The sequence below is a fragment of the Neomonachus schauinslandi genome, chromosome 9 (genome assembly GCF_002201575.2).
Source record: "Neomonachus schauinslandi chromosome 9, ASM220157v2, whole genome shotgun sequence".
In the NCBI taxonomy this organism is placed as follows: Eukaryota; Metazoa; Chordata; class Mammalia; order Carnivora; family Phocidae; genus Neomonachus; species Neomonachus schauinslandi.
Window position 1 is genome coordinate 16,404,723 of NC_058411.1, and position 72,089 is coordinate 16,476,811.

Genomic DNA, 72,089 nt, shown 5'->3' on the forward strand with positions numbered 1-72,089 from the left:
TGCATTTTCTCTTTTAAAGCACACTAGCTAGTCCTGGACATCTCAAAGCTGATGCTCCAAGCAACCCAGACCTACCCACCTCATGCTTAGCCACACATAGCCGATGTTCAGGATACCCCACCCCAGCCCTCACAATCCTGATGCTTAGGGGACCATGTGCTTCTTGTGTCTCTGCTTCTGTGTCTTCCAAGGCCCTTATGTGGAAAGCAGAACTGCACCTCTGCCCTTCTCTTCTTCCTCTGTGCACCGCCCAGACTGACTCTTGCCCTGTTGCTTGTTCCTATCCGATAGCAGTCTTTCTCATGCATTATCCGTAGATCCATGCTGGTCTTACTCCTTGATACTCCCAACATCAAAATAACACTTGTGTAATGTATTTTCTGTAACTCTGCCCCAAAAAAGAAATTTGGGGGCTGGTGGGGGTGGGCCAGGAGATATGAGAAAATGACTGTGTCTTAGAGCCCTAAACTTGTTCTGCCTTTCTTCCAAAAGGGAGAGAGAAAAGGGATAATATCCTTTAAAGTCTTTCTCCCTATAACAGCAAGAACACTCAAAAATTAATAGTTTTTCCTAACACAGCAGGAATAAATAGTTTAATATTATTAAAACCATTAATATAGTACATGGCATCGATATGTCAAATATACAATAACCATATGATTATTTAAATAGGTGTTGAATGAACAAAAAAACCTAATAATCTCACACCTATTTGTGTGAAAACCTTAAAAAAATAGAATTAAAAATAAGAAAACTGTCTTAAATTAGAATCCAATATCAGCATTAGTGGTAGAACCCTGCAGATAATACTACTTAATAATAGCAGCTGTTTGAAAAAAAAAAGGTAAAATGTTTAATAGGCTAGAATGTATAAGAAATCTGTGTAAGGATTGGTAATGGCATTGTTTTCCTGGGTTGCCACATACATAAACAGGCAATGCAGTGCCTTTAAATCCACTGAGATAAGTCTTCCTATTTGAAACTATAAGACCCCAGTAGTTTCCTCTTGGTGGACATGAGACATGGGCAGTCACGCAAGGCCCTGAGTTTAGAGGGGTCTGTGCCTGTTCTAATGTTCTGCTGTCACCATCTTGAAATTCTTGATAAATTTTGAACAACAGGCCCCACATTTTACCCTTTGCATTGAGCCCACAAACTGTGTAGCATGTCCCGAACTCCAGCCTGACAATAGAGATCCGTCCTGAACTCCAGCCTGACAATAGAGATCCAAAAAACGTTGATGGTCTTTCCTGCTTAGCAGGTGGAATGGAGCTCCATGTCCAGGGTGGGGAGCTCTAACAGAGAAATTCCTTAAATCTGGATGCAGGTTTCATTGGATAGTGGTCCAGGAATGATACTTTTAAACCCCATGGCAGAGAGTATAGAGTCATTCTTATTAGACTTTGTGCCAAGCTACAAGATCTCAGCAGAGAGTGGAAAATAAAGCTATTTAAAAAATTCTAGAACAATTAAAGTAGAAAGCAAAATTGTTTTAGGAAATGTCATGAAAAGTATAAAACAATGGATGAAATAACCAAGAAACATATAGTTGGATAGATAAATATGAAAACATTCTTTATGGAAAAAAATCATGCAAATAAATGTAAAACATCATACAGGTATCACAAACAAGCACATGCAGATGGCAAAAATGTCAGCAGTGGTAATATGTATCTATGTATATTTTTTAATCATGTATATTTTTGTTTTTTTTTATTTTTTATTTATTTTTATTTTTTTTTTAAATTTATTTGAGAGAGAGAGAATGAGAGACAGAGAGCATGAGAGGGAGGAGGGTCAGAGGGAGAAGCAGACTCCCTGCCGAGCAGGGAGCCTGATGCGGGACTCGATCCCAGGACTCCAGGATCATGACCTGAGCCGAAGGCAGTCGCTTAACCAACTGAGCCACCCAGGCACCCCTAATCATGTATATTTTTAATCATGTATATTTTATCACAGTAAATGCCACTTCTACAAATACTCCGTTGTATAGATCATGGATTTGGGAATCTGTTCAACAGAAGGCAACTCTAATTCCACCAATTTGTAGCTATGAGACTTTAACCAAGGTGTTCCATTTATGTGTACCTCAACAACTTTATCTGTAAAACGGGGGAAACTATTATTCCTTCGTAGGATAGCTGTTGTGGAGATCAAACAAGATTATAGATGCAACATATTTGACATAGTGACATAGTGAGCTCCTGAAAAATGTTACCTGCTGTACTAATTCTGTTGTTGCTATTGAAGTTGCCATTGTTAGTTTCCTAAGAAAATGATTGGCTAGGTGATGAGAGATACATTTCAAATATGTAATTGCAGAATTATTCATATTTTTTTCTGAAAGAAACGTCCTCTATGTCTTGTAAAAAGGATTTAGTTAAATGTATTATGACACATATAAATACTGGGAAATGTTACAGTATTGAAAATTATCTTTAAACAATATACTAGGGACGCCTGGGTGGCTCAGTCAGTTAAGCATCTGCCTTCAGCTCAGGTCATGATCCCAGGGTTCTGGGATGGAGTCACGCATCGGGCTCCTTGCTCAGCAGGGAGCCTGCTTCTCCCTCTGCTGCTCCCCCTGCTTGTGTGCGCTCTCTCTCTGACAAATAAATAAATAAAACCTTTAAAAAAAATAAACAATATACTAGTCAGATAGATACAAGTAACCTCATTAGCATATGTATATAAATATCACAATCTCTATATATTTTAAGTATGCACAGAATAAGAGGTAAGAAGTTTTTCAGTATATTATCAAAGATAATTTCTCCTGCTGGTGAGATATATGATTTTTATTTTATTCTTTCTACTCATTGCTTTTTAAAAACTTCCTACAGTGAGCTTGAAAAAGTTGTAATTGAAAATAAAATATTTTTGACAAAGCATCCCACATTGTGAGAGTTTGTGCTCATACACACACACAATTCTAGTTGTATTTAAAAAAAGCATACTCATATGAAGATGATATTCAGAGATTATTGAAACTAAGATTATCAGAAACAATGAGTAGTCCTAATAAAACTTTAAAAATATTCCCCTCATGAGAAAGTATAAATATGAGTATAATTAGAAGTTAAATGTATTGCCTATTCTATTTAAACTCAGTAGAGCACAGAGTTAATGCATTTAATTGCTCCAACAATAATATGATATAATTTTGAGGAATGATTACTGATTTAAAGGCAAATTTCTGCATTGCGTTTAGTTTGAATTGCTGCTATTTTTTTTCATCAGAGACATGCCTTGGCCTTTATATATATATATATATATTAGTTATTATTAAAATGTGGAAAGTGAAATAATCACACAGATGGTGAAGCATTGGAGAATCATTCAAAGTGGGAAAAAACTATGAGCAGAGGTAGCAGACTGTTGCCGAGGTCAAAAATAGGTGATGTGAAAAAGAACTTGGTATAAATTTATCTTTTTATTAAAGATGCAATTTTTCCAGAATGATTTTAGGTTTAGAACAAAATCGAGAGAAAAGCACAGAGATTTCTCATATAACCCCTTCCACCACACATGCATAACCTCCTTCATTATCAGCATCAGCCACCAGAATGATGTCCTTGTTACCAAGGATGAACCTACACTGACACATCATAATCACCCAAAGTCCATAGTTTCCTTTAGGGTTCACTCTTGGTGTTGTACATCCTTTGGGCATAGACAAATGCATGATGACATATATCCATAATTATAATAGCATATAGAATATTCTCACTGCCCTAAAAATCCTCTCTGCTCTACCTCTTCATCCTGCCAGCCCCCCAGTCCAGACACCACTAATCTTTCTACTGTTACCACGGTTTTATCTTCTCCAGAATGTCATAGAGTTGGAATCATACAGTATGACATCTTTTCAGATGGACTTCTTTCACTTAGTAATATGCATCTAAGTTTCCTCCATTCTTTTCATGAATTAATAGCTCATTTTTCTTTTTATGGCTAAATAATATTAGATTGTCTGGATGTGCCACAGCTTATTTATCCATTCACCTACTGAAGAACATCTTCATTGCTTCCAAGTTTTGGCAATTCCGAATAAAGGTATTATAAACACCTATGTGCAGGATTTAGTGTAAATATCAAGGAGCATGATTGCTAGATCAAATGATAAGAATGTGCTTAGTTTTGTAAGAAACTACCAAACTGTCTTCCAGATTGACTGTATCATTTTTTATTGCAACCAGCAATACGTGAGAGTTTCTGTTGCTTCACATCCTTGCCAGCATTTAACGTTGTCAGTAGTCAAGATTTTGGCCATTCTGATAGATGTGCAGTGTTCTCTCATTATTGTGTTAACTTGCATCTCCCTGATGATATATGATTGACTTCCCTTTTAAACTTTAAAATAAACATATGAAATCTATTTCCTTTGACTAAAATAACATTTTAAATGATTCAGTATATAAAACACTTAACACAATACCTTTTGCCATGGTAATTAGGATTCTGTTGTGATGTTGGAGATAGTGATGATAGAAGAAATGAGAAAAGAATTATCCATTAAATGTGAACTACAGCAATGATCTCAAAAGTATTGATTACTTCAGTCACAAATCCCCTTTTTTTAAAAGATTTTATTTTTTTATTTGACAGACAGAGAGAGCACAAGCAGGGGGAGTGGCAGGCCGAGGGAGAAGCAGGCTCTCTGCCGAGCAGGGAGCCAAACCTGGGGATCAATCCCTGGACCCTGGGATCATGAACTTAGCCGAAAGCAGATGCTTAACCAACTGAGTCACCCAGGTGCCCACTTCAGTCAGAAATCCTATCATTTTCCTTACTAATCATTAATTAACCTTAATAATTTTTAATAAATAAGTATATATGACAGCTACAGTGTATAAAATGTAACTATCATCTAACAGCAACAATGCTAATATTAGCTGCAAAGTTCTGGGTATGTTAATTCTTAGAAAACCAAGAGCACTGGTAGCATGGCATGATGACAGTCCAATTTTCTCCACTCTGAGATCTGTGTTGCTGTCTTGTGGCAACCACTTTTCAGGACCTTTCAGTGTTAGGATTTAAATTTGTGTCAGTGATGGCAAATTGACTACTCTGGAAAGATCAAGCAGAGAATATGATTTGACTCTCTGTAACAATTTTATAAATGCTAGCTGGGAATAATGTTACCTCTTGGATTTTTCCATTCTGGTCATTACCAAGTCCATGATCTCAATTATAACAAAGACCTAATCATAACAAATGAAAGACTGTCTTAGGACAATGGCCACGGTGCAAAAGTAGGTCACTTTTTTGCAGCCAAGTTTGACCCATTAAAATATAATTTATTGTGGCACCTGGGTGGCTCAGTCAGTTGAATGTCTGACTCTTGATTTTGTCTCAGGTCATGATCTCGAGGTCATGAGATGGAGCCCTACTTCGGGCTCCGTGCTCAGCAGGGAGTCTGTTTCTCTCCCTCTCTTTCCCTTTGCCCCTACCCCTGCTCATTCTCCCTCTCTCTCTCGGAAATAAATAAATAAATCTTTTAAAAATAAAATATAATTTATTTATTGCAATTGGCATAATACAAATATAACTTAGTATATCACTTTTAGAAAATAAAACCCCTTTCTTTGAAAACCCTTGTTCTTTGATTAAGAGAATCCAGGCATTCTTGGAAGAGATCAAAAGGTCATACAACAATAATAAAGATGCATTTTGCATTACATACCCTAATTTATCATTATAAAAAGAGGAAAATGAGGTTTGACCAGAAATACAAGCTCCTACAAGGATGCAAAGTGTGCTTTTTCATGAAGAACTGGCAATTTCCCTTTCTTCTAGATTTGTTCCCAAGTAGAACATTTCCTTTTCATGCCTTCTATATTATATGCTTTGTGAGCTTTTGGAATTCTGTAACAACCAGTCATAAAACTTGCAAGACCAGATGCATTCTGATATATTGTACTCTTTTATGTTAAATAAGAATGACCATTAATCATATCAGATTTTATCAACCTTTGATGTGCAGGAGATTCACAGTTTAGAGATCTAAGAAATCTTATGAAATCTGACTGGTTTTTAAAGTACAATTGAGACATCTTATAGCTCATTGTTATCTACAGATTCATCTAACCAAGGCCAAATTGTGTCATTTAACTCACAACAACCAGATTTTTGTAAAAGTTTTTTTTTTTGACAGAGCTCAATGTTGAAGATAATATAATCTCACTCTGAGAGGATATATTCCTGTTTTCAAAGCTACTATTGTCAAAATTTTTGGAAAAGTAGATCATTAATAAAGTGGATTACAATACAGGGAAAACTTGATTTTTCTCTTACATTACTTTCTAGGAAGGCAGAATGGAAGGTCAATAATAGCATCTATTTAAATATTTGTCTTATTTCTGGATCCCAATTTATAAATTAACCTAAATACACTATCTAGTTACCAAAATGAAATAATTTTTTCTGTATACACATACATAGAAAGATAGAACTAGATTGTTAAGAGTGAAAAAGCAAGTGGCAAAACACCATTATCTTGTGACCTGTGTGTGTGTTAGACGTGTAGAAAAGAATTGCAACAATATTGCAAATTGTCAGTCCACAATATTTGTCTTTAGAGAATTAATTTAGGATTGGAGGATAAACACATTTAATCTTTTATTTTATATACTTTACTATACATCATGGAATTTTAGATGAATATGCATTTCTTTTTTAATAAAAAAAGAAATAGTAAAACAATCAAGCTAAAATCTAATTATTGTTAGTATTATTTTTAGGCTCTGCCTCACATGATGTGAAGACTACAAGAATTTTTACTTTTTCAACCAAAGAGAATAGAAGATAGTAATCTTTATTCTGTTTTGCACATAGAGGTTCTAAAGAAGTATTTCCAAAATTGAATGATTAATGACCAGGGTAATGGAATATTAAACAGGAGTTATGATTCATGGAGAGAAAATATTTGAAAGTACTACTGTAATGAGTAAAGCTTGAATTGCACAAAATATGTAATACAAAGTGGCAGGGGGTGCCGAGGAATTTGAAGTGGTTACAGGGCACATAAACACCTGGCTCTGTTTTAGATGTTTTAACATCCTTTGCCACCATTAAAAGGATTGTTGAGCATCAATCAAGGCAAATTGAAGACTTACAAGAATGATTTCTTAATGAAGCTGGTTGGAAGATTACTACATACTGCTCCCACGGTATTTGTCAGACCAGGCACAGGCAAGAGGAAAAGACATGGAGGGGTTGATCTGGGTTAACACACTCATGCCAAACAGAACAGTGGTGCAAAAGCTTTGCTTGATGGTAGGAGAAGCCCAGAACACTCAGGGGCCATCAGCCTCAGAGAAGCATCCACAGGATTCGATTGCACATAGAAGGGAATGAGAAAGATCATAGGCAGAACAGTTGCAGTTAGTGAGAAGAGACCAAAAAATGGATTTGTTTATTGAGAAATATTTGCCCTGGATTAGCCTTGACTGGAGGTACTGGCCAGGAAGTGATATGGAAGCAGCAAAGCAGATCACGGTTTCAAAAAAATAAACCAAAAAAAAAAACAAAAGTCAAATTGAGGTTATCTGAAAGTTTATTCATGAGAAGAAATCACAGTGATGTTAAGGGGTAGTTTCAAAGCATTTTGGAACAAATCCATGCATGTCGCAGTAGAAAATGGTAATGTCTTTGCCAAGTGGTGGTAGGGTATACAGCTTTCATCTGATGAAGAGAGAGTTGTGGAGCCTGATAGGGACGTGGCAAAAGTGAGAATATCACTAATGATCTACTGACATGATATGAGTCTTGAGTTAGTGAACAGGGTGGCATAAATGTTAATTTTCTCAATCTTTGTCTTTTAATTTTATTGATTTCTGCTCTTATATCAAGGATTTTTCTCCCTTACATTGGGTTTATTTAGCTCTTTTTTCTCTAGCTTCTGATGACAACTTAGGTCATCGATTTTAGACCTTTGCATTTATTTTCAAATATAAACATTTAAAACTATAGATTTAGGGACATCTCAAAATTTTTGGTATATTTTATGTTTGCTATTATTCAAGATGAAATATTTTCTTTTATTCCTTTCCTTTCATTTTTTTTTTTTTTAAGTAGGCTCCAGTCTAGCATGGAGCCCCTCGTGGGGCTTGAACTCAAACCATGAGATCAAGACCTGAGCCAAGATCAAGAGTTGGATGCTCAACTGACTGAGCTACCCAGGAACCTCAAGATAAAATATTTTTTTATTTCTCCTTAAGATAACTTTAAATCATGGGTTATTGGAAACTGTCTTTATTTACTTATTTATGTATTTATGTATTTATTTTTGGAAAGTGTCCTTTTAAAAAAAAGTCCAAGTATTTGAGGATTTTCTAGTTATCCTTCTGTTATTTATTCATATTTTAATGGGTTTCCCTTAAGCAATAGGTGTGTTAGTGGGATGAAAACTTCAATGCAGTGGTGGTGAAGGGAGCTGTCATAAGGAGGATATGCAAGAAGGTTTGGGTGGAGAGATTGAGACCTTGGGTAAATATTGGGATAGATTGGGATAGATGAGGGTGAGGAGAGTAGTGTTGTCTTCAATGACATGATTCTGTTTTCTGATCAGTTAAAACTTTTCAGGCTTAAGACTGATGTAGGAGCTATAACTAGCCACTAGACAATCTAATTCCGAGGCCATGCCCAAGAGGGGAATGAAAGTACTGTTTGAGTTCATGCTGAAGTTCTAAGTTCTAATCGTGTCCCAACTTTCCCAGATAAGTTAGTATTTCCAAACCACTCCACAAGAATGCCATTTTTTTGATGTATTAGGGACAAGAATTTTTTTTAAAGATTTGATTTATTTGTGTGTGTGTGTATGAGAGAGAGAAGAGAGAGAGACTGAAAGCGTGAGCACAGGAGCAAGGAGGAGGGGCAGAGGGAGAAGCAGACTCCCTGCCGAGCAGGGAGCCTGATGCTGAACTAGATCCCAGGACCCAGGGATCAGGACCTGAGCCAAAGGCGGATGCTTAACTGACTGAGCCACCCAGGCACCCAGGGGCAAGATTTTTGAGCAAATTGTTTGTTTACATTATAAAATTTTCTTTTCTTCAACAGGTAAAGGCCAAAGATAGAGTGATATAATCATTGTTTATGTCTGAAAATCAGACAATATCTGCATAAGTTCTATGGCTCTTTTAGAACATCCCTGGCTTTCTTTGAAACCAGACTTAAATACACACCCATTTTTTTGAATGTTTATATGTTTGTGTCATAGGTATTTCTGGGTGGAGGAAGCAGATTTGTCTCAAATTCTCCCTATACCTGGCCTGAAATGGAACTCTGTCCTAACATCCAGAAGAAAATGTCATCTTTTCCCCACGAGGCCAACCAATTCATACACCCAAAGTTCCAGATAAAGTAAGTTGACTGATTATAAACTTCAAGAATTAGGGCTATACAAACTTTCACTTTTAATATTTTTTCCTCATTCATGTTTGTCTTCCCAAAACATAAACACACAGACATTTTCTCCCTCTCTCTTTGTCTCTAAGATTTTCAGTGTCTGTATGCCCAATTTAGTCTATGCTTTTTATCCACACTTACACAGCTAAGACTGCTGCATGTTGTTTTTTCTCTGGAATTCAACTCCGGAAGCCTTAGTCACAGCTAACTGCCCTCTGCCAATCCCTGCCCAAGCCTGTATGTTACCTAAACCACCTCCTCACCCAGGAATCCAAAGGTGTGAGAGATGAGGTGTCTTTGCTGTTTGATGGTTGTATTTTTTCTCTCTATTTATAAAGCTCTTACATTTGAGTACTTCACGGCTATAACCCAGCAGGAACCCATAAACACCAACATAGAGCATTTAAATCAATCTGAGAGAACAAGGCTCCCAACTATAACTTTTTTAAACTTAAAATATATTGTTAAAGGCTACAAGAAATCCATTGCATTCCCTATATATTTTTATGAGTGTCACAGAAGTTAAGTGTCTCCTGACTCGGCTGGTGGGTCAATCCTGCAGGGCAGTGCCAAAATCTTACAAAGCGGCAGATGGTAGATGCAACAGACAATCGCATACAATGAGGGATCCAGGCTGGTTCCCTAACCTTTCATCACCAGAAATTATTCCCATTGTTTAACTCTGCATCTGCAGCCTATTTACATGGGAGAATTGACTCCCTGAATGTTTATGATGTGTTGAGCTGGAGTGAGGCATAAGCTGCTCAGATTTTTCTCAAATGACCATTCCAACTACCATGCAAAGGTCATTGCTTTTAGGTTGTGGTGGCATTATTGTTATTATTTTTTAGTTGTTATTCCCTAACGCACTTTGAAATACGACTCTTCAAATTTGAACTCCTAAATGTAAAGTCATTTTATCTAACTTCCTCTGAACTTATGATCTTACAGCTGTTGGGTAAATCCACTGCGGCCTATATCACAGTAATCACAGTGTATCCTGAAAGCTTGTGCTCAATTTCATTCTTCCTGTATGAAATATAACGAGGACCTTAACCATCAGGTGAATTCTATTGTGCTACCCTGGGAAAAGTTCTCAGTGGAAGCATATATCTGACAGGGGAATCGGGCACTTGGAGAAAGAGATTGAGTGTCTCCATTCCGGACTTTGCTACTGACCCCGTGAGCAACCTCAGGCAAATCACTTAAATTTCTTTCCCCCAGCTTCCTTTCTGTGAAACGAAAGCATAATTATTTATTATTTTTGTTACAGGCTGAGGACAAGTGAAGTGCCTTCATTTTACCAAATGAGCTGGCAATACCAAGTTCGCTCTGGTGGGGATATGCTTTATTATGCTATGTTCATTGAGTTACACCAGGAAATAATCCCCTTTAGCAGGGTTTAGATGGATGGGGAAATACAATGATAAAGAAATAAGCATTTTTTAAACTCAGTGATTCCCTGGCCCTATACTGATGACAACATCTAAATCCCTAGGATCTTTGGTAGTCATCCACTAGAACAATTATGGAGATCAAGGCCTCCTATACAAGGATTTCAAGTAAGAGACTGAAAGAGTCTAACAAGATAATGACTGCATATGTAGATCGAAACTTTCGTTATGTAGAAACAACCCCCCCCATGTTTTGTCTTTCTTAATATTTAAAAAAGCATACAAATTGGTGTTACAGGCTAATAAATTATCGCAAAGTGAACAAACCCTTGAATCAATATGCAAGTCAATAATAGAAATTACCAACACCCTTTAAAAGGTTCTCTTGTGTAATATCATAATCAATACTAATACCCTTATTCTATGCCAAAACATAAATGACTGAAAAATGGTATCCTATAGTATGCACTTCCTGTGTATTACTATTGCTCCATGTTTGTGGTATTCACCCATTTTATTCCATATAGCAATAAATTTTTCATTGTTGTTATTTGGATTCCCATTAAATAAATGTATGAAAAAATAAATGTATGAAAATTGATGTAACCTTTTTACTTTTCATGGTCATTTACTTTTTTTTTAAATTTTGGAGGCTACAATAGATAACTGTTATGTATCATTTTAAATATATCTTTGGGTACACATATATATGCATTGCTGTTAGGTACATACATAATTTTTGAGCTGGGTCATAATATATATGTATATTTAACTTCAGTAGATACTATCAAATAGATTTCTTAAGAAGCACCAATTTATATTTCTATCAATCATGTATAAGTATTACAATTTCTCTCATCTTTACCAAAACTCATTATTGCCAATATTTATTCTTTTATTGTTGTGGTAGTAAGAATGCTTAACATGAGATCTAACCTCTTAATAAATTTCTAAGTGCACAATACAGTTTTGTTAACTATAGGCACAATATTATACAACAGCTCTCTAAAATTTATTCATCTCATATAACTGAAATTTTAAACAGTAACTCCCCATTTCTCTTCCATGGCAGACCCTGGCAACTGCCATTCCTCTCTCTGTTTCTGTGATTTTGACTATTTTAGATATCTCAAATAAATGAGATCATGCAATATTTGTCCTGTGACTGGCTTATTTTACTTAGCATAATGTCCTCTGGGTTCATGTATGTTGTTACAAATGGCAGAATTTCCTTCTTTTTTGAGACTGAATAATATTCCATTGTATATAAACACATTTACTTTATCCATTCATCCATAGATGGATATTTAGGTTGTTTCCATAACTTGACTGTAGAGGTTAATTTTTCAGTGAACATAGGAATGCAGATGTTTGAGATCCTGATTTCAATTCTTATGAATATATGCCAAGAATTGGGATTGCTAGAATATATGGTAATTTTGTGTTTAATTTTTTGAGGATCTGCTGTAGCTGCTGCACCATTTTACATTCCCACAAACAATGCTCAAAGATTCTAATTTCTCCATATCCTTGCCAACATTTGTTATCTTTTATTCTTTTGATAATAGCCATCCTAACCGGTGTGAGGTGGTATCTCATTATGACTTCATCATTTCCCATCACTAAGGGCTAATTTATGGTTCTGTTTTCATCACACATTTTTTTTCTATATCATTAATTTCTCTCTAATATTGACTATTTCCTTCCTCGCCTCTTTTTTTTTTTAGATTTATTATAATGTGTTTTTCTAACTCCTTGAAGTGGATTCTTGACTTTCAGCCTTTCTTTATTGATTTTACATAAGCATTTAAGACCATGAATTTTCATCGAAGAAAATTTTAAAATGACACATATGAAGTTTGAAATATTGCTTTATTTTCACTAGAAAAAGTAAAAATATTTTGACAATTCAGCTTTTTAAAAAGACTTCAATTTGTTAGAGTTATTTTAGTTTCAAAACAAAATTGAGAGAAAGGTAGAGATTTCCCTTATGCCCCCACCCCCACAAATGCATACCCTCCATTACAGACATGACTAATCAGGATAGTATACTTGTTATCAAGGATGAACCTGCACTGATAAATTGTAATCACTCTGCCAAAACCTCTGTTAAGCCCACTAGCTGCCTTTTTAAAATCAGCAACTGCTTCTAGGGCTCATCACTATGAGTTTTCACTCCCTTTACTGAATCTCAGAGCTTCTTTTCAAAGTATTGGTAGCCTTCTGTTGCCTTCAAAATAATTTTAAGCATTTTTCCAATGTTCATTGCTCTTGAGGAAAAGACTAATCCAAAATAAGCCAGTTTCTTACTTCCAGAAGGAGGAATTAATGTTTTTAGATTAAAACAAAAAATTGTTGGGGCGCCTGGGTGGCTCAATGGGTTAATCATCTGCCTTCAGCTCAGGTCATGATCTCAGGGTCCTGGGATCAAGCCCCACATTGAGCCCCACATCGGGAAGTCAGCTTCTCCCTCTCCTTCTGCCACTCCCCCTGCTTGTGCTCTCACCGTCTCTCTCAAATAAATAAATAAAATCTTTAAAAATTTTTGTTTATTCAATCACTTTGATCAAAGTGGTTAAAGCAGTTGAGTATAGTCAATAATAAATGGGGGGAAAAAAACAATTTGTATAGTATTTCCTTTCCAGATTAAGAAAATAAAAATAGAGAATTCTTTTTCTATTATCTACAAAAAGAACAAAAAACAAACTCAAAACCTTTCGGAGATAGAAACTTCTTCACTCGCAAAAGTAGAACAGTCTCTAAAGTCAGTATCTTCCACTCAACTTTAAAACAAAGAGAAAAATGACATTTCTAGTCTCTTATGGATTGACTTTTGTCCCTGGAAATGGTATGTTGAAGTCCTAATCCTTGGTACCTGTGAATATGATTTTATTTGGAATAAGATCTTACAGATGTAACTCAGTAATGATAAGGTCATGAGAGTGAGTTCTGATCAAATATGACTGGTGTATTATAAGAAGAAGAAAATGTCATGTGAAGACACAGACACACTAGGAAGACAACCATATGAAGATGGAGGCAGAGACTGGAGTTATGCCTCTTTCAGCCAAGGAACACTGATGGCTACTAGAAGCTGGAAGAGGCAAGGAGGGAATGTTCCTTGGAGGCTTCAGGAGTATGGCCCTGCCATCCCTTTGATTTTAGACTTCTAGTATCCAGAACTGTGATAGAAGATATTTTTGTTGTTTTAAGCCACCAAGATGTGCTACTCTGTATGAAAACCTTTGGGAATAAATGCACAGTGACTACCCAGGACTGTTACATACATATTTGAGAGCATTCACTGGAAATTATAAATTCACTTAAAATTGTATATTGAATGGATTTGAGAAAAAGAAAACAGATGTAGAAAAAAGTAGATATGAAACAAATACACTGGTGAATATTTTATAATTGAAATTCGGAATTTTGAACAATTGCAATGAAGAATTAGAGAGAATATCATAGGAATTACTGTGTAAAAGAATTTTTTTAAAAAACATTTTAATAGATTCAGGAAAATATATAAATCTCAGACCCATTTCTGGCTGAGAACTTTTTTAGCCATGCTGTAGGTAGACTAGTCTATTAATTATGGTTTGTTGAAACTAAAATATGTGTTTAGGTTAACAGCTTAACAACTTGCATATGGTTTATTCCATCATGTAGATTCTGTAATTTTAGTGGTTTCCTCTATATTTTCAATTGTCAGTGCTTCCACTGAGCCAGATGGACCATATTGACAACTGTAGTCAGGATTCTGGTGCCCAGAATAAATAGATCACTCAAGAAGCAGCTTCACAGAATGAAGCCAGAATAAGTACTCTAACTATATTGATATGCCACATGTTGCAAGTTGAAACTCTCTGCTGCTTTAAATACTCTGTGAAATAGGGTAGAGTTCAAAAATAAATGTATTAATAAATGTTTAGACTCCTTTACAGAAAGTTGGGGCCATGCAGCCATTTCTGAATTTTCAAAATATCCAACTCATTCTGTTTGGCTCTTCCAAAATATTCAGAAGAAATAAAAATTTTACAAAACAAGTAGATATCTCTCACAGCTAAGAGACACATTCAAATTTCAACATTGAAAAATGCCTTTTGGGGGAGTGAGTTTTTTTTTTTTTTTTGGAAGGCTATTGGATTTTAATTTTCTTTTTCTTCCTTCTGTCCTTTCCATTTATTTTATTTAATTTATTTCTTTTTTTCTTTATTTTTTCTTCCATATATTTTTCCAAGTGCATTTTATATGGATAAACCTCCCTTGATTTAGTCTTTATAAAATTTGGTGAGATCTTATTGAATGATTATTTTAGGTGACCATAACCAACAGAAAATGAAATGAGACCTTTATATGGAATTAGATAAATTACTTTAATACAATGGAATTCATAAACAGAGATATTATACATGTGAATCTATGACAATTTTAATCTCAAATGGTTTTGCTGACAAAGTTTCAACTTTCTTTTATTTGATTATATTAAGATATACAATTCTTTGCTACAGTTAGCTTCTAATGCTTCTGTTAATAGAAAAAAATAGCAGTGATGGTCTTCAGTATTAATAATGACATAGTTGCTACTATTTAAGAAGTTGAAGATTAGAGAAATGAGATTTTTAAATAGAGTTAAATTATAAAAATCAGTTAATAACGTATCAGAATAGTGACATGTTTTAATCACCTGAAAGATAAATGGTTCCTAAGACACTAGGACTTGAATGGCCTTGCTATAAAATATGACTAAGTGAAAAGGACACATCTATAGATAAATCGGTTTTCCCATGGGTAAAGAGCATAGCTCACGAAGACAAACCATGATTTTCATCCAAACATTTCCCAGGGGAGATAAAGCCCACCTGGAAGTTTACCCCCAATTTGAGAGTGAGGCTGTTTTAGCCAAACATTTATCCATTCATCTGTCGATGGACATGCTCATGGATTGGAAGAACAAATATTGTGAAGATGGCAATGCTACCTAGAGCAATCTACACATTTAATGCAATCTCTACCAAAATACCATCAACTTTTTTCAAAGAAATGGGACAAATAATCCTAAAATTTGTAGGGAACCAGAATAAACCCTGAATAGCCAGAAGAATGTTGAAAAAGAAAAGCAAAGCTGGTGGCTTCACAATTCCAGACTTCAAGCTCTATTACAAAGCTGTCATTATCAAGACAGTATGGTACTGGCACAAAAACAGACACATAGATCAATGGAACAGAATACAGAGCCCAGAAATGGACCCTCAACTCTTTGGTTAACTAATCTTCAACAAAGCAGGAAAGAATGTCCAATGGAAAAAAGACAGTCTCTTCAACAAATGGTGTTGGGAAAATTGGATAGCCACATGAAGAAGAATGAAACTGGACCATTTCTTTACACCACACACAAAAATAGACTCAAAACGGTTGAAAGACCTCAATGTGAGACAGGAGTCCATCCAAATCCTAAAGAAGAACACAGGCAACAACCTCTTCGACCTCAGCCACAGCAACTTCTTCCTAGAAACATCTCCAAAGGCAAGGGAAGCAAGGGCAAAAATGAACTATTGGGACTTCATCAAGATAAAATCTTTTGCACAGCAAAGGAAACAGTCGACAAAACCAAAAGACAACTGACAGAATGGGAGAAGATATTTGCAAATTACATATCAGATAAAGGGCTAGTATCCAAAATCTATAAAGAACTTATCAAACTCAACACCCAAAGAACAAAGAATCCAATCAAGAAATGGGCAGAAGACATGAACAGACATTTTTCCAAAGAAGATGTCTAAATGACCCTTTATTCTAACTTTAAGCTTGGCAAGAAACATCCCAATTTGCCTTTCATATGAAAATTGACTTCAGAGGAGAAAATAATGAGCAGGCTGATACGAGTATGTTAGGCTTAGCCACAACTTTTTTCCCATAGACCTTTTCACAAATACTTATAAACACAAAATTTACAGTCTAAATGTCCATGTAAAAATCACAACATAAAATCATTTTAATAATCTAGACCATAAAGCACATACAGGATCTAATGCTTTACAAATAGTAGGAATTCAAGAAATACTTTTTGTATAAAAGGAATTGCTGATGATATGAAGTATTTGGTATCTTCCTTGTTTCAACAAGTGCAGAAATGATTTCTGGGGATCATATGTTATTCTTTGTATGGGGAGTAAAAGACAGAAGTAACAGTTTGAGCACCAATTATCCACCAGACTTTATGCTAGGTATTTCACACACATTGCTGCAAGTAAATCCACTTCGTCCTAGGTATTGATATCTCTTTTTTATAGATTAAACATAACATAACTGAAACTTGGAGATATTGACAAATGTAGAGGGTAGTAAATTACAGAACTAGGGTTCAAAGAAAAGTCAGACAGACTGTAAAGCCTATGTGCTTTCCACCATGTCTCACTTCTTACTGTAGTAAAGCTACGATCTGCAAAACATGCTATGCATACCCTAAGGGATATATTAAAATTTTCCAACTGATGTGTGGGCATAGATAATTTTGAGAATGCTCCTTTCAGGTCCTCATTTCCATATGTTTCCATTTTTTTCCCTATAATTGAGAATACACCTGTGTTTGTGGTGTCTTGCTGGTTCTCTTATCCTGATTCCTGTTTTCCAACTTATAAAAGTATAATTCTTACTGACCTCAAATCTTACTAATGTACATCTCCTGAGAGTGTACAAATCTCTGGTCTCCAAGCAGTTCAAATATAGGTGTTGAAAAATTCTCCATCAATCAAGACACCATAAATCCACAATACACCTCTCATCTTTTCTGTCTTATATTTTTGTTACTAGTGAAAAATGTCATTAGAAATGGAATATTTTTCACATATTATGTCATGAATTCGCTTACATCATATGTTGAGGATGGGAGTGAAAATCTTCGCTAGGTATTCAAATCCATGGTATGGTTCCATAGGGAAAACCTCTGAAAACCCATTAAAGAGAACATTGATTGAACATATTAAAGAAAGTGATAGTATGCTATCTCATGCAGGAGACCAAATAACAAGAAGGATCTTGACCTGTGCATATACCTAAGATTCTGAATATCCAAAAGTTTTTGAAAGTCTGCTTAGAAAGACCTGTCTGCTCCTCAGCATGTCCTTTGCATTTTGGTCATTCTCACTGAGAATGGAGGGATTATCCCCTCATTCTCCCACATTTTGGTCTGTATCTGCATCTGAAAATATACTTAAATCATGCACTAAGTTTAAAGCCTATTACCAAAGATACTGCATTGAGAAATGAGATTCAAGCAAATATTAGTTGATGTTCCCAAATATTTTTGCGTGTTCCCAGTTGAATAAGATGCCTCTAAGTAAGAGAGTAGTAAGTATAATTAACAATCATTAGCTTAGCCTCAGTAAATTTTTTTTGGTAGACTTTAAGGAAATTTAAAAAGTAAGTATCTGTTCCATTTCTTTGAAAAAGATACAAAAGTAGGGATCCGAAGGGGTACGTGCACCCCGATGTTTATAGCAGCAATGTCCACAATAGCCAAACTGTGGAAAGAGCCAAGATGTCCATCGACAAACGAATGGATAAAGAAGAGGTGGTATATATATACAATGGAATATTATGCAGCCATCAAAAGGAATGAGATCTTGCCATTTGCAACAATGTGGATGGAACTGGAGGGTATTATGTTGAGTGAAATAAGTCAAACAGAGAAAGACATGTATCATATGATCTCACTGATATGAGGAATTCTTAATTGTAGGAAAGAAACTGGGGGTTGCTGGAGTGGGGGGTGGGGTGGGAGGGATGGGGTGACTGGGTGATAGACACTGGGGAGGGTATGTGCTCTGGTAAGCGCTGTGAATTGTGCAAGACTGTTGAATCTCAGATCTGTACCTCTGAAACAAATAATGCAATATATGTTAAGAAAAAAAAAAAAAGAAGAAGAAGAAGGTAGCGGGAGGAGAAGAATGAAGCGGGGGAAATTGGAGGGGTAGACGAACCATGAGAGACGATGGACTCTGAAAAACAAACAGGGTTCTAGAGGGGAGGGGGGTGGGAGGATGGGTTAGCCTAGTGGTGGGTATTGAGGAGGGCACATTCTGCATGGAGCACTGGGTGTTATGCACAAACAATGCATCATAGAACACTTCATCTAAAACTAATGATGTAATGTATGGGGATTAACATAAAAATTAAATAAATAAATAAATAAATAAATAAATAAATAAATAAATAAATAAAAATACCTAAAAAAAAAAATAAGTATCTTCCTGTAGAATGATCCTTTTAATTGGTATTTTCAACAAAAATGAAAAAGAATCAAATATAAGTTTCTAGCTGATGGATTATTACAAGTAAATTTTGTATCTAATTGTGATAGTTTACATAGTTGTAATGAATTTAGTTACATATTATGTATGTGAACAAGCTCTTTACTGCTTTCATTTATAAAAATATGAAATGGAAATATAATTGGTGATCTATATTTTCTAATGTGAGAACAAATAATCTTCATCTAGGGATATAAGAATGACTTAAGAAAAATAATCCATCTCATTAAGAAATGCATTACTAAAAATATTGTTTTAATGTCTTATAATTATTTAATACAATTTGGAAGATATGCTGTTTTGGTACTAAAATAATTTGGTACTAATGATATAATCCAGATTTTTAAAAAGATTTACAGACTTACATCTTCCTCACTTATATTACACGTATATATATAATGCTACATATATAATTATTACAGAAAGTAATATAATATTGTGATCAATAAAAGACTTTCAAGCATTAAATTACATTAGAATAAAATTATGGGTGGATTGTAGAATAGAAAAACTAGTTTCAGAAGAAAAAGAGGTTTAAATATGCAACACTTGAAGAACTTGTTCCTATATATATATATTTTAAAGATTTTATTTATTTATTTGAGAGAGAGAATGAGAGAGAGCAGGGTTAGAGGGAGAAGCAGACTCCCTGCAGAGCAGGGAGCCCGATGCGGGACTCGATCCCGGGACTCCAGGATCATGACCTGAGCTGAAGGCAGTCGCTTAACCAACTGAGCCACCCAGGTGCCCCTTATATATATATTTTAATGGTAGATGTAAAATTGCAGTGCTATTTGTAGTCATTTAGTATATTTGAAAGATTAATATAATAGTTTTATTCTAAAATGTCAGTATTTAAAATACACTAGAAACTATCTTCTTTGCAACTTTTTAAACTAAGAATGAAAATTTTAAGATGATACCTTAAAAATCTTTGATAGAATGCATGGCTTTCAAAAATACTTTGGGGGTGGTGCATGGATGACATAGTCAGGGGAGCAACTGACTCTTGGTTTCATCTCAGGTCGTGATCTCAGTGTTGTGAGATCAGCCTCATGTCGAGCTCAGTGATCAGTGCAGAGTCTGCTTGAGACCCTCTCCCTCTGCCCCACCCCCAAATAAAAATAAATAAATCTTTAAAAATACTTTAGGGGATATATGGGAGAAACAAATTGCCTGAATTCTACTGTACTCAACAAATAATGGAACATAGCTAAGGGACTCAGAGTTTGCCTGAGCCAAAGGATGTGAATCAATTGTGATTGCTATTTATCCTTCAGACCCTGGAAAACAGTGAGAAAGCCTGAGAATATCATGGGCACTCAAAGTGTGAAAGAGTTACATTTAAAAAAATCCTTTGAAGTCTTATTTATTATGTTTTGAATTAAACTGGGGTTCAAAGGAGAATTTAAATAAGGGTAGCTATTTGGTCAAGAATGTAAATATATTTTGCCTGCACCTGGATATATTGTAGCATGAATCAAGAATGATAATCATAGCAGATAGCATTAACTAACTAGACTCTTAGTAGTTGGTCTTTCTAATGGAAAACTTAAATTATTTCATTTTTTAAATTGAACTTTCTATTTATTGATTAAAATTTTCAACATGAGCATTTAACTCAACATACCTCTCATATCTTGAAATTGACATTTTCTACGAGTGATCACAATATGCGTTATCTGAAGAATACCGAAGTATTTCTTCATTTAGTGATACAATTAACAAATAGTACTTGGCATATGTTCCCATATAATGTTTTCTCTCACATTTACAACTCAAAAGATTGGTAAACCCAGAGGAATTTTAGTCACTATATGTAGTATACTATAGTAGTATTTTAAAAGTTTATTCCAATACCTTTCTTCTCTTATACTCCAAAACACCTTCATTATGCTGTTTAATGAGGTATGTTCCCAGGACGATGGTGGTGCCCAAGGCAACTTTCTGTTGGTCAGGTTCGCTATGCAATGGAGTCTGAACTACGGCTTTGATCAGACTGAAGGGTGGCCTGTAGATAGGGCCATTCATCTTGCTCTCTGCCCCATCCCTCCAAGAGCTGGCCTATTATTTCATTTTATGCCCACCATAATTTTGTTCTTCTTATCAAGATGAAATATCTGTGACTTAGAAAAGTTAAAGACGGGGCACCTGGGTGGCTCAGATGGTTAAGCGTCTGCCTTCAGCTCAGGTCATGATCCCAGGGTCCTGGGATCGAGTCCCGCATCGGGCTCCTGGCTCAGCAGGGAGTCTGCTTCTCCCTCTGCCTCTGCTTCTCCCACTGTTCATGCTCTCTCTCTCTCTCTCTGTATCTCTGTGTCTCAAATGAATAAATAAAATCTTTAAAAAAAAAAAAGAAAAGTTAAAGAAACTTGATGCAGGTCACTTGGAGGGACTGAATTGTGTTTCCTCCCAAATCTGTATGTTGGAGCTCTAATTCCCACTGTTACTATATATTTAAAGACAGAGCCTTTAAGTTGGTAACTAAGGATGACATAAGTCTTAAGTGTGGAGCCCTATCCCAATATGACTGCTGTCATTTTTTTTTTAAATTTTTTTTATTTATTTGACAGAGAGAGACAAAGCAAGAGAAGGAACACAAGCAGGGGGAGTGGGAGAGGGAGAAGCAGGCTTCCCGCGGAGCAGGGAGCCCGATGCGGGGCTCGATTCCAGGACCCTGGGACCATGACTTGAGCCGAAAGCAGACGCTTAACGACTGAGCCACCCAGGTGCCCCAGACTGGTGTCCTTATAAGAGAAAAGAGAGAGAAAGACAGAGAGAGAAAGAGGGAGAGGGAGACCAGGGATGCTTATGCACAGAGAAAAGGCCACGTGAGGACACAGGTAGAAGGCAGCCATCTGACAGCTGAGGAGAGAAATAAACCCAGCCAACACCTTCATCTGGGACTTCCCACCTCCAGAACTGTGGGAAAATAAATTTCTGGTTTTTAAGCCACCCAGCCAATGGTACCTTGTTTTGGCATCTCAAGTGGACTAACACAGTCACTCAGCTGGTCAGAGGCAGAACCAATACCACGTCATTTCTTAATAATTTAAAACATTGTTCCTTGAAAATAATTCGTAATCACATAAGCACTTATTGAAGTATGTGTTTACTCCTTATATTAACTGGCAAAATTGGTCTTATATATGAACTCATCAAAGTGTTTTTAGTACCTTGCCTCAAGTTGCATAGCTATTTTGTGGCAAAACCGGGCTTTGAACCTGGACAGACAGGTTTTTAACTATTTCATTACATTACAAATGCTTCAGATATTAACATATCTTATTTATATTCTTCCCTTTAAGTTAAAATTTTATGATTTGCCTACAGTTAACCTTTTGCACTAAAAGCTTTTTGTTTTTATTTTTATTTCTTTGTTTTTTTTAATAACTCCCAGAACATTCAAATGCAAAGGTATCTGTCAGATTAAAAGTTTTAACATCCAACTAGAAATAATTATTTTACCATTCATATTTTTTTATGATTTTAATATTACTCCTCAAGCCCTGAAGATTCTTCTGAAAACTGACTAGGCATCACTGCAGGTTTTCATACCTATAATGTTGCAATATTATTGGAAATCTAAACCATGAATGTGTTAAATGCTGACATTCTGATTAAATGTTGAAGACCTAGTTAAATCAAGTCTCATTCAGGGAAAAATATAATAATCAAATGTGAATGATGGACCTGGTAATTAAAGACCTCTACAATGTCCAATTTTTAAATACCTGAAAGCAAATTATTCTCTAATTTAGCATGAATGCTGACAAGAGATGGCACAAACTTGTCCACATTAGCCTAACCATGGGGAAAAAATGGCTTAAGTATTTTTTCGAACCAAAGACCAAAGAGACAACTAACAGATTCTCATAAAGGATAATCAACCATGTTTCTTTCTTGGCTCTTGGCTAACTGTAAAATATGTTTCCCTCTTCATTTAAAAGCAAGAGAGGGACTATAATCTGCAATACAAAATCAAATATAATTTAATGTCAGTGAACTAACTAATTGCAATATTTACTATTTCAAGTTGCACTTTAACACCACAGTCTGGCTGGGCTTAATTGAATCTCTATAAGTAAGATGGGCTTATAGTCTGAAATATTACCAGTCCAAAAGTAAGGCCAATTCAAAAACTAGGGCCGTGCCTATTGGTTACTTGCCATACTCAAGCAGTACTAAAGTCAATGCCCAAAAATGAAGTTAATGAAACACCATGAAAACAACAGGGAAGTCGAAGTAGTGTTTTAGGAAAAGAGTTAATTTAGTATTGATCATCATGCCATTTACTTGCTAAAAAGCTTCTTCTTAATGTCCTCCTTCCAATGGATATGATTAATCGAGCGCACTTTCCCACTCTGTCCACAGCCCTCCTACAAGACAGAGGCTGTACCATGTTCCCTACGATCCAACCAAATCAGTCTGGTTGGTGATAGCGGAAGATTGAGACCCCATGGGCTAGTTGTTGAGGTGAGAGAAAGCAAGAGTAGTGAACAGAAGCCAGAACTGGGTTCCACAATCTGAAACCTTCTCTGAGTTTTATTTATTTATTCATTTACTCGCTTGTTCATTTGGTTTTGGCTTACGCTTCTCTGTTTTGGATGTAGGGGCCCTTGATCTGCTGGGGGCCTGGAGTCTACTCGGGGGCACCATAACCTCCCTGATGCCGATGCAGCTTACTTTCTTATCCACTTAACAAAAGTAAAGTAAAGGCTAAACATATCATTTGAGGTCTGTTTGGTTTAAAATACATAATCAGTATGCTCCAACTCTTTATTGGTGGTTATTCCAACCCATCCTCACAACACAGTCATGTGTTTGGGGATTGTGGCAATCACCTAGGTCATGTGGTCCCTGGCACAGCTCAGCTTGGGGGATTAGAAGTAGCCAGGCTGGCAAAGCCCAAAATGTTCACCGTGTAGTGCACTTACGTTAGCAGTAACTATTGGCTTCAGGGTTCTTCCCGTGCTTCCTTCTGAGAAATTATTGGGAGGCTATCTTTAGGAACAGCTTGCTTCAGGGAGATTAATTGCACCAAATAAATTTCTCTGCAAGCTGGAATTGAGTAACTAAGAGACTAAGGTAAGGAGCAGGAGTGCTAAAAGCTTAGAGAAAGGATTTGCAAAGTACAACCTGTTTTTTGTATAGCCCATGAATTAAGGGTTGTAAAAACAAAACAAAACAAAAAACACAGCAAAGCAGACACTGACAACAGCAATAATAAACAATATGTCTGCATGGGGCCTGCAAAGCCTGGCATATTTACTGCCTGGCCATTTAAGATAAAGTTTGCCAACCCTTGACCTAAAGACCCCAGTAATAACCAGCACTATAAGTTGCAAGTAAAAAGAAACCGCATCTGGAAAATCTAAGGGGATTATTACAAACACCATGTAGTTCATAGGCACTCTGGGCTTTTTGTAGACCAGAATTGAAGGCTCCAGGTGAGAGAAATTTCCAGTTTTGTAGTAGAGTTTATCAATGAAGAGTTGTTCTCTGTTACTGTTGTGAGGTACAAAGCCACAGCTTGTTTTACCTATCTTATCAAAGACTGACACTTTCTGCTATTGGAAACAGCAAATACTGGAAATGGGATGTAAGGGATATTTCTCCCACCATCCTCACCAAAATGGATTGCCTCGGTCCCTGCTCTTGCACATAACTAGCTTTTGACTTAGTGTCTCTGATAGATTTGGATGTTTAGCAGAGCCTGAGTCATATTTGTGTGTTTCAACTATATGGGAAGTCAGAAAAATAGTGTTGTATATCTTAGCTATTTTAATTGTGGTTCATATTATCCCAGGTACTAGGTATGAGAAGGGTGATTCAGTGCCTTAGTAAGGTAATAGGCAATCCAACAGGTTTGTAGAGGAGGGACCATAAATAGCACAAACAAATGGGTAGAGAAAGGAAGATGGATTCAATGTGCAGGAAGAAGTGCAGGTGCCGTGAGAAATTATTACTCCCAAGCGAGGGCTGCCTGCTGATATTTTAGTTCTCTTTTTGGTAGTCACAAGGCCTGCCGGAATTAGGGCTTCCGTTCCTGGATTTCCATAGATTGTCATTAATTTTCCAGTTAGACACTTTTTTTTTTATACAAACTCATGTGAAGAAGACATATTTACAACCTGCTGAGTTCTAACTGGAAATACTTCCCCGCTTCTCCCCACCCACTCCCCATATTATTTAGGAATCTTATGGTTACAAGTAGCAGAGACACCTATCTCAAACTGACTTAGAAGGAGTTTAAAATCTCAGGAAACCCAAAGATAGGAATGATATGACCCTTAAGATAAAGACTCGTTAAGATTTTGTCTACCTGATATTAGCATTGGCTTCTCTACATTTTTTTTAAGATTTTATTTATTTATTTATTTATTTATTTATTTATTTATTTATTTATTTTAAAGATTTTATTTATTTATTTGAGAGAGAGAATGAGATAGAGAGAGCATGAGAGGGGGGAGGGGCAGAGGGAGAAGCAGACTCCCCGCCGAGCAGGGAGCCCGATGCGGGACTCGATCCCGGGACTCCAGGATCATGACCTGAGCCGAAGGCAGTCGCCTAACCAACTGAGCCACCCAGGCGCCCAAAGATTTTATTTATCTATTTGACAGAGAGAGACACAGCGAGAGAGGGAACACAAGCAGGGGGAGCAGGAGAAGGAGAAGCAGGCTTCCCGCTGAGCATAGAGCCCGATGAGGGGCTCAATCCCAGGACCCTGGGACCATGACCTGAGCAGAAGGCAGAAGCTTACCGACTGAGCCACCCAGGCACCCCTCTCTATACTTCATTTTAATAGTTTTGCTCAGTACAGACAGGCTTTAAAAAACAAGGTACAAAGTACAAGTTTATTAACAATAAACAAACACCTTGTTGAAGTCATGGCAAATGCCTACCTCTGGGCTTGAACTTTCACATTTTAACCATGGCAAAAGAAGACAAATATGTTTAATCTATCTGAAGTCCAAAATCTTGGTGAAATGACTCACTGACTTAACTTGTGTGTCTATCTCTAGAACAGTAAACTAGGGTCAAGGCAGTGGCTTCTAACTTTGGCTGAATTTGGGTGTTCTTGCTTATACACACATATAAAGATGTTATTTCTAGGAACACATAATGTAATAGAAAAGTCATATGAAATTGTAATACAGTGGTAAGTGCTTCAATGAAGCAATATACTCATGCATTGTTTAGCACATCCAGTAAGAAACAGGAGAGTCAGAATTAAGAAATCTTTAACTGGGTACCATGCTCTTATTAGAAGTCATGTAAGTCTCGAATCATGGAACACTACATCAAAAACTAATGATGTAATGTATGGTGATTAACGTAACATAATAATAAAAAAAATAGTTTGAAGTCATGTAAGTCATGTAAGGTCCAAATAAGTCCAATGTCGCTTTATAATTAATATAAGGATTTTTTAACTTGATATTTAAAAGGGCAAAAACAAACGTGTCATTTGAGAATGGGTGATTTCACACTATATGATGACCATCAAATAGCTTATTACCACCCATTTAACTTAAGTATAATGATATAATTCTATCCAGAAGGACTCAGAGGAGAACTTTCCATTCTTTTTCTAAGAATGTGTGAAAGCCCTAATCCAAATGTCATTGAAAAAATTGTCTCTGGGCTGGTATTTTTCCAGATTTATTTTCTTAAGTTGTCCAGCATTTTTGTTCCTTCTTTGGACAGCTGTGTCTATTGACTCTATTGTGGTATTGAAAGGGGGCATTTATTCTTTCATAATTGGCAAAAAGAACATCTACAGGATTAAAGTTGAATGCAACAAGAGATTGTCTCTTGGAAAGCAGCTCTGGCAGCCTTATATTCTCTGCATGACACTAAGCATCCTTTCTGGCAAGAGGTACACATGGTGTTTACTGTTTAACCATTCCATGGCTACACAAAGCAATTAGAGAAAGAAGAGAGGAGCACTGACTCAATAGTCTGAGGAGGTGTCTCGGAAGAGATGGCATTTGAACCATTCTTGAAAGAAAATTTTGACTTACGTAGTTACATATAAGCAGTTACTGAGATACTAATTCCTTAGCCAATGCTATACTCTTTCTTTCCCTGTGGCTTTTCAACATTTTTTTTTTTTCATCTGAGGAACTGATGATTAACTAAAGTATTGACATAGATCTCTATTTGAGGGCCATAATTATCAAACAAAATTTTGAATTCTGCAGTAATATTTCTGAGGTAAAAGAAAACCCTTCATTATTTTTCTTCACTTGGCTCTTGATCAAGGTTTTCATTCAAATTCTGTAGATAATCTTTAGATCTAGTAATTTTACAATGTAATTTTTTTTCTGATAAATTCCCAAATAAAAGCAGCTCATTTAGGTGGATAAGGGAAAGAGCAGAAGAAATAGAAGCATATGTGGGTTGTGTATATAAAGTGGAGTAGGAAGAGAAATAGACATGCAGAAGAATCTGACTTATCAGAAAGTTAGTCTTTGAGACTCTTGAAGTTAGAATTATAAGAAATCAGCATACCAGTTAAGGAAGCTCACTTTTGAATGTTTGATGCTTTGTCTCCTAATTTTTCTAGCATGCAAAAAGTTAGAATTATAGTACAACTCCATATAGGAAACAAGAGCTCTTCTTGGAAGACTTTGCTGTTTTGATATAGACAAAAACATTGCCAGTAAGACAGAAGGGCCTTTTCTTTTGTTCAGCAGGGTTTGCTTGTGCATGGTATCTCCAGTCCCCTGGCTAAGAATGGGTGATATGATCAATGAGCCAGCCAATGTTAAATCCAAAATACAAATAAAACAAAATGACATCCTTTCACAAAACGACAAGTCAGGGAGTCCCCTCAATAAAAATTTCATATGGGAATAGAGACTTATTAAGCTTATGCTTCCATTTATACAGAGTAGAATATTCCCTTATACACCAACAGAAACAGAAGACCATCCAGGCCAAAACAAAACCATATGAATACCTTGCAGTTAATATAAGAATTTTTTATATATAGACAAAGGTTTAATGAAATTATACAAATACATAGTTTTGATTATCTGATACAAAATCCTATTTGGTTGCAAATCTTAGGATAACAAAATAAGTTCAGCAATGAGATGCAAGGAACCTAGTCAGAGTTCAAATCCTTGCTGGTGCTTAGGAAGACAGAGTCTTGTGTATTCTTCTAGGCTAGAGATTGGGCAGAATACTGTCTTCTTCAACAGAGGGATGGTTTATTGTTTATTTTGTTCTACTCAGTGTCTATGCAAGGCCACCTTTGAGATAAGATAGAATTGGAAAATTACAAAAACAGTGTAATATATGAGTTCTTAGAAAATACTTCATGGCTATAATCTTCCAATCTATCCCACCTATTATCCTGCTTGGTGCCTACAATTTTTCAAAGTAAGCATTTGTTTTTTGGGGCTTAAGAAAGTTATAACAGAATCGAAAAGTTTAAAACACTCTACAATTCTAGTGATCCAGTTAATATCTATAGATATAGACATATACACACATGTACTTAAAAAATATATATCCTTGGGGGTTGTGGGAATGGGAGAGATGTGGTTTAAGGATACATATTGAACTAGTAGCTAAGTCCTGGAGATCTAATACTTAGTGAAGTGATCATAGACAATAAAACTGTATTACAAACATTAAATTTCCTAAGAGACTAGATCTTAGTTGTTGCCACCACAAAAAGAAATGATAATTATATGACACCACAGAAGTGTTAGCTAGTGCTACAATGGCAGTTAGATTGCAATATAAATGTATCAAATCAATATTTTGTTCACCTTGAACACACAATGTTATATGTCAATTGTGCCTTGATTTTAAAAAAATCCTGTAATAAAGTTGGCTTATGTCCAAAGCTCCTAACCATAGGTTAATGGGGGAAAATAACAAAATGCCAAATCTAATTAAATTCTAACTCCTGTATGATAATTTAAATCTCCCTATATGTTATGTTCAATATCTCTTATTTTAAGATATTCTGTGGGTCAAACAATAATAAAACATCATCAAGTGCTCCCTCCTCCAGTAACTTCCTTTTCCTTTGCCATGTTAATGCTACACAGTTAATACTAAATAATTGCTTGGTAACTAAAGACATGAAAATAAAATTTCCTTTGAATTTTTTCCTGAGGCTTACCCTGTGGTTACTAACAGTACCAGATAATTTTAGATAATAGCATTTACATCAATAAATAAATGAATATTCTAACATTTTAAAAATCTGAACATTAACAAATGGTTTTATATACACACCTACAAAAACAATTCACATTTATGTCTTCATCAAATTTCTCCTTGGCAGAAAAAATCCTCCCAAGATGAAGATAAGGTCCTATATGCATTGTATAAACAGCATGAATAAAACTTTCTGGCTAGGAGATTTTTGTGCCCACCCCCCACCACAATTAAATAGAAAACAGAATGAAAAATTGGCTTTCCAACTTGCAATTCTTAGGAAATGTTCATGAGATATGTAAATGTAGCTTTTGGCTTCATTTCTCAGCCTACAGCATAATGAGCACGGTTGTGTTTCTTTGTCCACTGGTCCCATTCTCATGGATCTTTTCTCACACCGTGGATGTACTGGGCTGTAACTTACAGAGAATTGTATTCACAATTTACAGTTATAATCGGTTGTGATCCACCCTTGTATGAACAATGCTATAAAATTATATTGTATGCATGCTTCATTAAAAACAATAGTCATTTTCAAATGTAAATTCAAAACATTTCCCATTATGAATTATTAGGCTTCCAGGCTGAACCCACTTTAGAAAAGCCTTGTAAAGTTTGCAGCCTGATCCATGCTTACCTACATAATCTAGCCCATTAGATGTTGCAGATTTATTCATGAAAACAGCTTCCCTAATGTCATTTTTTTTTTTTAAAGATTTTATTTATTTGACAGAGAGAGGCACAGCGAGAGAGGGAACACAAGCAGGGGGAGTGGGAGAGGGAGAAGCAGGCTTCCCGCGGAGCAGGGAGCCCTATGCGGGGCTCGATCCCAGGACTCCAGGATCACGACCCAAGCTGAAGGCAGACGCCTAACGACTGAGCCACCCAGGCGCCCCCCTAATGTCATTTCTGTTATGCTTGGAATGTTGTCTGAACTAAAGTGTCACGGGGAGGAGTCAGTTCCACAAATGTTGGCATTTGCTCATTCTTCCTGGATCCCACCAGTTCTAAAGTGACAAACTAGTCTCAGGAAGATGTACATCTTGGAACTAGTTGGTGGAGGTGTTAGCAGCCATTGGCTTTTGCCACATTCTGTTTGAAGATTGAAACAAAATTGTAACAACTTAAAAAAAATCTGGCTTCCTATTGTTTCCCAGCTGGATTGATGATAATGCTTGAATGAACATTGGTTTATTCTTTTGAATTCACCACAGATTGAAATCCAACAGAGCCATAGGGAGAAAATGATGAGGTGAATTATTTATCTTCCCATCCCACAATCTACAGTCCTATGAGAACTTATTTACTTCCATTTTTTAACTACTTCAATTCATGGAAACTAATTAAGTCAACCTTAGTTGATGTCTTTTTCCTGACTTCCTGGCCTAAACATCCAACTCCTTAATAAAATGCTCACGCTGATAATCCCTTCAAATGGAACTTATCATTTTTCTCCAAATGTTCAGACAGCTTGGTGTGCACAGAAAACAAGGTCTTCATTCAGTTGGAATTCAGGGGGCTCCAGGTCCAAATTAGATGAGGGCAAATGAGAAGGAATGGTAGGCTCAGGGTATGGCAGATCACTGAGAAAGCTTATAATGTAAGCCTGGGTGGTGTTAAATACCAATATTATATAATATTTATATATATATTATAATAATATATATTTTATATTTATTATAATTATTATAATAAATGTATTATATATAATATTATTATATAATGTATTATATAATATTTCCACATTATTCTTGTGCCCTGACTTGCCTGGCCACCTGCTCCTACCCAACACATTGAATCTAGTCTACCGTCTATTCTAACTCAGTACCTTAACCATCTCAAACACTGAATCTGGTTTGTAGGGTATTCATCAGGAGTGCCACTCTTCATCTGACACCACTCATGACATCTGAACTCAGGCCACAGAATGAGTGTCCTAAGGAAGAGGTTTAACTCTTCTAATGCTTGAAAGTTAACTGAATATAATGGCCCTGTATGCAATTTCTACTTTATTCCTTCTATGCCTACTTGTACACTTGTGAAAAATGATATATAATGAATCATTGCCATGTTTCTATGAATATCAGTCAGTTGATTTTTGACACCATTCTTCCTTTGGATAACATCACTTCAGAGTGTCCAGTTTATATTCATCTTGACACCATGCACCATTCTCAGAGGGAGAGCCAAATAATTTCCAGTTCCTGAGTATTCAACATGGGTTACTGTTCTTCCTCTCAATACTGCTTTTCTGAATCCTTAAATCCAAGGGAGGAAGTGAGAACTTCAACAGATCTGAAGCAAAGAGTCCATCTTAGAGGAAAGGTAAGATATTAAGGAATTCTGGATGTATAGTCTTGATTTCTACCTGAAGTAATTCTACTGTGGAGACAGAGATATTAGAGAAAGCCAGAGATCCCCCACATGATTAGAGAAGGAATAGTTAGGGTACTATTTCAGAAGAATTTGATTCTTTCCTTTCAGACACGTTGTGTTCCTTCTAAAACCCTCCCCACAACCTGATTCCTTTAGTATCGCTTGAACAATTCCCTCCCCCCAAACAGAAGACATGATTTTAACATATCTGCATTTTAATATTCAAATCTTTGTTCTAAAAAGGGAACAAAAGCATTTTTCTCTAAGTAAACACCCAATTATTTAATGAAATGAGCATATTGTTTCTGGTCTCTTAATGCCCATGATGAATCCTAAGACATAACTCATATTGGGTCCACCATATGTCTTGGCAAATATATATCAGTATACCTGGGTAACTAAAAGGATATATGAACTCAGATAATATTACCTCTGTGAATAAAATATGAGAAATTACAGTAATAGTAAAAACATGCTGTGCTTAAATCACAAATGAATGAATCCAGAGAGGATTCAAATATTTTCATGGACTACTGGCAAACATTCTCTGTCTCTGTTTTTTTTTTTTTTTTTTTTTTTATTGCTCTTCTGTCACTAGTTTCAAATTTAAATTAGTATTCATTTATTCTTGTAATAAAAACAATATAAAAAAAGAAAATTAGCAGATAACCCTAAATGTCATTGTAGTCAGTATTCCAGGTTTCTTTTAGGAATAATTTCTTACTCCAAGGCAGATAACATGAAAAAAGGGGACAGCTTTTCATATGTATAGCTTAAAATGAAATAGATTTAACATATAGGTTACAGTTACTCCATGATCCAAGACACTTGATATGCTTAAGAAGGTTACTGGTGGAAGATTCCTCGATTTTCAAAGAACACATTAGCCTCATTTATTGATCTCTCAATTTTTTAGAAAAATATGCATCGAATGTGTGTGTGTATTTACCCCCCAAAAAAACTGAGTAAAATTCAATATTCTTTTGATCAGTAATCAAAACCTTTGCTTTAGATTATTTTTTTGAGAATATAACAACAAAATATTCAAATATGGTAGAGGTTTTATAAATCATCTTCCCCTTTATAGGTGACCTAATTATAGTCCCAGGAATGTGAATTTCTGTATGAAAATTCTACATCTATTTAACTTCAGATATAGGTCAAAATTCAGATTATCTGACTTGCAAGCCAGTATGTCACTATATTACTTTCCTTTTAATGTAACAAGAACCACCAATAGGCAAATGATTTTCCCTGATTATACATGTAATGCTAAAATGTTTGCTGAAGATTATACACATTAGAAGCAAGTAGACAGTTATAGGCATATAAAGAAGAAAGGCTTGCCCATAAAGAAATAGTCCTGGTGAACTTAAAACGTTTATAAAGCCCCCAAATTGTCTAATCAAAACGTTTTTTCATATACATCATCCTTCACATCTTGATTTCTATTTGTTTATTTTTTAGGTCAATACACTTTTTCTCATCTCTCATATTATGTCCATGAAGTCAATTTTATTCAATAATAACTAGAGAATATATTATAATCATGGACAACAAATAGCACCATAATGTTTTTAACAAAACCTTTTTTGAAGCACAGTATACATACAAAAAGTGCAGAAATCATAAGCATGTAGCCTGATTAATTTTCACAAAGCAAACACAGTCATGTAAATAGCACCCTGATCAAGACACTCTCATATTTTTACACCTGTAAACATATCCTATTTATATTTAACTTTGTACATTGAATTGTATTTCAGGATCACATCAGAGTGTTCTTGAAGAGGATTGACAAAGCCCTAAATTGTCTGAATAATCAAGCCTGCATTCAGCTTTTGATTACTAACTATATTATTCAAGAGCTTTCAGTTGAGCCTGAACAAAGGAAAATGGATTAAAACCAGTTATGAACCTGCTTTTTTCACATTTCCACTTCCTCATTGAATAAATAACCATATTAAGCAGTCACAGTCTTATCAAGTTCCTATCTAGAAATATGTATTTAGTGTCTGATTATGTGTTGCTGTGCCAGTTAACTATAATTTTATAGTACACAGTGTACCTCTTGACCTCCTTATTAAGATTTCTGAACTCTGAAGACCTAAAGTAATCAAAATATTGAATATTATCTGAAAGTTATTAATTAGATACTGATTACCTTTTCAGAAGAGTCATCACCAAAATTTTTACTCTGTCTAGCATTTAATTAAATTTATTTCAGTAAGTTCACTTTTCTCTGCCTTCTGAACTACCTTAAATTTGCTATTAATAAGTTGATTAATTCCCTTCCCAGGCTAGAGAAAAGTTCTTCCCCGGACCACTCATCACTTGTATGCATAAAGTAGAAGTTTTGCAATATTAAGACCATCTCCATGATTCAGAAAGTAGTTGTGGATTATGACAATTAATGTCACATGGGGAATGGGAGGAACTACACAGAAGCTACACACATACACCTCTAGAACATTCTGTTTACATAAGAAGCATTACTTAGAGATACAAGAAGTTGATTGGCCTCACAAAGAGGAAATGCCTATTTTATTAGTACTATCACTCTGTTGTGGTGCATTTATCTATTTACTCATTTATCACATATGTGTCTGGATTATAGTAGGGGTTTAATTAAGGCTTATTAAATAAATACTATGGTAAAAATCCATCTCACTAACATGCTGCTTTACAGAGAAAGCTGAGCCTTGCTTACTTACTCTTTACCTCTATGATAACACCATATAAAAGTACCAAATTACCCATGGCTTTCTTTTATTTTTTTAAGATTTTATTTATTCATTTGACACAGAGAGAGAGAGAGAGTGCACAAGCAGGGGGATAGGCAGGCCAAGGGAAGAGGGAGAAGCAGGCTGCCTGCTGAGCAGAGAACTGAACATGAGGCTCCATCCCAGGACCCTGAGATCATGACCTGAGCCAAAGGCAGATATTTGAAATGACTGAGCCACCCAGGTGCCTCACACCCATGGCTTTCTTGATCAGCATGTTGAACGACACTGCAAACAGAACACAACTGTATTTCTCCCAGGCTTTTATTCTATCCTATGCAGTATCATTTTGATTATTTTATTTTCCCATGACAAAACCTCAAAGATGGAGGCTAGGTGGATTTGAAGTATCCAATGTAAACTTCACAGTGACTGAGTGTGGCAGTTCATGTGCTTCCCAGGCTTAGGACTTTGTAGATATGGAAACATTTCCCTCGAGAACTCATTGCTCCCTTTAACTCAAAAACCGAAACTCTTTTCTAATACTGTTCTTATGCCCATGAAGCATTGTGAATATCTACATCAATTTTAATAGTTATTTCAATTAAGCAAAAGAAGAAAAAATAGAAATATTTAGACACAACTACATATGTTTTTCGAAGTCAGGGATCATATCCTGCCTATACTCAACAAGTCTGTGTTTAATGCGGTGTCTTCTTTTTCTAACAGACTTGTTCAGTGCTCAAGTTATCTGAAAGGACTCCCTTATCTGAATCAATTCCTCCTTCCATAGACCTGATCTCAGTTCTTTTCTACTTGATGCTAGTGTGACTTGTGTGTCTATCCCCTTTCACTAGATATAAAGCTGTGTGGTGGTAGAGATTTCAGCTGATTCATGGTCCTCCGTGAAGCTCATCTATAAGCAACAGGTGTTCCCTCAATCAATACTGGACTGCATTTACATTTTCACCCTTATACTTTTATTCAGGTCAGGTGGGCAGGTACATAGTCTCCACTGAAAACTACGAATTTATGGTAAGAATGGCTCCAGAGGAAATGAGAGTTACAGAAAATAATATTTTATTTCCAGGACCACATGGATGATGTGAAATAATATTATAAATTATCAAATGGGTCTAATTTTGACACTGAAATGGTAAGACACTATTAAGATTAGTGTTTTAATTTATCATATTAAGTAATTGGAATGGCATTTTAAATGCTCGAGACTGAAAACTATGTATTGGCCTCAGTATTGCATCAGGGAATGGTCTAAAGATAGGAGTAAAAGATCATCATACCTGATCCACAAAATTCAAACCTTAACTCACAATGGTAAGCGATGTTAGCGGTCAATGCCAAGAATGAAACAGAGTGATTGTTATGACATACAGCACCTGTGTCACATGTATATCCTTCCAGGGAAGACAAGTGAATGACGTAGAATAAGAACTAGCAAGAAGTAGGGCGCCTGGGTGGCTCAGTCAGTTAAGCGACTGCCTTTGGCTCAGGTCATGATCCCGGAGTCCCGGGATCGAGTCCCGCATCGGGCTCCCGGCTCGGCGGGGAGCCTGCTTCTCCCTCTGACCCTATCCCCTCTCATGCTGTTTCTCTCTCTCTCTCTCTCTCTCTCAAATAAATAAATAAAATCTTAAAAAAAAAAAAAACTAGCAACAAGTCCCTGTGAAAATAATCTATTACTACCACCAAGATAAAGGCAGGTCACTATCTAAAGCAGCATATCCAGTTATAAATTAAAATTGACATTATTTTGTATGGAATGCCCAGCGAATGTCCAGGAACTATTATAAGTAAATGAAAGGTTGGGAAGCTCTAAGGCATTGGAACTTAATCTCCTACACCATAATTTCCAAGACTTTTTCTTCTTTACTATTTCCAACGCGACTTTACAGTTTTATCTTTTGTTGCCAAAAGGTATGTTTCTGCCTTGTTAGGAAAAAAAAAATGGTATATTAAGCCCATTTGTTAAATGACTTTCATTTTAAAACTAATGATATGCCATTTTCAGAAAAATTATAATAACAAATCATCATAAAGTTAGAGTTTGGGAGGTATCAAATCAGATATTAATTCTGTTGCTTTCTTGATAAAATAATTCCGCATAGGCTGTAAAAAAAAGCAAATCAAAGTTACAAGATATTTATAGTGCATAAAATGTTTTATAAGTGTAGTATAAAACAGCACAGTGTACTGAAAAATATCACAATTCTTTCAAAACTTCTTTCCAATTCTGAATATTATGGGGATCTGCACTGTCTTGTTCCTCACATTCTGTTACTACTTCATAAAGGGGATATATTTAAAGAAAGAAATATAGAACTTTAAATGAGAATGCAAACTACAACTTTTTCCACATATCACAAAAAAAATGTAATTGAAAAGGAATACATTGATTTACCATTGTACCATTTTGGAGGACTTATTTGCCTGAAGGGTTGCCTTGCATTGGGTAAGCCGAATGTCCTCAAGTCACTTCTCCATTGCCTCCAGACCTATAAAAGGAGTTATATCCCACTTTGATAGAAAGCAGGATCTCAAAGTGTAAATTTAGAAGAGAAAGCTGAACAACTGAGCAACTGCAAACTTTTGCTAATTTATATTGGCAAAAATATGGAGAAAATATATGGGAATATATTCTGAGGATACCAGACCGGAAGTATAGAATCATTTCCAATCAGGCTGAATATATCAGTAACAATGTATTTACCAGAGATGGGCTTATGTTCTAGCTCAAACAACCGGTATTGGTTGTAATTTGGTTACTTGCTTAATTACTGAATCTCAAAGTTGTCCTGTGCTAAATAAAAATGAACAGGAAGTTGTTTTAGGATACTAGGAAAATAGGATGGTTGGAGAGTATTTAGCATTGTTATTCACTGAACTACCACAAACAACCTCTTACCAGTCTCCTGACAATATCTGACATGAGCAACATCCATTTCGACCTTTATCTTTAATTGACCTTTTGTTACTTTTGAGGCCTTATTTTTTTGGGGGAAACATTTTCACTGTAATTTCCAGGATGGAATGGGTTGAACAATATATATAAGAGGTAAAGATAACAAATAAAGACAATTTTCAAGAAGTCTGGCTGTGAATGAGGTTGTGAACAATGGGTAGCAGGGAGCTATATGTTTGTGTTCCATACAAATCTTCACATTCTATATTATTAAAATATAGATAAAAAATAGCATTTGACATTTAGAACATGCTCAATAATTTCAGATTAACTGAATGAATAAATTTAATAGAAGTAGTGCTTCTTACTGTCATAAGGAGACATAATCATTAAACACAATCTGACCCTTCATATTAGGCTTAGATAATGGATTTAAAAAAAAAAAAAAGTACAAATGACATAATATCTTCCAATCTCCTAGTGTCCACTCTAATCCTGGGGTTTGGTTAATTTTATACAGGGAGCTCATTTGTATTAGTGTAACAATCTATCTTGGAAGTCATCTCTACAAAAAAGAAATAGATTCTTATCTGGAAAATTCCTCTAATTGTGAAAATTAGGTACCTCTTCTTTGATAAAAGATGAAGATGTTCCCTTAAATAAACAAACAAACAAAAGAGCAATTTCATTTCAACAATGCAAAAGTCATGAAGTCTTTTCAAATTCAAGGCGAAATGTGAAAATATATGAAATATAATTCCTGGGGCACCTGGGTGGCTCAGTCATTAAGCGTCTGCCTTCAGCTCAGGTCGTGACCCCAGGGTCCTGGGATCGAGCCCCACTTCGGGCTCCCTGCCCCAACGGAAGCCTGCTTCTCCTTCTCTCACTCCCCCCTACTTGCATTCTCTCTCACTGTCTCTCTTTCTGTCAAATAAATAAATAAAATCTAAAAAAAAGAAAAAAGAAATATAATTCCTTCTCCATCCATGAATTACATTTATTTGAATTCATTATGAATTTCTTGACATAGGTAACATTAAAAACCTAAAGCTAAACTTCACAAGGCAATAACTTGACAACAACACTTCATTGTTGGAGAGTTTAAATTTATACCATTTTTGGCTGGTATTAGTTGCAATAGTTAAAATTCAATTTGTAATATTTAGGCATCAATTTGTTTTCAAAAGCTAAGATGCAAAGTCAAGAGGCTTGGAAGTGGGAATGAATTCATAATGAGTAGTTTTATTCCCATCTGGAAATGGCATAAATAAAAATGAATAAATCAAATGGCCTTTCTTATTTGCATATTTAAAGACTAACAAGAAACAGACTGTTGTAAATTATTTCCATTTTAATAAATTGTATAACCTGAGAAGTTTGCATTTCAGAGCCCTCCATTTTATAAGATCACATCATGAGACTTATTCAGACATTATGTTACTTACTTTTGAGTAAAGACACAATTTGGGAACTCAGTTATAGGTCAAATGAGCACTAGTGGTACCTTTAAGTATATACTTACAAATAGCCATGTTCACGTATCTTTCAAATAACCACATTCATGTTATTTGGTAGGTGCACATGAAAAATAATGCTAATAATCATTTGCACACGCAATTGCTTTTTATGCCAAAGCTCCTTCCGAGAAAGTGGAATATGACATTTATAATGTTGTTAGCTTATTAGATTGAGCAGAAATAACCATTTTTAATGTGTATATGATACTAAAACAACTGTGGATAAAAACTAAACAAGTTCAGTCTTCGAAAATATGAGGGCAAAATAATGGATTTTACTAGATTTATTGGTGATAGTTCTTGGAAACTGACCTAACTAGTGAGTCAATATAGTCAATACAGCTATTCTGACAGTTTTATATGCAAAAAGCAGTATACGCCACAATGTAAAACAATATATAAAGAAAATATAAAGATTACCGAGATGTTGCAAAACACACAAAAGAAATCTACTTTTTTTTAAGGATTTTTTATTCATTTATTTGAGAGAGAGAGAGTGCAAAAGCAGGGAGGAGCAGAGGGAGAAGCAGACTCAGGGCTGAGCTCAGAGCCCAAAGTGGGGCTTGATCTTGGGACCCTGAGATCATGACCTGAGCTGAAACCAAGAGTCAGACGCTTACCCAACAGCACCACTCAGGTGCCCCCCAAAATCTACTTTTAAAGTAGCTTGTATTAACCAAATAAAAACTCTAACTTTCTTACAAGCCTCCAAGCTAGATGCATGTTGAAAATATTTTATGGAAAATGTCAGAAATTACAAGTTCAACACTGACGAGATATTTCTACTTTCTCAAACTGTGTTGGAATTATTACAAAGACAGAAGAGAAGCTCGAGGATGAAACAGAGGAAAGTGAAACCTATAAATGCCAAGGAAAAATAGATGGACCATGAATTGTGAGGTATTTCTCTAAGAAAGAATTGACCGTAAGATTAGTTTATGGAGAAGCCATAGTGAAGAAACCATTACCAAAGCAGACACTCCAGTGGGTTTCTTCAGAGGTGAGAGTTTTTCTTCCCATTGGGAAAAGCTTCAAACTCAGAGGGAAGAAGCATAGGAAGCATGATTGAACCATGGGAAATCATCAAAATTAAATTAAAGACTTTCTATGGAAGGGTGGGTGGTTGTCCCTGAATAAGCTTCAGATATCTATAAAAGACAAAGCAAAACAAACAAAAAATACAAGCTAATTAAATAACATGTTAGCCTGGAGTGAAAGACATACTTGGATTGCTTGCCTGCTCCTATCCAGGGAACCTAAAGGACATTCTAACTCTTACTGCACTAGGATGCTTGCCTGCCATGTAATTTATAAGTATACCTTAGTGAGAGATGCATCCTCAACTCCAAATCCATGACCTCTCTTTATTATAATTAACTTAGAAAACTCTAGCCATCAATGAACTCAAAAGGTACTTTAGACAACCACAATATTTTTAAAAAACTGGTGTTTAAAGTTTTTGCAGAATCTTGAAGATCTAAGTATCTCCTTCTACATTTTAAATACATACCTACACACTGAGGGTTCTAGATGGGAGGGGAGTGGGGGGATGGGTTAGCCTGGTGATGGGTATTAAAGAGGGCACATATTGAATGGAGCACTGGGTGTTTGGAGCACTGGGTGTTATAAGCAAACAATGAATCATGGAACACTACATCAAAAACTAATGATGTAATGCATGGTGATTAATATAACATAATAAATAAAAAAAGCAAAAAAAAAAACAAACCCAAAACAAAAACAAAAACAATACATACCTAAAATAGTTGTATAAATTACAAAGATCATCATTTCAGATATAAATTTGATGTTTTTAAATAAAATAGTTATATCATTATTTTATTGGTTGAACACATAAATCATGTATCAATCATCTATTTAAAAATACATTAAGAACTTTTGCTTTTATCATTAGAATGCTAGTTTATCTTCTTGACAATGTATTTCCATTCCACTTTCCCTGAATAATTTTATACAGTGTGATATATTATCATGCTTAGTCTTTTGATAACTCTATCATGTCTCTGTAACAATAACAGCAAATGTGTGTGTGTATGTGTGTGTACACATATGTGCATATGTATATAGTGAAATCTGTTCATTTTAATTTCTCCTAGCAATAAGGCTAAATATTTTTTTAAATCTTTTGGATTGAGTTATCTTTTAATATCTATAGCACTTAATCAGAAAAAAAAAAAAAACAACTAAGTATTTAGTTTGGCATGGAGGCTTTCATATCCTTGGACAATTTACCATAGTAAATTGCAGGATGGTGGTAGATATAACTTTATTTTTTAAAGGGAAGAAAAGACTTTTAAAAGAAAGGAGGTGTAGATGCCCCTTTTAGGCAAACAGACTTGAACAATGGAATGTAGAAAGGAATCACAGCATCCCCTGGCTGAATACAGACATGCCCATCAGGGGACCCACCTCAAAATATGCATAGGCCCTAACTAACCAATGGGCTACTTACAACTAAACACATTTTACCCAAAAAAGGGAAAATTCCATACGTAGCCATACCTCTGCACCTTCCCTCCTTAAAAACAGCCCCCTCCCACTACCTAGTTGCAGACAGCTTCTCTTCAGCTATCCTGCCCACCACTCCCTTGTGGTGTATTCCACACCCACTTCCTTGAGGCAGACAGCCGCTCCCTTGCTGAGTATTCAATAAACTTCTATCTATTTTATTCTGCCACAGGAGGGACAGGATAATGTCAGCACTCAGTGCAGGTTGATTCTCAATCAGATCAATTCTGGAGAAACATATATGCCAGTTAACCAGAATGTTTTCCACAATTGTATACCTCATGGAATGTTCCCATGCACTCACAGTGCAAAAGAGGGAAGTTTAAGGACCACTAGTTTAATCAAAATTATTATAGGCATTTTTTTTATAATCAATGTGTCTATATATATATACACACACCCACACAGTTGGTTATATGTGTATATGTATATACACATGTGTCTATATACCCAACAGTTTTAGTATTATGTATCAACCTAGAGAGATTCTTAAAAATTCATGTCAAGAATTCTAGCAACATTGTATTCAAGAATGAAAGCTTGTAAGTAAAGGGTTGAGTGAGTTACATTTATATAGAATACCTTGCACTTGCAACAAACAGTAAAACCAACGTGGTAAATAGTAATAATTATAAAGTTAACCTTAATTGAGCAATTATTAGTTAACTGGAAATACACAGCATTCTGCATGTGTAGTACCAGTTAATCCTCACAACAGCTGAATGAGAAAGTTGCTAAAGAATCTCCATTTATGGGCGCCTGGGTGGCTCAGTTGGTTAAGCGACTGCTTTCAGCTCAGGTCATGATCCTGGAGTCCCTGGATCGAGTCCCGCATCGGGCTCCCTGCTCGGCAGGGAGCCTGCTTCTCCCTCTGACCCTCCCCCTCTCATGTGCTCTCTCTCTCTCTCATTCTCTCTGTCTCAAATAAATAAATAAAATCTTAAAAAAAAAAAAAAAAAGAATCTCCATTTATAGGTATTTCAATTTATAATGGTATCACTTTCTGTAGCTCAAATAGTCTGTTAAATAAAGGAGTCAGGATTTGAAACCAACAGAGCCATTCACTAGACTTCAAAGGCATTGAAAGATATAGTTGATAAACTATTAATGAGGAAAAAAATAAACTTACAAAACAATTAATATAGTATGAATTCACACTCATGAAGCAAAATTAAGGAGAGTGGCAGGTATATGTATACCTATTATGGCTAATGTGATAAGGAACTAAATGTTAAATTTCCTTTACTTTTAATTACATTAAATTTAAATTTAAATGGGTACATGTGGCTAGTGGCTACCATACTACACAATACAGACCTAAAGAATCACGACAACTCAATTTTATGTAATAAATCAATTCAAGTTGTGTTCAGAAAAAATCATGACCTGAAATGCATACACTACTAAGTAAGAAAAAGTGAAAGTAAATGAATCAAGTATTATATTTAATTCAGTGCCAGGAAAAACAAAACAGCAATAACATTAGTTTATGGAAAACATTAATTAAAAAAATCAAAAGTTGATAAAGTGGAAAATCCAATAATATTAGAATGAAAAAATAAAGCTAAGATTCATTTATCTGATTAAAGAAAAAAAGCAGTAAAAAGAAAAAGGAACTAGGAAATCTATCCATGAAAAACAGAAAAACCACAAGAATTACTAATAAGAATAAAAATAATATTAATGCAGGATATTATCAAAGAAGTATAAGAGTATTCTATCTAACTCTGGGCAAATACATTAAGAATACTAGGTGAAATCATTGATTTCCTAGGAAAATACAAATTATTATTTTTGACACATAGACATTTAACAAATCTAAATATATCATAGACCTTAGAAGAAACTGAGAAATTGTCAAAAAACGTTCTCCCTTCTCTTACCCTCTTCCATGCTTATATAAAAGAAATAGGCTCAGATTTCACAGAGAAATTAAACTATCAATGAAATAGAAGTTCACTGTTAAACAATTTAAGAAAATAGTAAAATCTTCTAAATACATCTTATAAAAAATATATGTAATAATTTAGGAGATAAATTGATCTATTCAAATAAAATCATCCTAATTTTCTATTTGTGTTATCAATATCATGACAGTTAATACTCAAATTGTTTATATTATACATAGGAATTTGATTACTTCTGCATATTTCTCTAATGCAGAGATCCTTTTAGTTGATTTATTCTTTTGTCTTAAATGATAACAATTTATAAAAATATTTATTCCTCTTGGAAACTGTGGTGAAAATAGTCAAGCCTGCAGAAGAAATAAAATCATATCATATTTCAGTGGAACAGGAAATAACCAGTTCACACTGGAAAGTAGTTTGTAAGCAAAGGCTCCATTCTTTGACACTACAGGAGAGTCTGTATATCACATTCAACCTCAGCCCCGCGCAGGGCCTGGGGTCTATGGAGCATTCCTTTTATATAATTGGAGAAGCAACTTACTGTATCATGCATGTCAGTGAAGTGTTACAAGTAGCAATAGAAACTATTTCCTGGTTAAATTAAGAGAGGAAAATATAGGGCGCCTGGGTGGCTCAGTTGGTTAAGCGACTGCCTTTGGCTCAGGTCATGATCCTGGAGTCCCGGGATCGAGTCCCGCATCGGGCTCCTGGCTCAGCAGGGAGTCTGCTTCTCCCTCTCCCTCTCCCTCTCCCCCTGCTCATGTTCTCTCTCTATCTCTGTGTCTCAAATGAATAAATAAAATCTTAAAAAAAAAGTGCAGTTACCCTTCTGTCTCCTAACTTCATGTCACTGGTGCTCTGGCTTCATCCTAGAACAAAACAGGACAACCTCTAAACCCTTCCTGGGGACCCCTTGCTGCCACCATTCACCATGGCTTTTTCCTTTCCTTCACAGTTAAGACTCCTAAAAGGTTAGGAAATAAGTAATTTAGAAAAAGTTCATTCCAGAGGAGTTAGAAATTAATGGATAGGGCGCCTGGGTGGCTCAGTTGGTTAAGTGACTGCCTTCGGCTCAGGTCATGATCCTGGAGTCCTGGGATCGAGTCCCATATTGGGCTCCTTGCTTAGCGGGGGGTCTGCTTCTCCCTCTGACCCTCCCCCCTCTCATGTGCTGTCTCATTCTCTCTCTCTCAAATAAATAAATAAAATCTTAAAAAAAAAAAAGAGAGGAAAATATAGTTGGCTGTGTAGCTTTCTGGAAAATTTTGTGGTTAGCAGGCTAGTTTTGAAATCAGCTTGGTTAGCAAGTTGAAATATTTGTATTTTTTTAATAATCACAGGGAAATATAATATTTGAAATGTTTTTACAAATAGTAATGCCAGCTAAAATGACAGTTCCCCACAGTAATGGTGATAAGATCCTGTTCCTTTAGAATTCTTATTTTAAAAAGAATATCCTGCATTTCTCCATGAAGTAAATAGGAACTACAGAAATAGAAAACAGATAATTTATTGAAAAATATTTTATTCCTTTTTTATTTTATTTATTTTTAAAGATTTTTATTTATTTATTTGAGAGCGAGTGGGAGAGAGAGCAAAAGAGGGGAGAAGATCAGAGGGAGAAGCAGACTCCCCGCTAAGCGGGGAGCCCGATATGGAACTCAATCCTGGGACTTCGGGATCATGACCTGAGCTGAAGGCAGATGCTTAACCAACTGAGCCACGCAGGCGCCCATTCCTATTTTAAATATGTTATTGAGAAAAACTTATGGATTTTATAAAATGCATTTCTAACATTTATTGAAATTATGTATGTATATGTATAAATGTTTCATTTGTATTAACTGTATATTTATAATATTATTTTTTTTAGACATGGAGTTTAAGGTATCAGTAGACTTATTTACATTAAATAAATGCTTGAATACCCAGATTATTATTTAATGAACCTCTAAGACTGATGGACCAATCATTTAGGCCATCCTTAAACAGACACCACATTGGTTAAGATTGGTTTCTGTGGGGCACCTGAGTGGCTCGGTCAGTTAAGCATCTGACTCTTGATTTCAGCTCAGGTCCTTGGATCTAGCCCCGTGTTGGGCTCTGTGCTGGGTGGAGAATCAGCTGGGAGATTCTCTCTCTCTCCCTCTCCCGCTGCTCCTCCTCCCTCCTGTTCCCACACACTCATGTGCTCTCTCTCTAAAAATTGAATAAATAAATCTTAAAAAAAAAAAAGTGGTTTCTGGTTTCATATTTCCTAGATTGATATTGAGTCCTTCTCTTACTAGCCATATAAATTTAATCAAGTTGCTTATCCTCATAACTCCCACTATTAAATTGGATACAATAATATCCCACCTGTTTGTTGTAAAGATTTAAAATGAAATATGTATAAAACACTTAAAAAGAAGCCTCTCAAAATTACATTTATTTTCATAAATTATAAGTGTGCTCTTATACTATCAATGTAGGTAGCCAGGGTTATGTTTTTGATCTGTAACAGCTTGAACCTTCTTTCTGTTGAATCTTATTGGTATATGAAATAAATTTGAATCCAAATTTGTAGAGGTTAATTTTCGTGAGAGATCAAGGCATACACCTTTGGTTCAAAGAGAGTGAGGTAAGTTAGGTGGAGCAGATAGCAGTGACTTCCTGCTTAGCCCTTAAGAATACTGAGGTAAGGGAGGTACAGCAATTCATTAAGTGATAATAGGGATGCCTGGGTGGCTCAGTTGGTTAAGCATCTGCCTTCAGCTCAGGACATGATCCCAGCGTCCGGAGATCGAGTCCCACATTGGGCTCCTTGCTCAGCCGGAAGCCTGCTTCTCCCTCTGCCTGCCACTCCCCCTGCTGGTGCTCTCTCTCTTTCTCTCTGACAAATAAATAAAATCTTTAAAAAAAGTAATAATAAAAAGGACTTCACAGCAAGGGAGCCAATGATTCAGTAGGTTCCCCTTTGATGAAAGATAGTATCTTCAAAATGCACATGTGCACATCACATGTGCTCACACATACATGTATGCAAGCACAGACATGTGTACTCATGCTTACATGCCAAGACTGCATTGCAAACACTGACTTTCACAAGCAAAATTTGATCGCCCCAACAGTAGTGGCATGTTCAGTGGGGTTAAAGACTGCAAATCCATTTGTTGAAACCCCAACCCGCAGAAAGATGGGATTAGGAGATGGGGGGTTATTGGGAGGTAATTAAATCATTGAAAGTGGATCCCCCAGGATGGAATTAGTATCCTTAGAAGGGGAAAAACCTTAGCCCTCTCTCTCTCCACCATGCAAGGGTATAACAGGAAGACAGCTGTCCAGATACCAGGAAGTGCCTCCACCAGAACTCAACCATGCTGGCCCCCTGATTTTGGACTTTCAGCCTTTAGAAATGTGAGAGAATAAATTTTTCTTGCTTAAACCACCCAGCCTATGATAATTTCTTATAGTAGTCCAAGCTGACTAAGATAAGGTGGCAGAGTTTTTTTTCTGATTTTGGCCAGAATAAACAGAAGAAAAAAAAAAAAAAAAACAAGAGAGCATGAGTAAAGGCAAAAAGAAAAATTAGCCTAAACATTTAGCCAGATAATTATAGAATTCCTGGAAGGAACTGACAGAAGAGGGAATTTGCACAATCAAAACCATAGGTGTACTTTCTTGTCATAGTGATTTTTAGCTTACTTTTATTCATGAAAGTTCAGTTGGCTGAGGAAAAATGAATTATATTTGCACTTATAAGATGTAGATCGGTGTATAAATGTACTTGTCTGCTCATCCTGAACTGAACTAATTCTTCACTTGCATGGTGCTCCTGACAGCAAGTACAGGACAGCTTGGACGTTAAAGATTTAGCCAGTAAAATGGGACGCCTGGGTGGCTCTGTCGGTTAAGCGTCTGCTTTCAGCTCAGGTCATGATCCCAGGGTCCTAGGATCGAGCCCCGCTTAGGGCTCCCTGCTCGGCGGGAAGCCTGCTTCTCCTTCTCCCATCTCCCTGCTTGTGTTTCCTCTCTTACTGTGTCTCTCTCTGTCAAATAAATAAATAAAATCTTTAAAAAAGAAAAAAAAAATTACTCGATAATTAATTTTTACTTGGTCTATCATTCAGGGACCAAGTACTGCCTATATTTTTGCCTGACTTTGATTTGGTTTGTCCCAAAGCACAATTCTATTGCCACATGGAGTAACGTCTCTAGAGTCTTTCATTCGAAACAGATAGTGGAGCAGGTGAAACCCATCATTCTCCACAGGCATGATAGATCAGAATGCTTGAGGAGTTCTCTGTAACTTTGCTTTAAAAAAGTTGTTCAGATGCTCACTGTGACCTACTGTTTTAATCACAGACTATATCCAAAAACATTGAATTGAGTGTCTCCTGAATTTCTATGTAAGGAGAAAAATATACATGTACTTGCATACGTACCTACCCACACATATTATATTGGGATTAAATTTAGTCTTTGCTAGTATTTTCCAATAGTACTTCAAAAAGATACTTCACTATTGTAGGCATTTAGTAGACGATTATAGAGTGTTTAACATGCAAAACACCAGGGAAGGCACACACCATGACCCCACAAAACCCACCTTACATTCTTGAATGATTACGACTGTAAAAATCCTAGTACCATTTTTTATTTTACAAAATAGAGAACATGAGGAAGAAACCTTCCGCTTTCAACACAGAGGTAATAAAATATAAAATAATCAATGGATTTGCCCCAGAGCTGAAAATATGAATCACCTGGCCCACTATCATTTTTCCTATTACAGAACACAAAATAATTTTCTTGGTTAAAGGCAGTTGTTACCCTATCACCTGCTCAAATCAATATCAACTGTATGGTTGAGACTCCTCTGGCTAAAATTATATATCAAAGATGCTCAAAGCAAGGGAAAATCATTTTTATTATGTTTCCTTGACTTCTCTACTTTCTTTTACTTTATAAATAACAGCCAAGACATTGGGATTTTCTTCAAAGCTTCAGCACTGAGACACTTGTTAAGTGCAGTTTATAATCTCATATCATTCTTCAAAAATATTGGCTTTTAAAATAAGATCAACATTTCTGCACAACTTAGTCACCCATTCTGAGATAAAAATCAAAGGAAAATATAAAAATTTAAGTAAATTTTTCTTGGTTAGTGATATAAAATTTTAGCAAAGTTATCAAGAAGTTATTCCTGGTTAATTTACTTGAAAATTATTTGATCAATAATAAGTATGGTGTCTATGGAGTTACATTTATATTTCTGATTTATAAATATTTTTAAAATGCAAAAGCGATCATCACTTTTCCAAAATAGGTATTTCTCATTTTTTTAAATTTTAAATTGACAGAGTGACACGAAGTATTGTTATATCATTCCCTCAAGACTACAAAAGAAAAGAGCAAAAAACTAAAAGATAAACACAGATTTGCATCTATTATTCATAAGTAGGGACCACTAAGAACACGTGTGGATGATATTGATGACGTGAAATAAATAGGGACAAAAGAAATCTTACTGGCTAGTTTGCTAAACTCTTTTTCCAGAATTTTCAAATGCAGGGAATACTGTCAGGGACATGCATATACCCATTCTTTTATTTCATTTAAATTTTTATTTCCATTTATTTCTACATTTCCATTAATGGATTAATACTCCAATTTTATTATTTTTCTAATCTTCAAGAAACAAATAATTTTCTTGGAATTTACCTAAAGTATCTCACACGGGTAAAAAGAATGAAGGCTTTCAGCTCATTTTAACCCCACTTTGGGTATTACTGGATTCAGTTTGCTAAAATTTTGTTTAGATTTTTGAAATAACATTCATTAGAGAAATTGATCTATAGTTTTTCTTTTAATGCCCTTGATAGGTTTTTTTTTTTTTAAAGATTTTATTTATTTATTTGAGAGAGAGAATGAGATAGAGAGCATGAGAGGGGGGAGGGTCAGAGAGAGAGGCAGACTCCCTGCCGAGCAGGGAGCCCGACGCAGGACTCGATCCTGGGACTCCAGGATCATGACCTGAGCCTAAGGCAGTCGCTTAACCAACTGAGCCACCCAGGCGCCCCGATAGGTTTTGATATAAGGATTATTCTCATTTAATAAAAAAGGAACTAAGAATTATTTTATCTTTAAAATAGAAGATTTTGTATTTAAATGTTTGGAAGAGTTTGCTCATGAAATCATCTAAATCTGGAGATTTTTCTGGTATTTTTAAAATAATAGATTAATGTACTGAACAGAACAAGTGCTATTGAGATTTGCCTATTTCTCTTTTCAGTTTTGGTAGGTTATATTTTTTTCTAAAAATGTGGGCATCTAAATTTTCAGATTAATATGCCTTATTTATTTATTTATTATTTGTTTTCACAAATAAGAATTATTATTTGTCACCATTAAATGTCTGAATTTTATTTATTGTTTATATATTTTTAAATATTTTATTTATTTATTTGACAGAGACAGAGACAGCGAGAGAGGGAACACAAGCAAGGGCAGAGGGAGAGAGAGAAGCAGGCTTCTCGCGAGCAGGGAGCCTGATGCAGGGCTTGATCCCCGATCCTGGGGATCATGACCATCATGACCCAAGCAGAAGGCAGACGCTTAACGACTGAGCCACCCAGTTTTCTTTATCATTAAAATGAATATTCCAAACACAATATGCAATTAAGTGAGTTGATACATGTAAAGTTCTTAAAATAAGCCTGACACATATTTAGATTCTTAATATATATTTGGTATCATTATTATATCCTTATTTTTGTTTTCATCCAAGCAGTTGTAAAAATCACAATGTACATCCATTTCTAATATTGTGGTCACTCTCAACATGTGGTTTTCAAACTTTCATGTATGTATGAATCATCTAGGGTGATTTCTAAATATTTCATTCAATATTTTACTTTTCTTTTAATTTTAATATTTTTATTTAATAATTCTGGGTAGGATTCAAAAATTACATTCCCAGTAATTACTCCAATTGTTCTCATGTAGGTGGCTTACAGAGCACTTTTTAAAATCCCTGCTGACCAAGATTCTCTCCTTGACCAAACTGTAGTCAGATTTTTCTTGACTATGCCTCCATCTTGGCCTATAAAGACTTGAACAAACACTACTATAGTTTCTAACAATTCCAGGCAGTACCCGTAGGATGTCTCTAGTCCCTCTTAAAGTGCCTGCTTGAGAAAACTCATGGCTGCCAAAAGAATTTACTGTCTGTTGAAGCCAATGCCTGAAGATAGGGCCCCTGTTTCCCAGTCTTTGTGTGAAGGAAGAAGCTAACCTTTGGTAAGTGCCAGTTAGCAAACCCAGATGGGTTTCACTTGGACCACCTCTACCCGATTCTGCCTTTTCGTGATTTTTCACTTCCCTGACTGTTTAAGCCCCAGACATTTCTCCTCCCTACTCTACTCTCTTTTCAAAGGTCTGATCACCTCTGAACATATCAGAATGGAGCTCAGCCCTTTCCCCTACAGTCAGTAGTTACTGAATATAATCTGTTCTCACTCCTTGAAATTAATGTCTGGTTGTGTTTATCTTGGACACTGCCCCACAATTAGCATTACTTTAATGTAATTTTGAAATAAATCTCATGATGCAAGATTCTCAAATTTTATCCAACTTTTTTTTTTTTCTTTTTGTCCTACTACTAGGTAACGATTTGTTTTATAAACCTCCCTGGTGATTGTTATTGAACAAAAAATTTAGACCCATAGATCTAACTATGGCCTTGCTCTTTTTAACCATTAATGTAAAGGGTTTAATTTTGAACTCTCATTTTTGTTCAGTTTATCTATAAGTTTATCCTCATGCCAGGGCCACGCTGCCTTGACTAGTATAGATTTATAGCAAGTTTTGAAATTGGAAAGTGTTTAAGTGCTTGATCTTATTCTCCTGTCAAGAAGTTTTGGCTACTCTGCCTCATTTGCCTTTCTCTGTAAACTTGAACTTGTCAATTTCTACAAACAAAAAGGCTTGGCGGGTGGGTCAATTTCATACATGAAATTGACTTAATTAAATCTATAGACCAATCATGGTGAATTGTCATTTTAATACATTTAATCTTCTGATTCATGAATATGGAATGTCTCTCCATTTTTAATCTTCCTTCTCACAGCAGCATTTTGAAATTTTCAGTACACAGTCTTGTACTGCTTTTGTTAATGTTACTTCTGAGTATTTTATTCTTTTTTTTTTCATGCAACTGTGAATGGAATTGTTTTTTTCTAATTTCATTTGCAAATGTTCACTACTAGTATAGAAATATAATTAATGTTTCTATATTGATGTTAAATCCTGTGATCTTGATCCTGACCTTATTTGAAAGGTTTGCTACTTTTTGTGACTTATTTGAATTTTCTACATACAGAATCAAGTCATCTGCAAATAAAACAATCTTCTTTCTTTCCAATTTGGATACCTTTTATTTCTTTATCATTTTCTTCTGCTGTTTTTCTGTCTAATTCACTGCCTATACCTTCAATGCATGCAATGTTGAATAAGAGTGGAGAGAGCAGGCATCCTTGCCTTTTCCTGATCTTAAGGGGTAAGCGTTTGGTGTTTCACCATCTTAGTAAACTTTTCACTTTAGTGGCGAAACATCAAATGTTTTCCCCTAAAATCATTTAAAAAAAAAGCTATAGCTATAGGACTTTTGTAGATACTCTTTATCTGTTTCAGGAAGTTCTATTCTTAATCTGTTAGAAGTTATCATCAGTGGATATAAGATTTTTCGAAACTTATTTGTGCATTTATTAATATGACCATGAGGTTTTGTTACTTTATTAATATGGTGCCTTACATTAATTGATTTTCAGATATTACACCAACCTTTCATTCCTGAGATAAACCTCATTTGGGCATGGTGTACATATAATCATTTTCCTACATGGCTGGATTTATTTGCTAATATTTTCTTGAGGATTTTTGCAGCCATATTCATGAAATCTATTGGCTAGTATTTTTTTTTTTTTTCCCTACTGATGTCTTTTTTCCCTCTACTGATAGGATTAGGATAGCACTTGCCTCACAAAATGAATTAGGAAGTGTTCCCTCCCCCTTTATTTCTGAAAGAAATTTTTCCATTTCTGTTGCTTCTTCCCTTTTCTGGAGGAGTTCACAAAGCGTTGTTATTACTTGCTCCTCTTAATAACCAATTAAATTCCCAGGGTAGCCATGGGAGGTTGGTCTTTACTTAGTGAGAAGATTTTTAATCGTTGATTTAATTTCTTCATTTGTTATACATCTATTCATATACTCTATTTTTTGTTGTTGTTCTTATTGTTGTTCAGATTTAGTAATTTTTATCTTTTTAGGAATTTTTCCATTTTAACCACATTGTGCAGTTCGTTGGCAAAATATTATTCATAATATTCCCTTGTGATTTTTTTTAATTTCTGTAAAATCAGTAGTGCTAGCCTCCCTTTTATTCCTGTTTTGGTAATTTGTTTCTACTCTTATTTTCTTGCCAACTCTAAGTAAATATTTGACATGTTTGTTGATTTTTTCAAGAAAATTTTGGGGATTCGCTTTTGTAGTATTTTTTTTTTGTATTTGATACCATTTCTTTCTCTTTTTTTTTTAGATTTATTTATTTGAGAGAGAGAAAGAGTGCACACCTGTGTGTGAGGGGGAGGGGAAGACGGAGAGAGAAAATCTCAAGCAGACACCCCACTGAGCACAGAGTCTAACTCAGCTGGTCCCATCACCCATGAGACCATAACCTGAGCTGAAACCAAGAGTCTGATTAGCCACCCAGGTTTCCTTACTTCTTTTCTAATCTTATTTCCTTCTTTTTTCTTGTGTTATGTTTAATTTACTCTTTTATTTTCTAGCTCTCTAAAATTAATTCATGGGTTATTGCTTTGAAATATTTCTTTTCAAATCCAGGCATTTCATTTATAAATTTTCTTCTAAGCACTGTTTTAGATACATGCCATGAAGTTCTATGTATTGTGTTTTCATTTTTGTTCAACTCAAAATGTTTTCTGATTTCTTTTTTGATTTATTCTTTAGTTCATTGGTTGCTTAGAGGTGTGCTGGTTAATTTCCAAATATTTTTGGATTTCTCATGTTCTTCTTTCTTTTTTTATTTCTAATGTAATTCCATAGTGATCAGAGAACATACTTTATAGGAATCCAATTATTTTACATTTATTGAGAATTCTTATGGCCTAGAACATAATCTTTCCTGAAACATGTTCCATGTATTTTTTCTACTGCTGTTGGATAGTGTATTCTATGAATATCTCTTTGGTCATCTTCATCAATAATGTCTTTCATAATCTTATGTCTCACATCCTTAATAATCTTGCTGATTTTCACTCTAACTGAGCTCGCTATTTGTGGGAGTAGGGCATTGAATTGTCCAAATATTTTTGTTACATTTTCTATTTATCCTTTAAATTGTCTAAATCTGCTACATATATTTTTTAAATATTTTGTTAGGTGCATGTGTGTTTATAATTATTATGCCTCCCAAGTGAGTTGATCTTTTATTTTTTTTTAGATTTTTTTAAATTTATTTATTTGAGAGAGAGAATGAGAGAGAGAGAGCACATGAGAGGGGGGAGGGTCAGAGGGAGAAGCAGACTCCCTGCTGAACAGGGAGCCCGATGCGGGACTCGATCCTGGGACTCCAGGATCATGACCTGGGCCGAAGGCAGACACTTAACCAACTGAGCCACCCAGGCGCTCGTGAGTTGATCTTTTATAATTAGAAAATGTCCATCTGGTAACTAAAAGCAATTTTTTTCTTAATGTCTTTTGTTTGACATTAGTATAGTCACTCTGGCTTTCTCATGGTTACTGTTGCATGGTGTATCTCTTCCCCTCCTTTTATTTTTGATTAATTGTGTCTTTGAATCTAAAGAGTACCTCTTATATGGGGTATATATTTGGATCTTTATAATTTTTTGTTTGTTTCATTTTTGTTTCTATCTATTCTGACAATCTCTGCCTTTTAATGAGAGTTCTTAATCCATGAATGCTTAATATCATTATTGACATGGTTGGATTTATATCTACCATTTTGCTATTTGTTTCCTTTATGTTTCACACCTTCTCTCTCTCCGTCCCTCTCTCTGTCTCTCTCTCTTTTCCCTCTATTTCCTTTCTTGATGTTATGTTGATAATTATCTAATGTGCCATAAAATTGTTTTGTTGAATTATCTACTGGATGTGTGTGTGTGTGTGTGTGTGTGTTTTGGTAGATATTTTTTAGTTTTCGCTCTAGGGATTGCAACATAATTCTTAATGGGTCAAAAATTCTAGTTTCTTTACATACCTCATAATATTCTTTTGAAAGCTGAACTTTTAGAATTACATTGCAGCAATTCTAGACTCTGGTTTCCACCAGGATTGATATTTGCTTCTATTTTTATGTTTATTAGGGACTTGGTTGGACTAATTTGTTGCCTGTGTGGTGACTGATGTCTCTGCTCAGTTATTTGTTTCTATTTTTGTCTTCTTTAATTCTTGTTTTGCTTTTTAGGGTTAGTTTGTTTGACATAGTTCTTGGGTCAACATAGCTTAGTTCTCATCCAATGCTTGTTTAGAGGCTATGCTCAAACACTTGGAAAGAGTAGGACTTTCACATTTTGCCAATAGATCTCTTAAAATCCAGTAGCTCATTAAGACCCCTGCAATCTTTTCTAAGTTTGCACACAGTGCTGTGCATACAGCCTTTCTTGCAGTGAGCCTGCTAGTAGACTGCAGCCTACACCCCCAGGTAAACTTCTGGATGATAGAGCTGGAATGGGTAAGAACAAAGCAGCCCTGGACTAAAATTCTACAATCCTCCACTATTTTTACTGAGGCTCAGTTGATATTCTTAAAGTCATGTTTCTCATTTATTGTATGGTTTTGGTCAATTTCCAGAGCACTTGAATGGTTATTTTTGACAATTTGTCCAGTTTTTATCATTGCTTTTTTGGAGAGAGATTTTGTCATTTTCTTCAATTTGCCATTCCAGAAGTCTCACATTGTTCTTTTAAAGCTACTTTAAACTCAGGTGTTTTTTTTTTTTTTTTTCTCTCTATTTTTTTCTTGGTATGAAGTAGAAGTATTTGAAATGTTTCAATTCTGTTTGAATGCCAATTGTTATCTACATTGCAGCACCTACACGGACAACGATGTTTTTTTATAATAAAATATATTTAATTTTTTTATTATGTTCAGTGAGCCACTGTATAGTACTTTAATCTACTAAGAAATACATAACTTTTTTCTTCTCATATACCTTGTGTATAGCAACATATCCAAACTCCTTTGACTGAATTTCAGGATATCTTTACAAATTATTTTTTGTTGTTGTTTTTGTTCTTGTTTTGCTATAAATGTTCAATTTCTTTTGATAAAAAATGTACAGGAGTCTTTTATATAAACAATATATAAGAAAAATTCCTTGTCATACTGTTTGAAATAGTCTCACAATTGGAATAGTAAGACAGATATCACAGTTCTTAGATGAAAACTGGGACATGTTCACCAGCCTCTTTAACTTTCTAGTGAAATTTCTATCTTAGAAAAATTCCATATGGAGCTGGGGAAAAGTATGCCTTTTTAAATCTAATGCATTAATCAAACATTAATTTTTGCTAATGTGGGTAGAGAAAGATCATAGGATGATTATGTGGCATATGTTTGATACATAAAAACAGGAGTGCAGCACAGTTCTGCCTGAAACTATGATTTGTTGACTAAAAGAGAAATTCTCATCATAAAAATCTCAAGAAGTCTTGTAGCTATTTAATAAAGATGGATGTCACCTTGGTGTAGGTGGTGTCACTGAAGTTGATTTACACTGTTAATTCTTTCTCAACTTTATTTTTTCATAAGTAGATTCCCATGCTATTATCAGAATATGTAATATTCAGACTTGTAGGAATTAGAAGCTGGAAAGGTTTCAGTAAACGGCTAAGAATTTTACAAGTAATAATACTGTTCAAGTTCACTTTTTAAGTTCAGTTATGAAGTTATTCACTCACCCAGTTATTCAGTCATCCAGTTCTTCATGTCATTATTTGATTATGTATAACTTTAAAAAGGATAAATTGAATAAAATTTTTTATTTAGAATTAAACATTGAAATATCTGGTACATTTCAAAGCACATAAAATAAGCTGAATCATTCTGAAAGGCATTTTGTGTCTGGAATTTGTCTATAAGCCTTCTGAGCATCTCAGAGACCAGCTAATTCCTCACCCCCTTTAGCCACGCCTATCTTAAGATTGTCTATCCATACTGAAAACATGCCAACTTTGCTATCATTTCAAATAGACTTCTTTATTAATCTGTCAATATTATCAATAACAGCTCACAGTCATTTTAGAAATAAGAATTCCCGCCTCAAAATTATTCAAGGATGAAATGGGTAAATGTGCCTTTTTGTGTAAAGTATAATTTTAGATTCTTTCACATATTAGATTCCTTTAACTCTCACCTCCTTCCCTGAAGTAGATTCTCTACTATAAGCATGGAAACTGTAGGACAAGAAGTTAAATAAGCCATCGGAGAGCTCATAAATTTTCTAACTGGAATTTCAATTCACGCATATCTGATTGCCAAACTCACACTCTCCCTATGTTCGTGGTGCGTAATAAGTATTAGTTGAGCACCTACTATGCCCAAGTCCATATGCCAGGCTTTTTAGGTTTCTTTGTAGAAATCTCTTACTGCACCCTTTAAATAAAGGTTCAGATTAAAAAAAATGACTTGAACTTGTTTTTCTACTTATTCCAACATCACACATTTATAAAACATTCAGGAGCTTTGTATCTTATCAGAAAAATACATACCAAAAACCTGAACTCTCATTATTTATTCAGAACAAGGTCTTTTCATTTACTTTGTCTTCTTTAAGTACTGAGTACTGGCAGTGATGTGCCACCTTCAGGAGTTTTTATTCTCACACTTAGGTTACAAGGATAGCAGCAGTATTTTCATAGTTTTCCTGTATGTGGGTAGGACTCCAGGTATTCATCCTGGATTGAAAATATACTAGAATTTCTCTTTTTATGCTTAATAAAAGATCACCTTAAAATAAATCTGTTTCCATTTTGAATAACAAAGCCAAAGTCTTATATTCCAGCTTTACAATAAAATAAAATGAAGATTTCCCTTTAAATGGAACATCCTGCATCTCAAAAAGTTGAATAAGATGACACTTAAGAAGTCATTCCAGCCAGTTAGTTAGGGCATGGGGGAAAGTTCAACACTAGAACATTCTCTGAATGTATTGTATTTTTATTTGATTATGAGCAGGATTCATTTTCATTTAATTTGCCAACATGCCTCTCAGTGTTTTATTCTTAGATAAACAAGTGACTGTAGGCATGTTGAGCCAATTACTCCTATTCTGTTCCTAAATTGGCATTAATACAGTAGCTGGATGGAAATGGTCCCATGCTTGCTGACACATTATTAATGACCAGTGATGCAAAAAATATTGCTATAGCCATACTTACTTGTCTCTATGCTTGAGATCAATGGGCTTGATCACTCTCATGCTGCATATTGTTTTTGCTTTTTTGAGGAAAAGTCAGCATACTTTTACCAACAGGAAAGTCAGCTTCATATCTCCCAGCTCTACTGGAGGCTGAGTTCTGGCATAGATGAAACGAAAAATTTCAATGCTTTTGCTTTGGTCCTGGATATCCACTAATAATGTTTAATATTTTGGGACAACATTCTAATTACAACATATGGTAACTTTTTTTTGTTTGTTTTTTGATAGAAAGGATACTAGATATATTCCATCAACAGGTCATATCATATCCTCATGATATTAATGGTCAAGTACCTGATGGTGACCAAAAATAGCCTTAAAAGCTTAGGGCTAAAATTTCAGTATTGAAGTTAAATACTCAAGCTCTGTAGTTAAAAAAATCTGGGATTTAGTCACAACTGTTCTACTTAATCAATGAGTTAACTTGGACACATTACTTAAACTTTATCTAAGATTTTTCATCTCTCAGATGAGGGTGGTATTAACCACCTTTTTTTCTTTAATAGAGTTATTGTGAGCAGTAAATGATATAACTCAGTCTATATCATCAAATTAACCTTCATGTTCCTTCAGCTCCTACCTAATACTTTGCTTACTGTAATCAGAATCTTATCTTGTTCCTGGCTTCAAGCTCTTACTTCAACAGATCCCAGGATTTAGGCCCCTTTACTCAAGTAGTGTTTGGAGTCTGTGCCTCATTTTCACATATTTTGCCCCTGAAAGTATGATCCTATGTTGTCTCCCCTGTATTACTAAAGATTCCAGTTCTTATTCTCTTGCCCCTCATGGAGCTGATCCCAAGAGTGTTCCTCAGCACACACAAATCAGTGTCCTGAAGTTTGCTACCTGAGAAAGTTATCTAAGGCAGCCCCCATCTCTGGTTGGATTCCTCCTCACTCTTTTACAATGACCATCTACCTGTTCAGGTATATATTTATTATCACCTATATTTATTACTAACTTTTTGGGTCCTTAGAAACAGATTGTATGTTTCAGGACATCTATCAATCAAAGCATCCATTGTCAATCATTCCAAATATTTGTTCAAGCTTTATGACCCAAACATTGTTCTAAGAGACGCATATATAGATTGTCTCATTTAATCCCTGTGACTCTCTGAGGTGGGTGCTATTATTATCCCCATTCTTCAGATGAGAATGCTGAGTCACAGTACATGGAGGAGCCAGGATTTCGAATTTAAACCTCTGCCCTCTGATTCCTGAGGTCATACTCTTCACCACTCTTGTTTCCCCATGGCCACGAAGCTAATTGCCTCCCACCCAGGACTCCTGCAGATCTCCCATTTCCAGACTCCTTGAGGCTTTTCCAGATCTCCAGTTGAAATACTCTCTGAAGTATAATTAATACTTTTATGCTTCTCTGCAGAATCTGGCTGAAGTTGGGACTTTATTTCACTTGACTTCTTCCTCTTCACTATCCTGAATCTGTACTCTTACAGGTCTCTCCCAAGAGCACTTCCTTAGTAAATCACTTGCACATAATCCTCATCTCAGGGTCTGCCTCTGACAAACACAGGCTTAGCACAAAGAGTTAACTATTAGGAATTTTGAGGGAAAATAGAGAACATGATTTATGAAGAAAATACCAAACATCATATGATTTCAACCACAAATATTTCAAGACATAAAGGTATTCTATTATCCTTGTCATGCATAAGAGAAATTAATAATAATTCCTTGATAACATCAAAAACCCATTCAGTGTTCAAATTTCCACTTGTTTGGAATTTTTATTTGTTTATTATGTTTATTAGTTTTTATTTGCTTGAATCAGGGTCCACATAAAATTCAAATAATGTAATTTGTTGATGTTTATTGAAGTATTTTTTGTAAGGTCTGCCCAATTTATTTATCCTTGTGATTTATTTGTTGGGGATAGGGTTGTTTATCCTGTTAACGTTTCCTACAGTCTGCATTGTGTTGATTCTATTTCCATGGCACAGATTAATATGTTACTCTGTAAATTGCTAACTATTTGTAGAAGCTTGATCTGATTCAGTTTTATTTCTTCTGGCAAGACTGCTTCATTGGTAGGTTGTATGTCCTTCTATCAGGAAACACATAATGGCTGATTGCTTCTCTTTTTTATGTTAACAATTGTTGAGGATCAGTGCCTAGATTCATTAATTCAAATAGAAGTTTCAATGTGATAATTTCTAATTTTACAATGTCTTCTTTATCAGATTAAAACCTCTATAAAGGGAAAAAAAAAACCCTTCATCTAATATCTGGTTTACTAGTTTTCTAGTTATTATCCAAAAGGCAATAGAAATGCTTCACCTTTCATTTACCAGTTTCAAAATAATGAGCTTGGGTTTTTGTAGAATCTCCCAATGATGACCAGTGTGTTTTCTTTGCTCATTTTGTTTTCATTATGAATTCATGTATTTAATCATACTTAATGTGTTTCACTCCATGGCAGTTATTATTCTTATTAATGTTCAAATTGTCTCATCTTTGACCAATGAGACTCTCTTCAAATTGACTCTTCAGGAATTTTTGGATAGCAACCTTCATTTCTGTTAATACAGGATGTTCCCAGTACATTTTCTGCCCCAGACTTGGAATCACCTATTTCTCCAAGATGCCCTGTCTGAGAAAGATCCCAGGTCCATGTAACTTAAACCCTTTCATGTGATGTTCTCATTCTTCTGAAAATTGAGAATCTCCTCTTAAAGGTGACTGATGATCCTCCAGTTTTGAGCCAGTGGCTCTCCCTTAGCCATTCTCTAGGATTTCTTTTAGAATTTTTGTTTCTGGAACTTCTTAATTTTGACACTCTACTTTTTTTTCCTCTTCCTTTTTCTTAATTACACTCCTTTCCACTAGTTTTTGTTAATCTCCTCTCTTCTGGTCATTACATGTAAGTGAATTTTACACATACATATATGTGGTATGTATTTATATATCCCCTAAAGGAAGTAAATAGTAATTTCTGGGTATTCAAGGCATCTCTGGGTATTCAAGGAAGGGCTCAGTTCCTTCAACAAATATGCAATATGTACTGAGAACATACTATATATCAAGCACTTTTATGTGCTGGGATAAGTTAGTGAATAAAGCAGACAGAGCTTTTGTTTAAGTATCAGAAGATAGAGGATTAAACAAAATAAAAACATACACATATATATTTATATACACTTGATAATTACTATACAGAAAATTATAGTTGTAGAGATGGATTTCAAGTACTCAGGAGGGCAATAAGCCCAGAAGGCCTCTCTGAGAGGCTGAAACCTAACCTAAGTCCTGAGGAGGTACTGAAGTATACATACATCTATATAGGGCAAAGCATGCTGGAGAGAGGAACCAATAAGTGCAAAGGCCCTGAGGAAGATGTGTGCCTTGCATGTTACAGACATAGTGAGGAGTCACCTGTGGCTTGAAGTAAATGAACTCACAGAAGGGGAGTAGGATTTAGGATCAATACAGTAAAGAGCGGGGGAAGCAGAACGCATAGCACCTTATACGCCATGAGAACTTTGGCTTTTACTGAGTGAGTGAGAACTATTTGAGGTCATTGAGCAGACGAGTGATGTAATGTAACTTAACAAATTGGAGGGATCTCTTGGGCTGACATGTGGCAAGTAGACTGTAAAGGGGCAAGAGGAGTAGCAGGGGGACTTGTTAGAAGGTTATTGCAATAATCTCGGCCAAAGACCAGAGCATTAGCAGAGCTGTTGTGTAAGAAGTGGAGAAATTTGCCTAATTGAGAACTCATTCCCTGCCAACGCCAGAACCTGGCACATTGCCCTGATGTGCCAGTGGGAGCCAATTACACTGTGTCCAGGAGGCACTACATTTTATACTTTCCAATTAACCCATTCTTGCATCCTCAAGCAAGCTGTATTCTGATGAATGCAAACATGCCCACCTTAGTCAGAGGTTTTTGGCCACTACACTGCATTCATCCTTTAAACACACCAGAACACAACACATCTCATGCCATAAGCATGCTGCATTCTGTAAGCATAATCCTTCCTGCTGCAGCCCCTAATGACCTATGTGATGGCCACCCAGCTCAGCTTGTCTTTCATATCTACATTTGAGATTCTCTATCCATCAGTCCTCCTCTAACCCCTCAACATTTAGTAACTTCTACATCTTGTTCCGCATCTTTGATATTTTCAATCTGTTCATTTAATCTATGTTGAGCTTTGTATTAAAAACTACCAGATTACCCTTTATCATCTCATTCTGGACTTCAGATAAAATGGTTCAAAATGAGACTAAAGTTTATGGTAAAGTACAAGTTACGTCATGAATATCAGGGTCATATGATGACCTTTATTGCTCAGTCTCCTCAACCTTGGCTTAGGAGTCCTGAAATTGGCCCAATTGGGCAGGAATTCATGAAAATACTGCCCAAAGAGAAATATCAAACTAATGAACATTGATGGTTTTCCTTAAGATGATTACTAGCAAGGTGCAAATCATCTGTTATCACCCTGGAATGAACTCCACCAATTCAAAATAATAGGAAAAATAAGGAAAATAAGGAAAAATAGGAAAAATAAGGAAAAAGACTGATGTTAAGAGTTGTCAAGAATACTTTTATCTGAAGTTAGTAGTTCGCAGACATCTTAAATAAATAAGTCCATAAAACTGATAATAAAACAAAACACACACACGCACATACTCATATACATTCAGGTAAATTATACCAAATACTGTCATTGAAAAATATGTACTCAATAGTTTTAATGCCAACCACTATAAGCTCATTCTCTCTCTAATGAAGATGGAAGGAAAGCAGGAACCACATATACCCTTGTCTACCTTAAGCTCTGAGTCATAGATCTTAAAAGGTGATGTACTCCACTTCAGAAAATCCCAGATCCCGACTCATTTTATTTTTTTCCATTTTCCTGACTACAGATATATAAGGCAGGAAAAAATGTTAACTATTGTGGGCTGGGTCAGGGAAGGGAAGGGAACAGAGCGAAGGGTGCTGTTAGAGACTCCGCTGTGTAATCAGCTCTAGGGAAGTATGGGAAGTCAATCATCTTGACCTAGTAGTTCTCAATCTGCCTCCTGTCTTACTGGCCTCTATGTTTTTAGAATGGAGTGGGCATCTGATGTAGTCTGAGAACTACTCCCTGCCTCCTCCATACAGGCACTTGGGCCCAAGGTTGCATAGAGTGTACACAGTGCTGTTGCAATTTGGATAGCTAACCATGGTTCAGAGAAGTGCCTGAGAATGCAGTTGCAGCAGAACAACAGTTCTGTGCAGTGGTGCCACACAATTTGGGTTAAATCCCCTGATCAGTGAGGCTTTCACAGTGATTACTGTGTTTTCCAATATTAGATCATGACCTGAACAGCCCTTTGGTGAGGCTGCGATGGCTGCCCACTTTGCTGTACTTTTGATACAGCCAACTCTTCAGTACCATGCAGTATAGTTAACATTTGTTTGGGCAAAGTAACAGCTATTCAATTCACACGGGCTGACTCAAAAAGGAAAAATGTGCTGAGGAGATTCTTGGATTCAGAAACCAATGGAGGAATGTATTTGGGCTTCAGAAATTGTACTCCAGAAACCAATACTGCATTCCATGTTAACTAACTAAAATTTAATTTTAAATAAATAAAAAGAAAGAAATTAGTGAATCCAAGGATTCAAACAATGTTAAGACTTTTTCTCTTATTTTTCTGTGCTGCTTTCCAAGTATCTCTTTATTCAGCCCCCTGTATCTATACACTATCTTCCTCCATTTCAGTTCATGAAACAAAAACATGGCTGTGGTGGTTCCTTTATTGCACACATTAGGATTCAAGTATCCAAGGAATTAATGCTCCAGGAACCTTGGGCCCAAGTGCAGAAATCTGGACAAAGGTTCAGCTTACAGTTTGTTCCCAACCACTGGATCAGCCATCTGGTGTGGCTCAGTGGTGTCGGCTGCCAGGGTATTCCTACTATCAGCTAATTCTGAACCCCATTTTTTTTAAAGATTTTATTTATTTATTTGACAGAGAGAGACACAGCGAGAGAGGGAACGCAAGCAGGGAGAGTGGGAGAGGGAGAAGCAGGCTTCCCGTGGAGAAGGGTGCCCGATGCGGGGCTCAATCCCAGGACCCTGTGATCATGACCCAAGCCGAAGGCAGACGCTTAACGACCGAGCCACCCAGGTGCCCCATGAACCCCACATTTTACTAGAAGACCAATCAAATCTGTCCAGAAAGAGAAGACATGGAGTGATATGGCTGCTCCTGCTTCTATAATGAAATTGGGGAGGAAAATACAATTCTTAGAAAAAAAGGTGCTAGGGGAAGACTAAGATAACTGTATATTCTGTCTGCTTCCCTATGGCCATGATCTTTTCCCCTTTGCATATTATATATCATAGCTTCCCAGCATCTCTTTCTAAATGCACAATTGTCACTATACCCTCCCCACAGACACATTTAGGCATGTTGTCAACCTGAATAATTTGGAAATTTTCATGTCCAGAAAATTTTGGAATGACTTAATGTCATTGTAATACAATGTATGCTTTATTTTTTCCTACATATAAAGAGAAATAATCATGCTGCAAAAACAAATGTAGAAATCGGAGGGGGAGATGAACCATGAGAGACTATGGATGCTGAGAAACAAACTGAGGGTTCTAGAGGGGAGGGGGGTGGCGGGATGGGTTAGCCTGGTAATGGGTATTAAAGAGGGCACATATTGAATGGAGCACTGGGTGTTATACGCAAACAATGAATCATGGAACACTACATCAAAAACTAATGATGTCATGTATGTTGATTAACATAACATAATAAAATTAAAAAAAAACAAATGTAGAAACTGTTTGTAATAATTAAGAAGAAATAATTCTTAACTTAATAATATTGGCTTAGGAAGAGAGTCAAACAATAGATAAACAGGATACCTCTTTGGAAAAATAATTAAAAAAAGGGCTATAAAGATTAACTTCCCATTTTTATTATGAGAAGATATACTAAAATGTACGTTCATACTCTTCAGCATATCAGTATTGGCTGAACATCTATTTCCACTAAAATTAGTTTTCCAAGGACATGCACTACAACATAATCGAAAGTTGCTTTTTTAATACAGATTGTCCTCCAAAATAATTTTATAGTTGCTAAGCAGTCAATTGCCAAACTGCATACTAAAATATACATAATGTGAATGGAGGCAAGACACAGGAGTAGGCAAAGGCGAGGAAGAAACACAGTGATTTCTATTCAGTTGGAAAAGGAATTAATGACTGGCTCAGTGAGAACGCTGGAAAGCTATGCCACCACCAGCATGATATTGTTGCAAACTGCTTTCTGTGGATAGAATTCTTGCCATGAAAGCTTGGTTCAGCTTTTAGCAGCAATATATGTGGGTTTCACCCTGGCAATCAGCACATTTATGATGGTCTTATTCAGGCCAAGAACTGGCTCAGGTGTTTTATTTTCAGGCTGAGATGTTTCCATGTATATAACTATATTTACAATAGAGAGGAACACCCAATATTCCTATTAAGACATAGATAGCACAAGTTCACTGGAGATGAGGCATAAAATTTTGCAAAACTCTCTGTCTAGAGTTGGTGACTACGTATCACTTTGGGGCTGATCCTTATTTATTTTCAAGGATCACTCATAGGGAGCTTCCCATTGGTCTCCTTAATTGTGGAGGTCCAGGGCTAGCTGGCATCAATTGCTTTGGGGAAAGGTGTAATGAAATATTTTATGACCTGAAAAGGACAGATCTATTTGAATCCCCTTTGGTTGGCAGAACAGGTCCCTAAGAAGAATACATCAATTTGTATGAGTGAGAAAGGGACAAAATACAAAACTGGAAACCACAGTGGGAGGAAAGGAGTCCTGACTGGTGATTCAGGGTCAGACCAGGGCCTGTGGATTCACAGAAGAGACTGGATATGGCCCTGTATGTGGCTGATGGTGAAGCCCTTCTGGAAATAGACACCCTATACCATGGGTGAGTTTGTGGTTTGGTGGATTACATATAAGTATTGATATATGCACCTTAGCTGAAAGAGTAGATCAGGGAATTTGAATGTGCATATAAGAAACTTTTAAAAATACAGTTGACCCTTCAACAAAATGGGTTTGAACTGTACAGGTCCACTTATGGATGTATGCATGGATTCTTAGTTTTCAAAGAATCAGAAGTTATTGAGAAAAATACAGACTTTGAAGTAAAAAATTAAGATTTAAACACTGCTCCTATAAACTCATGGCAATTAGAAAAATTACTTGAATTTTCTGCCTTAATCTAACCCACGAGTTTACTGTGAGGATCAACTGTGCTGTCCTAAAACCACACGTGCACGTAAATTAAAGTACTTAATACAGTTGACTGTGAATTTTTGTTTGTCTGTCTTTGGCTGCAAACTTTGTATGAATAAGGTTTTACCTGATTTGTTTTTGAACTCCAATGTACAATAGTCCCTCAGTATAGCTTATTGAGTAAATGGAAGTGTCTTCTCAACAGCAAAGAGCGCCACTCATCTTTGGGGCACCTGTGTGGCTCAGTCCTTAAGCGTCTGCCTTCGGCTCAGGTCATGATCCCAGGGTCCTGGGATGGAGCCCCGCATCGGACTCCCTGCTCAGTGGGAAGCCTGCTTCTCCCTCTCCCACTCCCCCTGCTTGTGTTCCCTCTCTCGCTGTCTCTCTCTGTGTCAAATAAATAAATAAAATCTTAAAAAAAAAAGCGCCACTCATCCTTAATACACAAATTTAATTAACATGATTCCTTTATTAGTTGGTAGTTAGAAATGTGCTTGTCAATAATGCCGAGCCTCAGGACATTATTACAAACACTCACTATTTCTGTGTTATTGATTCTTGGTTGCATTAGATAATAAGAATTTTACAGGAAACAATGATAGATAAACTAAATTTCATAGTTTATTCTAGAAAGGGAGTGGACCATAATTTTTTATTTTGAAGGAAAATGAATATTTTATATTATAAAAATATTTTGCCCAAGGCAAACATGCTTTAAGTGTCACACCCAAAGCCACAACAATAATTAATGGCACGTTTGGAATACAAAATGCCTTATATCATGTCTTACACTATGTGAAAGGTTAAGAAATTGTATTGAAGGTGTCTTGACATAAGATCAAAACAAAGAATAGGTGTGAATAGGTATTTTTGTGTTTCTTTAGAGCAATATCCAGCTGTTAGAGATCATTACTATCATTGCATCCCTCATTACCCTTCCTCTTCTCTCATCCAGTGTGTCAGTATATGTGTACAATAGATGCTCTGCCTCATGAATCAGTCCACATTCTTCAGTCTATGCTTTCCCACTAGTCTATCTGCTCCTGCTGATCATCCTCCATGGTATCTACTTCTTCTGACCCACTAAACACTAACAGAGGTAAAATTTTAATTAACATGTTAGTTGTCTTTAATTAATATATCAATATTAATTTATATTTTAATGAATATCAATTGACTAACTGTTTGAATAAAGGATGTCTGCTTGGTTAAAAACTTAGCCCAGGTTATACAACTAGTACCCAAGTATCTATTCATCAGAGTCCAATACCCATTATGTTTTCTTTTGCAGAGAATAAAACAAAGTATCTAAGAATTAGCCTTTTTAGATAATGATGGAGGATCCTTGCAGATGTTAATTACTCAGTTTTGTTGAAATATCCTCTACCATGTGCTCAAACAAAAGCCCTGAACACATACATATATAACAAAATGTAGAAATTGAAATCTCAGAATAAAAGGAAACATGTATCAATGTGTGGGTATGGTTTTCCCACTTTTTTTTTCCTATCTACCTCCTACTCATTATTCAGTTAAATATCTGTTCTGCACTTAAGCCTTCCCTGACTCACCTAAGGTAAGTCATATCATCAAGCAAATATTCATTAACAAGTGGACATGCCATGACACTGATCATACTTTATTGAATGTTTTTATTTAATGTTTATCTTTGTTGCTAAATTTTACTTTTTAAAGACAGAATGTATCTGCTCTCTTTGCCCAATTTTCCATACATAGTAAAGGGTTTGGTGAATGAATGGAGAGCTAGCTACAAGGAAAGAAAGCAGTACTCCCTCTCTTCTTCCAATTCATCAAACCACCAACACCAAATGTGTATGCATGTGTGCCCACACACAGACACACACTACACACAATGCAAATGCAATTGATTAAAGGCAAAAGTTAGCCTTTGGTGACATAAAAAGATTAAGAGTCTTTTATACCCAAGCTATTCTTGCTCTCTGTATATTTAAAATATGAAAGTGTAGTGCTAAGAAAAACAAAATTCTACTGTGTAAATTTTAAAAATCTTACTGGCTTTATTCAAGGATTCATGAATCAGGCAGCATCCCATCTAGCAAATAGAAAAGAGCTCTGAAGAGCTGTACAAAATGAAAGACTTTTATAAGCAGAATTGGGTCGGACAAAAAAGGTGTACCAGCAAAGAACTGATTGTCTGTGGCAAGGTCACCTTCCTTTAGGGGAAGATAGGGTTCATCAGACAGATTACCTCACTAGTGCTGACCAGGTAATTCCAGATTGACTGGTTTAAGATTCCGTTTCTGGCAGAGGCTGAAACTGTAATTAAGTTGAGTAGTAAGTCTCTAATTAGTGATGTGGGGCTTAGCACGAGTGACTCCATTTAGAATGTGTTGTCTCTTTGTTTAACAGTAGCAAGTTTTGACACAATTATGGTTGATGCTGTTTATGTCAAAATGCACTTAAAACATCAATATAATGGAATCTCTCTAGCATTATTTCTTATGGATGTACTGCAGAGATTTGGGAAATGTAATGCAAAAGAATTTATAATCCAAGACTTTATTTATTGAGAAAATCACCCATGTTTTATTGGCATGGCACTACATTTACTGTAATTGCCTAATATAACCTTAAGTATACTTAATTGCCTTTTCTATCCTCTTTCCACTGACAAAACTGTGGCATGATTATAAAATACCAAACATGGACAGCAGAAGGAAAATTTTGCTTGAGAAAGAATGCACTGTTTATTATTTGTAAAATGTCACATTATTAGTTCTACTTATTCTGCACTTTAGTTATAATATATGCATACTGAATAGCAAATTTAGAGAATAAAAGAAAATGCTTGTTTCATATAGGATCGTGTGGTATAATAAGAAATATATTTGGTCTCTGTCCCAGCTTCCTGGAGCAAAACTCCTAAAATGCCTGTAACTTCCTGAGTGATAGGAATGTCTTTTATTATTCAAATTTCAATTACACCTTAGCTCATGCTAAGGAGGTGACTTAGGACAGGGCCACTAGGTAGCCTTAGTGGGCTCATCACCAGAAAGGCCAAGTGATTGGAGAGCTGAAACTTTCAACCGCCCACTGACCTCCAGGAGAGGGGAATGGTCTGGAAATTAAAGATCTACAAAAACTCTTGAACAAGGAGAACCAATGAGCTTCAGGTTGGTGAATGCATCCACATGCTGGAGGGTGGTGCACCACGGTTCCCTGAGGGGGGTAGTTCTTGCACTCAGGACCCTCTGGATCTTGTCCTCTGTACATCTTCATCTAACTGTTCATCTGTATCCTTTATCATATCCTTTATAATAAATGTAAGTGAATGTTTCTCTGAGTCTTTGAACCGCTATTTCTAGGTAGAGAGTGTTAGAATTGAGTTAAATTCATAGGACACCCAACCAGTGTCCCCTGAGAATTTGGGAACTGCCTGGTGTTGTTGGAAAACACACAACAGAAATGACTATGCCATATTGGATTCTCAAGATTTTGCTTAGGTCACTGATGGACTCACTTAACACTCCTGCTCACTGTATCATATAACAAAATGCTTATCATATGTCGTACATTTTTCTATGAACTAAGCACATATTTTTCAAAACTCTATAGAAGAGATACTAATTTTATTCCCATCTTGCAAATGACTAATCCAAGCTCAAATACTTTGAAAACTTTAAGTCATACACCTAACATATAAATGAGCTCCATATAGACACAGGCCCATCAAACTTCAGTGTTCATGCTCTGAACTGTTGCCCTATCATAGACCTTCTGCTACACACATGTGTGGTTCCCTACAGTTTGCCATTTCTCCTATTGTAGCTCTTATAAAACTTGTTCTTTGTAATTAAGTTAAATCTAAATTTTTTTGCCAAATAACTGAGAACTAATGGGAATCAGGAGAGTCCCTTCTTATTCTTAGATAGTAAGAGAAGTAAATTCCCTAATCCTAACAAGTGGCATCTCTATATTTAGAACAGATTCACTGTGGCAGAGGATTTTAAAACTCACTAGGTATCCGAGAGCTTTCCTATACTTCCCAGCCTCTTGTGATTGTTCTGGGTTATGTGTCTAGCTCTGGCTAATGGACTGAATGAAAGTCACTATCATTTGGAGGCAGTAAAAATTTTCTGGGTAATGCTCTACCTCTCTCTTTTTATCATTCAGTGACCCTGGAAACCATGTTTTGAGATGGCAGGACTTAATATGTTAAGAATAATGAATCCCTAAGTCAATACAATGAGTTTACCTGGAAATCCACTGAAATGTAGCAGAATTTATGTGGATGGAAATAAACCTTGGTTTATTCAGCTCAATCAGATTAACACAAACACAGGAAAGAGACAATAAACATACAGTGATTGATCCAAAATCTTGAAGTTAAAGTTAATTAGCATGCTTTCAGTTTGAGGAATCAGAAAATCTTACTACAAATTACTTCAACAATAGGAAATGTATTATCTTATATGAAAATGTAATCAGGAAGTGGCTTATTCTAGCATAGCAGCTCAGCGATGTGCTCACAATATGACTACAAGCCCCAAACGTCATGTTATTAAACTTTAATATCTAAGGTTAGGGAGGAAAATGTTCTATTCTCACGTCTAGTTTTAAGGGAAGGGGAATTTTCCTATTACCCTTTTCCCATACAACCCCTTCCCCCTTTATATGTAAGTGTCAAATTCTCCTGCCTAAACCAATTGCTATAATTGAATTGAGCTTTACTAGGATTGGTTCCCTAGTCTAATCAACATTCATTACCTGGGCTAAGAGATTCCATAAAACAAACAGTCACCTAATTTCTGAATAGACACAGGATTCTGCTACCAAGAAAAAAAGTCAATAATGGTTACTAAGGAGGTAACAGTGTCTGACAATAAGAAAGATATTCAGAGAGTAATGTAAAATGTTCTTTCAACATTACGCATCTGAATTCAAATACAATTTTAAGGTCAAAATGTAGTTAATATTACTTTCTCTTTAAACATTCTATTTTTTCCCCAGCTGCTTAATGTTTTATAGAAGCTCCAAACATGTTATCATCGTTTGTTAACCTAACACAGGAGTAGAAAAGCTTCTGATGGGAGCAAAAATTTCTCATCAATGCTCAACTATTTCGTTTCTTTTTAAATCACAACTTTCAGGTAGCTGGCTTTAAACTATTATTTTATTTTTTCTATTTAATTTTAAACTATTTGTGTTGGTGTCAAGTAGAAAATACCAAATTTGTTAATATTCATTTTTGAATATTAGAGCACATGGGTATTTTTAAGCAACGACCAATTTAGGGTTAAAATTGGATTCTCTTCATTCTCCAATAGGCTGCCACATTAAGCCAACTTGACTGAGAAGACATTTTGTATTTAAGGAACATAATGTTTTTTTAATGTAAACTCAAATTCAATTCCATATTATGACCACGAAAAGAGAAGCTCATCCAAGGAAACATTACTGTAATTGTAAAGGTTGGTCAGGAGCTAAAATAGACTATTCTGTTTTTTGGTTCAAACTTTAACAATTTCTGAGGTGATTTCTAAGAGAATCCACTATAAAGTCCCCACTGTGTATGCTTTTTAAGAACTTGTATTATAGTCTCCACCTCTCCAAAGTATGAATTTAAATGATTGGCACTAATGTGCACACAGGATCAGGTGTGTTATTGGCTCTTCAAGATCGCTGGAGCGAGGAGGTGAATGATCTGTGAAATGAAAAACCTGACCCAAAGCGCGGAAGGAGTCCAAGAGGGCAGTTCCGTCGTCCTGGCAGCACCCGCTTAGCGCGATTATGAGAATCACACAGGTGGATCATAAAAGCTCCCTAAATCTCAAAGCAGGGAGGGCAGATGAGGATGCTTTAATGAGCCATTTTATGCCTGTCCTTTCCTTAGTACATCTTTCTTACCTCTCAGCTACTCAGAGTTGTAACAATTAATAGTCTCTACCTCAAAGTGAAGTATTAAGGGGAGGAAATTACCTGAACGATTTGAGCTGAATGACTCAACTTTACCTCCATTTTCAAGAGATAGAAGTGGGCAAGGGGGAGATTAAAAAGGAA